At 47.7% G+C, this 72,089-nt stretch overlaps 1 protein-coding gene and 1 non-coding gene across 2 annotated transcripts; one reads left to right on the forward strand and one right to left on the reverse strand.

Moving 5' to 3' along the window:
* Positions 1-8,774: 8,774 nt before the first annotated feature.
* Positions 8,775-14,917, reverse strand: LOC116989900 (serine/arginine repetitive matrix protein 1-like). The gene is made up of 2 exons (XM_033047456.1): positions 14,768-14,917; positions 8,775-10,949 (listed from the first exon to the last, which is right to left on the reverse strand). The coding sequence occupies exons 1-2, from the start codon at positions 14,915-14,917 to the stop codon at positions 8,775-8,777; spliced, it is 2,325 nt and encodes a 774-aa protein (XP_032903347.1).
* An 18,792-nt stretch (positions 14,918-33,709) lies between these two features.
* Positions 33,710-33,901, forward strand: LOC116990254. The gene has a single exon (XR_004416498.1). It is a non-coding gene; the product is annotated as a U2 spliceosomal RNA (small nuclear RNA).
* The last annotated feature ends 38,188 nt before the right edge of the window (positions 33,902-72,089 follow it).

Below are 72,089 nucleotides of genomic sequence, written 5' to 3' on the forward strand. Positions count from 1 at the left end.
TCCATGCTTGTCTGGTATGGTCACACAACCTCGCAGGATAAGATTCGGCTGGAGAGAATAGTGCGCCGAGCTTCTAAGATCATCGGTTGCAGCAGACTTCCCTCAGTGACATCACTTTACTCAACAAGACTCACCAGAAAGGCCAAAAAAATCATAGCAGACCACTTTCACCCGGTACATTACCTCTTTAATCTCCTCCCATCAGGAAGGAGATATAGAAGCATTAAAAGTAAAACATCTCGCTTCAGAGACAGCACCTACCTCCAAGCCATCAGATATTTGAATTTGCACTAATCACTTTGCACTTTCTTTTGCACTTGCACTTACGCTTAACATGACGCTGCTGGGTACTGTCCTTCCTGTATATATTGTCCTTCATACGGTATTGTCTGTATTATTTATTGTGGTGTATGTGGTGGTTGTATTGTACTGTATTGTATCTGTCTGAGAGCGAACCAAGACACATTCCTATCAACTTGTTGACATGGCAATAAACTTTTTGAATTGAATTGAATTGAATTGAATTGAATTGGTCTTGGAGGTGTTTAGTGACAAGTTGTTATGTGCGCACCAGCCCGCCAGGTTCTGCACCTCCGCCCTGTATTTTGTTTCATCACCGTTGGTGATCAGCCCAATCACTGTTGTGTCGTCTGCAAACTTCACGATGGTGTTGGTGTCGAATGCAGGAACACAGTCGTGAGTGAAGAGGGAGTAGAGCATGGGGCTTAGTACACAGCCCTGTGGTGTGCCGGTGCTCAGGGAGATAGTGGAGGACAGGTGCGGGCCCAGTCTCACTACCTGCGGTCGCTCCGTCAGAAAGTTCAGGATCGAATCGCATATCGGCGAGCTGAGGCCTAGCTGGTGGAGTTTGGTGGTGAGCTTGGTGGGGATGACCGTATTGAATGCAGAGTTATAGTCAACGAAGAGCATCCTCACGTACGTGCCCTGTCTGTCCAGGTGAGTCAGGACAGTGTGAAGAGCCAGAGAGATAGCATCCTCTGTTGATCTATTTGCCATGTATGCAAATTGATGAGAGTCCAGTGAGGCAGTGATGCTGTATTTGATATGGGAGAGGACCAGCCTTTCGAAGCACTTCATTGGGATTGGAGTTAGGGCAACCGGGCGGTAGTCGTTCAGGTTGGTGACTTTGGACTTTTTCGGCACCGGCACTATGGTGGCTGTTTTCAGGCACTTGGGGACCGTTGTCAGAGATAGAGACAGATTAAAGATTCTCGTGAATACCTCCGCCAGCTGTACAGCACAGTCCTTTAGTACCCTTCCCTGGACTCCATCCGGGCCTGCAGCCTTGCGTGGATTGATCCTACACAGAGCGCACTGTACCTCCTGAGTGCTCAGTGTTAAGGCCTGTCCCTCCGCCATGGCCGGGGTTATTGCACTCCTGGTGGTGTTGCCAGTTTCGAACCGGGCAAAGAAGGTGTTCAGTTCGTTGGCCGGTGTGATATCACCGTGGGGGCAGGCGGGGCTGCTCTTGTAGTCAGTGATGTCCCTGACACCCTGCCACATGCTTCTGGTGTCCGCGGAATTGAAGTGTTCTTCTACCCTTTGCCTGTGGATGTCTTTGGCCTTTTTTTATGCCTTTGTTCAGGTTCGACCTGGCCGCACTGTAGGCAGAAGTGTCCCTGGATTTAAAGGCATTGTTGCGTGCCCTTAGCAGATCCTGAACCTCCTTCAGTGAAAATGGCGGAACACACAGTTGCAGCAGCTCGATGTCCTCCCGGTCAGTGCTTCGTGTTTTTTGTGTATGTGTGCGTGTTGTTTTGTGCCCCGTGTACTTACTGTCGGGCGAACAATGTCTCCGGCCGGCAGGATCTTCTTAGGAATGGAGCCGGTCGCGAACGGGGGGTTACTGCCGAGTTTGTCCGCTCATACAAGATCCCGGCGGACATAGCGAGGAGCCCCGGCTCTCCGTGGATCACCATCCCCGTGTTAAAATGAGTTCTTTTTGCCAGTCTAATTCAAGAAAACTTGAGTCAAACCATTGCTGCTAAAATCAAATTTTTATTCTGTCAGCGCTGGATAATTCTTTAAACCTTCCAACACAGAGTTAGAAACTCTGGAGCAGGTCGAAAGAATTACTGACTTTGGCATAAATGTAACACATTATATAGGTAAAAGACAAGGATAGTACCAAATAGTACCAATCCGGAGTGGCGGCGCGGCCTTGGCTGCAGCGGCTCATCGGCAGTCCCGTTTGTTTGTGTTTTGTGTGTTGTTTATTTTGTTTTGGTTAGTCTAGTTTTTGGTTTTTAGTTTGTGTTTTGGGGGGGTGGGGGGTTGAAACGGGGTTTGCAGTCTCTCCCTGCGGGGGAATGCGACTTTTTTGTCGTATTCCCCTTCTCTGCCTCCGTCTGCGCTGAGGCCAAATGGCTGCTCGACGCCGCTGCAGCCAATGGGCGTTGTGTGGGCGAGAATTCAAAGGGCGCGGTTTGGCACCAACGACCCTATAAAGATGGCGGGAAGTGTTCCAGAAGGAACTGCAGATGCTGGAAGATCGAAGGTAGATAAAAATGCTGGAAAACTCAGCGGGTGCAGCAGCATCTATGGAGCGAAGGAAATAGGCGACGTTTCAGGCCGAAACCCTTCTTCAAGATGGCGGGCAGATGAAGACAGGAGCAGGAGTTGTGCGGGTCGAGGCTTGAGCTGCTAAAGTACACCGAACTGCAGCAGCTCGCCAAGAAGCACGGCATCATAGCCAACTTAAAGTTGAGCGCCACTAACTTACTGTCGTTGCTTGTACTGGGAAGGAACTGTGCAGATGCTGGTTTACACCGAACGCCGAAAAATCACGCATGTGGGACATAGAAACATAGAAACATAGACATTAGGTGCAGGAGTAGGCCATTCGGCCCTTCGAGCCTGCACCGCCATTCAATATGATCATGGCTGATCATCCAACTCAGTATCCCGTACCTGCCTTCTCTCCATACCCTCTGATCCCCTTAGCCACAAGGGCCACATCTAACTCCCTCTTAAATATAGCCAATGAACTGGCCTCGACTACCCTCTGTGGCAGAGAGTTCCAGAGATTCACCACTCTCTGTGTGAAAAAAGTTCTTCTCATCTCGGTTTTAAAGGATTTCACCCTTATCCTTAAGCTGTGACCCCTTGTCCTGGACTTCCCCAACATCGGGAGCAAACTTCCTGCATCTAGCCTGTCCAACCCCTTAAGAATTTTGTAAGTTTCTATAAGATCCCCTCTCAATCTCCTAAATTCTAGAGAGTATAAACCAAGTCTATCCAGTCTTTCTTCATAAGACAGTCCTGACATCCCAGGAATCAGTCTGGTGAACCTTCTCTGCACTCCCTCTATGGCAATAATGTCCTTCCTCAGATTTGGAGACCAAAACTGTACGCAATACTCCAGGTGTGGTCTCACCAAGACCCTGTACAACTGCAGTAGAACCTCCCTGCTCCTATACTCAAATCCTTTTGCTATGAAAGCTAACATACCATTCGCTTTCTTCACTGCCTGCTGCACCTGCATGCCCACTTTCAATGACTGGTGTACCATGACACCCAGGTCTCGCTGCATCTCCCCTTTTCCTAGTCGGCCACCATTTAGATAATAGTCTGCTTTCCTGTTTTTGCCACCAAAATGGATAACCTCACATTTATCCACATTATACTGCATCTGCCAAACATTTGCCCACTCACCCAGCCTATCCAAGTCACCTTGCAGTCTCCTAGCATCCTCCTCACAGCTAACACTGCCCCCCAGCTTAGTGTCATCCGCAAACTTGGAGATATTGCCTTCAATTCCCTCATCCAGATCATTAATATATATTGTAAATAGCTGGGGTCCCAGCACTGAGCCTTGCGGTACCCCACTAGTCACTGCCTGCCATTGTGAAAAGGACCCGTTTACTCCTACTCTTTGCTTCCTGTTTGCCAGCCAGTTCTCTATCCACATCAATACTGAACCCCCAATGCCGTGTGCTTTAAGTTTGTAAACTAATCTCTTATGTGGGACCTTGTCGAAAGCCTTCTGGAAGTCCAGATACACCACATCCACTGGTTCTCCCCTATCCACGCTACTAGTTACATCCTCGAAGAATTCTATAAGATTCGTCAGACATGATTTACCTTTTGTAAATCCATGCTGACTTTGTCCAATGATTTCACCACTTTCCAAATGTGCTGCTATCCCATCTTTAATAACTGACTCTAGCAGTTTCCCCACTACCGATGTTAGACTAACTGGTCTGTAATTCCCCGTTTTCTCTCTCCCTCCCTTCTTAAAAAGTGGGGTTACGTTTGCTACCCGCCAATCCTCAGGAACTACTCCAGAATCTAAAGAGTTTTGAAAGATTATTACTAATGCATCCACTATTTCTGGAGCTACTTCCTTAAGTACTCTGGGATGCAGCCTATCTGGCCCTGGGGATTTATCGGCCTTTAATCCATTTAATTTACCCAACACCACTTCCCGGCTAACCTGGATTTCACTCAATTCCTCCAACTCCTTTGACCCGCGGTCCCCTGCTATTTCCGGCAGATTATTTATGTCTTCCTTAGTGAAGACGGAACCAAAGTAGTTATTCAATTGGTCTGCCATATCCTTGTTCCCCATGATCAACTCACCTGTTTCTGACTGCAAGGGACCTACATTTGTTTTAACTAATCTCTTTCTTTTCACATATCTATAAAAACTTTTGCAGTCAGTTTTTATGTTCCCTGCCAGTTTTCTTTCATAATCTATTTTTCCTTTCCTAATTAAGCCCTTTGTCCTCCTCTGCTGGTCTCTGAATTTCTCCCAGTCCTCCGGTATGCTGCTTTTTCTGGCTAATTTGTACGCATCATCCTTCGCTTTGATACTATCCCTGATTTCCCTTGTTATCCACGGATGCACTACCTTCCCTGATTTATTCTTTTGCCAAACTGGGATGAACAATTTTTGTAGTTCATCCATGCAGTCTTTAAATGTCTTCCATTGCATATCCACCGTCAACCCTTTTAGAACTAATTGCCAGTCAATCTTGGCCAATTCACGTCTCATACCCTCAAAGTTACCTTTCTTTAAGTTCAGAACCATTGTTTCTGAATTAACAATGTCACTCTCCATCCTAATGAAGAACTCAACCATATTATGGTCACTCTTGCCCAAGGGGGCACGTACAACAAGACTGCTAACTAACCCTTCCTCATTACTCAATACCCAGTCTAAAATAGCCTGCTCTCTCGTTGGTTCCTCTACATGTTGATTTAGATAACTATCCCGCATACATTCCAAAAAATCCTCTTCCTCAGCACCCCTGCCAATTTGATTCACCCAATCTATATGTAGATTGAAGTCACCCATTATAACGGTTTTGCCTTTGTCGCACGCATTTCTAATTTCCTGTTTGATACCATCTCCAACTTCACTACTACTGTTAGGTGGCCTGTACACAACACCCACCAGCGTTTTCTGCCCCTTAGTGTTTCGCAGCTCTACCCATATCGATTCCACATCCTGCAAACTAATGTCCTTCCTTTCCATTGCGTTAATCTCCTCTCTAATCAGCAACGCTACCCCACCTCCTTTTCCTTTCTCTCTATCCCTCCTGAATATTGAATATCCCTGGATGTTCAGCTCCCAGCCTTGGTCACCCTGGAGCCATGTCTCCGTGATCCCAACTATATCATAGTCATTAATAGCTATCTGCACATTCAACTCATCCACCTTATTACGAATGCTCCTTGCATTGAGACACAAAGCCTTCAGGCTTGTTTTTACAACACTCTTACCCCTTATACAATTTTGCTGAAAAGTGGCCCTTTTTGATTTTTGCCCTGGATTTTCCGGCCTGCCACTTTTACTTTTCACCTTGCTACCTATTGCTTCTACCCTCATTTTACACCCCTCTGTCTCTACGCTCACACATTTAAGAAACCCTTTCCCTTTAACTCCATCCTCCACTATCCCATTTGACACCCCACCCCCCTTATTCAGTTTAAAACCACCCGTGTAGCAGTGGCAAACCTGCCTGCCAGAATGCTGGTCCCACACCTGTTAAGATGCAATCCGTCCCTTTTGTACAGTTCCCCCTTACCCCAAAACAGATCCCAGTGATCTAAGAATCTAAATCCCTGCCCCGCGCACCAGTTCCTCAGCCACACGTTGAGGTCCCGTATCTCCCTGTTCCTGCTCTCGCCAGCACGAGGAACTGGAAGCAAACCGGAGATAACAACCCTGGAGGTCCTGCTTTTCAGCATTTTTCCGAGCTCTCTAAAGTCACGCTGCAGAATATTCATCCCCTTCTTTCCGACATCGTTTGTGCCGACATGCACTACCACTTCCGGATGCTCACCTTCGCCCTTGAGGGTTTTCTGCACTCTGTCCGTGACATCCTGGATCCTGGCACCAGGAGGGCAGCACACCATCCTCGCATCCCGTCTGTTGCCGCAGAAACCCCTGTCCGTACCTCTCACAATGGAGTCTCCCACTACAATGGCGTTGCCTGCCTTAGGCCTTTTTGGTTTTGGCTCAACAGCCCTATTTGCATCACAAGCCAGTCCGTCGCCCAGTGTAAACACCTCTTCTGTCCCGACAGCTTCTAAGTGGGTGAACCTGTTCACAAGAGGTACAACACCCGGGGAAGTTGGCATTCCATGCTTCCCTCCCGTTCTCACTGTCTCCCACCTTCTCTCTTCCAGTACCTTAGGTGTAACAATCGTACTGTAGGACTTGTCGAGGAACGACTCCGTTTCTCGGACGAACCGGAGGTCATCCACTTGCTTCTCCAGTTCCCCAACACGGCCCTTCAGGAGCTCTACCTGGATGCACTTCTCGCATTTGTAGCAGCCAGAGGCACCGGCGTCCTTGACCTCCCACATACTGCAAGGCAGCATCTCTCTGGAGAGCAGCAGCAATGGTGGGGCGACGTTTGACACCCTTCTTCTGTAGAAGTCTGAAGAAGGGTCTCGGCGCGAAGCGACGTCTATTTCCTTCGCTGCTGCCTCACCCGCTGAGTTTCTGCAGCATTTTTGTCTACCCTTCTTCATGCTTCGGCCCCAGAAGGCGGACAACAAAATGCTGGTGTAACCAGGGCTGGAAATTGGCGGCTGCCTGCCTGGGTGTGAATGGCAAGCTACGGTCCCGCCGGGGCAACCTAAAAGCCATGTCATTTTGCCCGGCTTGGCAAGCACCAGGGACACCTACCTAGCGTTTAATTCTGAGCCGGGCCCCTCTCTATCTTTCTTTCTCTCAATCTCGGTCTCCATCTGTGTCCGGCTGTACACAAAAAAGCTGGAGAAACTCAGCGGGTGCAGCAGCATCTATGTGGAGCGAAGGAAATGGGTTCATTCTTGATACCTTCGATTTTCCAGCATCTGCAGTTCCTTCTTGACCTATTTCCTTCGCTCCATAGATGCTGCTGCTGCACCCGCTGAGTTTCTACAGCATTTTTGTCTACCTTCCTTCTTAAACACTCCGGGTCCGGGGCGCGGCTCGTGTCTCGTGTCTGCACTCGGGGCTCGGGGCTCGGGTCTCGGGGCTCGGGTCTCGGCGTCTGCGCTCGGGTCTCGGGTCTGCGCTTGGCGCTCGTGTCTCCGCTCAGCGCTCGGGTCTCGTGTCTCGGCTCATGTCTTGGCGCTCGGGTCTCGGGTCTGCGCTCGGGTCTCGTGTCTCGGGTCTGCGCTCGGGTCTCGTGTCTCCGCTCGGGTCTCGGGTCTGCGCTCGGGTCTCGTGTCTCGGGTCTGCGCTCGGGTCTCGTGTCTCCGCTCGGGTCTCGGGTCTGCGCTCGGGTCTCGTGTCTCCGCTCGGGTCTCGGGTCTGCGCTCGGGTCTCGGGTCTGCGCTCGGGTCTCGGGTCTGCGCTCGGGTCTCGTGTCTCCGCTCGGGTCTCGTGTCTCCGCTCGGGTCTCGGGTCTGCGCTCGGGTCTCGTGTCTCGGGTCTGCGCTCGGGTCTCGTGTCTCCGCTCGGGTCTCGGGTCTGCGCTCGGGTCTCGTGTCTCGGGTCTGCGCTCGGGTCTCGTGTCTCCGCTCGGGTCTCGGGTCTGCGCTCGGGTCTCGTGTCTCGGGTCTGCGCTCGGGTCTCGGGTCTGCGCTCGGGTCTCGTGTCTCGGGTCTGCGCTCGGGTCTCGTGTCTCCGCTCGGGTCTCGTGTCTCGGGTCTCGTGTCTCGTGTCTCCGCTCGGGTCTCGGGTCTGCGCTCGGGTCTCGTGTCTCGGGTCTGCGCTCGGGTCTCGTGTCTCCGCTCGGGTCTCGGGTCTGCGCTCGGGTCTCGTGTCTCGGGTCTGCGCTCGGGTCTCGTGTCTCGGGTCTGCGCTCGGGTCTCGTGTCTCCGCTCGGGTCTCGTGTCTCCGCTCGGGTCTCGTGTCTCGGGTCTCGTGTCTCGTGTCTCCGCTCGGGTCTCGTGTCTCCGCTCGGGTCTCGGGTCTCGGGTCTGCGCTCGGGTCTCGTGTCTCGGGTCTCGTGTCTCGGGTCTGCGCTCGTGTCTCGGGTCTGCGCTCGGGTCTCGTGTCTCGGGTCTGCGCTCGGGTCTCGTGTCTCGGCGCTCGTGTCTCCGCTCGGGTCTCGGGTCTGCGCTCGTGTCTCGGGTCTCCGCTCGGGTCTCGGGTCTCGGGTCTTGGGTCTTGGGTCTGCGCTCGGGTCTCGTGTCTCCGCTCGTGTCTCCGCTCGGGTCTTGGGTCTCGTGTCTCGGCTCGTGGCTCGGGTCTTGGGTCTGCGCTCGGGTCTCGGGTCTCGGCGCTCGTGTCTCCGCTCGGGTCTCGTGTCTCCGCTCGGGTCTCGGGTCTCGTGTCTCCGCTCAGCGCTCGGGTCTCGTGTCTCGGCTCATGTCTTGGCGCTCGGGTCTTGGGTCTTGGGTCTGCGCTCGGGTCTCGGGTCTTGGGTCTGCGCTCGGGTCTCGTGTCTCCGCTCGGGTCTCGGGTCTGCGCTCGGGTCTCGTGTCTCGGGTCTGCGCTCGGGTCTCGGGTCTCGTGTCTCCGCTCGGGTCTCGGGTCTGCGCTCGGGTCTCGTGTCTCGGGTCTGCGCTCGGGTCTCGTGTCTCGGGTCTGCGCTCGGGTCTCGGGTCTGCGCTCGGGTCTCGTGTCTCGGGTCTGCGCTCGGGTCTCGTGTCTTGGGTCTGCGCTCGGGTCTCGGGTCTCGGCGCTCGTGTCTCCGCTCGGGTCTCGGGTCTGCGCTCGGGTCTTGGGTCTTGGGTCTGCGCTCGGGTCTCGGGTCTTGGGTCTTGGGTCTGCGCTCGGGTCTCGTGTCTCCGCTCGTGTCTCCGCTCGGGTCTTGGGTCTCGTGTCTCGGCTCGTGGCTCGGGTCTTGGGTCTGCGCTCGGGTCTCGGGTCTCGGCGCTCGTGTCTCCGCTCGGGTCTCGGGTCTGCGCTCGGGTCTTGGGTCTTGGGTCTGCGCTCGGGTCTCGGGTCTTGGGTCTGCGCTCGGGTCTCGTGTCTCCGCTCGGGTCTCGGGTCTCGTGTCTCCGCTCAGCGCTCGGGTCTCGTGTCTCGGCTCATGTCTTGGCGCTCGGGTCTTGGGTCTTGGGTCTGCGCTCGGGTCTCGGGTCTTGGGTCTGCGCTCGGGTCTCGTGTCTCCGCTCGGGTCTCGGGTCTCGGGTCTGCGCTCGAGTCTCGTGTCTCCGCTCGGGTCTCGTGTCTCCGCTCGGGTCTCGTGTCTCCGCTCGGGTCTCGGGTCTGCGCTCGGGTCTCGGGTCTGCGCTCGAGTCTCGTGTCTCAGCTCGGGTCTCGTGTCTCCGCTCGGGTCTCGTGTCTCCGCTCGGGTCTCGTGTCTCCGCTCGGGTCTCGGGTCTGCGCTCGAGTCTCGTGTCTCAGCTCGGGTCTCGTGTCTCCGCTCGGGTCTCGTGTCTCCGCTCGGGTCTCGGGTCTGCGCTCGAGTCTCGTGTCTCCGCTCGGGTCTCGTGTCTCCGCTCGGGTCTCGTGTCTCCGCTCGGGTCTCGGGTCTGCGCTCGAGTCTCGTGTCTCCGCTCGGGTCTCGTGTCTCCGCTCGGGTCTCGTGTCTCCGCTCGGGTCTCGTGTCTCCGCTCGGGTCTCGTGTCTCCGCTCGTGTCTCGTGTCTCCGCTCGGGTCTCCGCTCGGGTCTCGTGTCTCCGCTCGGGTCTCGTGTCTCCGCTCGGGTCTCGGGTCTCGTGTCTCCGCTCAGCGCTCGGGTCTCGTGTCTCGGCTCATGTCTTGGCGCTCGGGTCTTGGGTCTTGGGTCTGCGCTCGGGTCTCGGGTCTTGGGTCTGCGCTCGGGTCTCGTGTCTCCGCTCGGGTCTCGGGTCTCGTGTCTCCGCTCGGGTCTCGTGTCTCCGCTCGGGTCTCGGGTCTCGGGTCTGCGCTCGAGTCTCGTGTCTCCGCTCGGGTCTCGTGTCTCCGCTCGGGTCTCGTGTCTCGGCTCGGGTCTCGGGTCTGCGCTCGAGTCTCGTGTCTCCGCTCGGGTCTCGTGTCTCCGCTCGGGTCTCGTGTCTCCGCTCGGGTCTCGGGTCTGCGCTCGAGTCTCGTGTCTCCGCTCGGGTCTCGTGTCTCCGCTCGGGTCTCGTGTCTCCGCTCGGGTCTCGGGTCTCCGCTCGGGTCTCGTGTCTCCGCTCGGGTCTCGTGTCTCCGCTCGGGTCTCGTGTCTCCGCTCGGGTCTCGGGTCTGCGCTCGAGTCTCGTGTCTCCGCTCGGGTCTCGTGTCTCCGCTCGTGTCTCGTGTCTCCGCTCGGGTCTCCGCTCGGGTCTCGTGTCTCCGCTCGGGTCTCGTGTCTCCGCTCGGGTCTTGGGTCTGCGCTCGGATCTCGTGTCTCGGCTCGGGTCTGCGCTCGGGTCTCGTGTCTCCGCTCATGTCTCGTGTCTGCACTCGGGTCTCGTGTCTGCACTCGTGTCTCCGCTCGTGTCTCCGCTCGTGTCTCGGGTCTGCACTCGGGTCTCGTGTCGGCACTCGTGTCTTGGCGCTCGGGTCTCGGCGCTCGTGTCTCCGCTCGTGTCTCCGCTCGGGTCTCGTGTCTCCGCTCGTGTCTCGTGTCTGCACTCGTGTCTCGGGTCTGCACTCGGCGCTCGTGTCTCCGCTCAGCGCTCGTGTCTCCGCAGCGCGCGGGTCTCCGCTCAGCGCTCGTGTCTCCGCTCGTGTCTCCGCTCAGCGCTCGTGTCTCCGCTCAGCGCTCGTGTCTCCGCAGCGCTCGGGTCTCCGCTCAGCGCTCGTGTCTCCGCTCGTGTCTCCGCTCAGCGCTCGTGTCTCCGCTCGTGTCTCGTGTCTGCACTCGTGTCTCTGGTCTGCACTCGGCGCTCGTGTCTCCGCTCAGCGCTCGTGTCTCCGCTCAGCGCTCGTGTCTCGTCTCGGCGCTCGGGTCTCGTCTCGTGTCTCGGGTCTCCGCTTGGGTCTCGGCTATAGGATCTTTGGTGTAATTCTGTCAGTTCATACTTCTGTTAATTCTTGTTCAAGAATAAAATGTTTATAAATTTTGCCTCTGGTAATTTTCTTTAATGTTTTTAAAATCATTTATTTTTAAATGGCTCATATGCTGTGTTTGATGTGTGTGTTTATGATTGTGTTTATTGTTTGGTAGTTTGTTTGTTTGTTTTTTTCAACAAAGTCCGCGAGCATTTGCCACTTGCATTCCACTGCACATTTCGTATGTGTATGTGACGAATAAACTTGACTTGAGTTGATTTTGTATTACACTTGCACTCTGTAATTCATTCATCTAATCACACTAATGTAATCACACTAATGTAAAATTTAACGGGAAGGGTGTTGGAATAAGTTGTGGTTTTGTGGATGCACAAGCATAACAATCCGTCCTGTCTAAGGATTTAGCTGTGTAAAGCATCCATTCCAGCCATGCATTATCATCTGTATATCCAGTCTCAATTTCCAGACTCTTCCGGAGGTCTGCTACTGGGATGACCTTAATTACTTGTTCTCCTGTCTTTGGTGGTGGCCGCGTTTCCTTATCTACCTGGGGCCTTCCTGTAACTTCAGTGTCTGCTGGTTCGACTACTCTCACTTCCAACTGGCTACAGGGATCCTTCCAACTAACTTCGACACACACGTAATACCACCCTTCAACTTTCTTCTGGATGTTTCTCACGGTTATATATGTTTTCCAAGTAGGCTGTGTATTTCCCCATCTTCCCCGGTTACTCCAGCCAGGGTTCGTATGGGTGTAGGATTTTCTTTTTAACGACCATCGCTGGTATTGCTCCATTCCGGTCTCTTTCTAGCCTGAGGCCTCATAGTGTTGGAAAACATAATGCCATTTCGAACAGGGTGCTAGACAGACATACACCACATCTGTTACGTATGCTTTGTCCTCGCAACTGTCAGTTTTATACTGACATGGGTCGATTTCTAAAGTGCTAGTACTTCCTCGGGTCAGGTATATTGTATACTTCGCATATGCTGTGGTGATTAATGCAATTCCACTCAGAATAATCAGCCCCCACTTCATGGTTTCGGAGGTGTAGGTTTCCGATCGTTACTGGACCTATACAGGCCGTCAGCCATCGTCGGGCCCCCTTTCTCCTACTCTGAAGTTGGGATTTTTACTCTTTTGCAGTGTGTGATATGTACCCACGTTGGCCTTTCGGCAATTCTTACCGCAGTGGGAGTAGTAAGTAGTACTTGATACGGACCTTCCCACCGAGGGCTTGACCACCTTTTTCTTTTGATAATTTTTACGAACACCCAGTCTCCTGGTTTTAATTCCTCCACGAGATCCCTTTCCGCTTGGTCAAGACCTGTTAAACCTTTCAACACACGAGATTAGTTTATTAGCATTTTCTTCATGTACTGTGCTAGGGTACTATCTTCACTTACTGTCTCAGAAAGCTTTTGTAGAACAAGGTATTGGAATGGTTTACCATACAATATTTCGTACGGGGACATTCCCCTCGTACTTGGCAGCATTCTCATATTTAATAAGACTAATGGGAGACAATCTATCCAGGAAAATCCCGTTTCCGCCATTGCCTGCCTTAATTTGCTTTTAATAGTTCCATTAGTCCTTTCTACTAACCCTGCAGACTGTGGGTTGTAAGAGCAGTGATGTTTTAATTGTATCTTTAGGGTCACTGTGAGCTTCTCTATTACCTCATTGACAAAATGGCTCCCATTATCACTATATATTTTCTCTGGTATCCCGAACCTTGGTATGATGTCCCTGAGGAGAGCTTTTGCCACTGTCAATGCATCCGCATTGGCAGAGGGAAAAACTTCAACCCATCGGGAAAATACATCAATAATCACTAAACAATATTTCTTCCCTTGCGAGGGGGTTAATTCAATAAAGTCCATATTTAAATTTTGAAATGTGTACCTTGGTTGTGGGTACTTCCCTTGTTGTTTCTTCATGTTTCCTTGTGGATTGTACCTGGCACATATCTCGCACGTTTCGCGGTACTTCTTTGCATAACTCGTGAACCCATAGGTTTTGAACACCTTCTCGACTAGTTGCACCATTCCTCCTGTTGAGACATGGGTTACCCCATGGCTCATAACACAGGCAATCCTCCACAGTCCATCCTCCTGTTTTTCCACTTCATCCATTTTCCATTAGGGTTTGCCTCAAAGTTCTTGCTAACAGTACTCTGAGTTTGGCACAGGATCAGATGCTAGCTGTAGCAAATGTGGCATCAAATGCTCAGAAAATTGTTCTATTGGGATATAATCATCTTCTATCACTGCCTGGCAGACAAAGACAAAGGCTTGACGACCTGATCACTTCACACTGTGGCAAAACCTATCAACAAGTTCACTGATCAAGTCCACCGCTAAAGCATGAGTTGAAGCTGCATAACATTTTCTGATCATCTCACTCACCAGTCTGTAGGCAATCCATCGGACTGAAGATGCCTTATCCGCACAGAAGCTGAGAGATAAGGGGCGCAGATAGTTATACATATCTTTGGGGTTGTACAGTTCCAGCAGCAAAATAAGTTGTTCGGAAAGATCAGCTCTGAAGCACCAGTTCCTGCTGTTATGTTACCATTGTAGAAAAGGGTGGTGCAATGTGTGATTGGTCGATATGCACTGTATCATTAACACAGTCTTCCTCAACGATGGCTGAAATGTCAGCAGTTAAAGACACATTGCCTTGCTCAACCCTTCTTGGATCAACTGCAGCAGATTCCGTTTGCAACTGTGTTTGATTAAACAGTGACTACGGATATTTTCTTCCTCAAAGTCAAGATCCAAAGCTTGCAGTGCAGCAGTTAAAATATCCACTTGTGCTTTGACATCTGGGTCATCTATGTGTGGTGGGTATTATACCAATCCACAATCCCATCATAATATCTCGGCCTAGCAAATTTACTGGACAAGTCGCTGAGACCAGTACCTGTTCCTCGCAACACACATTAGATATTTGTCTTGGAACTTAAGTGGTTTAGTCAAGAACTCCACGTTAGTATGCCCGGTGGCAGACTTTACAGTTATTGAATTTTTGGAGTATAGTGTTCCTGGGGGCTCTTCGTCTTTTATTAGACGCTATCGCATAAGAATGTCATCCTTTCCCCATTCACTATTAAACTTATCGTAGGCTTTAGGTAAGGCGTAGAAGATTTCTTCTAGATCCAATATTTGCAGAGGCCCTTTGTCGGCTGGGGGAGTGGGAGTATCTCTGGTTGATTTGTCCCTCCCTTCAGCCTCGGTCAGTCAGGATCGGTCATAGCTTCGGGACCTTGAACCCTCCTCGCCTTCTCTTAGTGTAATATGCTTAGCCTGGGGACAATCTCGAACCCAATGGTCGAGTTTTCCGCAGACAAAACATCCCTCGCCCCTTGGGGACCTACTCCCTCTACCTCTGCCTCTACCTCTTCCTCTGCCTCTCTGGCCTCCCCGCCCCTGATCTCCTTGTTTTACCCGGTAGAATACAAGGACGGTATTTTCGCTTATTTCCTCAACATCGGCCAGATAAGCGTTCTTTACAATCTTTTTCTGTTTGGTGTTTTCCACCGCATGTACTGCCCAATCTTTTACATCATTGAGTGCCTTTGTTTTCCATCCCACCATGTGCTTTTTTTATATATAAACTAATCTCGGGTGTTAACAGTTTAGGATGGCGGCGCCCTGTACGGCAGCGGCTACTCCAGCTCCCGATAGCGATGTGCGTTTTATGTTTAATATGTTGTCTGTGTAAGTTATTTGGGCAAATCCTCCAAAATTATGGAAGAAATTGAATAAGCACATGGATATCTTAAAAGACAAATTGCTGGCTGCAACGGAAAAAAACCCCCTCCAATACACATCAAGAATCAAACCCGTCTGGCCTGTGGACTTGGACATCACACAACGGTGTGAACAGGAAAGGCTGAGACGGAGATAACGAGATTCTCTTGGATACGCAAAGGGAGGAACCAAGCTTCAGCAGACGGTGGTAAACAGGCCAGCACAAGCACAATCACCATCGGGGATGATAACGATCAGGCTGAGGGATCATGACATCAGCAAACCCCTTATCATCGGAAGCCTATTGTTCATGCCAGATCGAAACTGGGAAACATCAAAAGAACCCCTTTATTCAGAGGACCACCTGGGGGTTTCAAAGGAAGCTCAGGTATAAAAGCCGAAGTCAAGCCAGAACTCTCTCTCTCTTCCTGCTCTTCCTGCTCTGCTGGACAGCTCGTGGGCCTGCATCGACTTCGCTGTGAGTATCCTGGTGACCTGGTGAATTTCCCGAAATAGGAGGTTGAGGGGAGAAAGGTCAAGGGGGAGTATGCTTGCAAGTAACTTGTGTTAAAGTAAGTTTTACGACGTGCCCGATAGTTTTCGTCCATAGTTTTAGTTTAAAGCATAAGTTTAGCCACGCATTGTGTAGTGTTGGTGAGATTCGATTTCTCATTGTTTAATAAAGCCTGTAAATTTTAGACTTGCTTTGAGTCCATCTTGGTTTCTGTTTTCTCTCATCGGCACACTCTGGTCAATTCAACCTTTTATCATATCCCACCATAATTCCGAGGTCTAGAACCTAGGGGAATCCTTTTGTGGAGTAAAGGGAAAAACAAAACCCCTACAGAATGGCGACCATGGCAGGACCTCGGTGGTTTGGGATATGTGATTTGTCAGAGGGGGTGAGAGAACGTAGCAAGATGGAGGAGAGAATCTCCTCTTATCTGTTTAAAAAGATCAATCTCACCAAACAATGGGTGATAGCACTGTTGAGAGCTGAGCAGCCCGCAGAAGCTGCAGCTCAATGGACGGAAAGCAAACTGTATAATAAAGGGCAGGAAAAGGCAGTTTGGCTAGCGTGCCTATCACAGCAGGTAGCCAATATGCAGAGACAGGTAGATAGACTGGAAGAGCAACTGAGAGAAGCTAGGGCCAGCGCTGAAGAAAGCGCTAGAGAAGGGGAAGGGCTATCTGAGGAATGCAGTAAAGCCAGGCAGTGTATCTTGCAGGCGAGGGAGTCCCACAGAAATGCCCAGGAATTCCTCCAATGCCAGGTGGTAGAGGCAAAGGAGAGGGAAAGGAACGCCCAGGAACTCCTGGCTCAGAGTACACAGAAGTGCAGGGAGCTGGAGGGAAAGTTCCAGGATATACAAGCAGCATACAGGGTGGCCCGTAGCGAGCTAGGCAATAGTGATCACGGGCCTTGCCAGGCGAGGATAGCGCAGCTGGAGGAGACTCTGTCCAAGACTAGGGGACGGGTTCACCTGGTAGGACCAGGGGGGTCCCCCGGGGGCAGAGGGCTTCCCTCAGCAGATGATTCCCCAGTGGCAAAGGGGAATAGACCGCCTCCTGAGGCGCCGGGGATAGGTCCGGGTCGGCAGGTGGGGTTCGGGTTGTCCGGGGAGGGACAGGCCCAAGGAGGGGCGGGAGAGCACCCTCAGTTAGCGGCTTCCGCGCCATGTGTAGCACACCACGAGGTGGTGGGGTTACCGATCATGGTGGGAGAGCTGGGGGTAAAGGGGCAACAGCCCAGAGTAGGGCAGATGTGCCCGGCACGGCAAAGGAAATATGGTTCCCCGGTAGGGCAGGCAGATAGGGGGCCCATAGAGAGTGATATCATCATTCCCCATGGGGCACATGTGCTGAGGGGGATGGTGGCTCAGGTTCCCAAGTTAACCAGGGCAGGAGACCCGTCATTGCATTTTATGGAGGTGCAGCAGGCAGCCGACATAAACGATTGCGATGAGGTAGAACGGGTAAAGCTGCTACTGATGACCCTAGATTCATACCTATGCAAGGCAGTGACCTCCAGGGAAGGGGGAAGACCTGAAACATGGGTAGCGGCACAGACAGCGGTTCTGGAGGCCATGGGGTTGAATCAGGGTAGTCCTTTCACCAGGGTGGGGGAGACGAAGCAGCAGGTAGCTGAGTCCCCGGACATGTTCGCAGACAGGCTGTGGGCAGTGTATGAGGGAGCGTGTGGGATGCCTTTAGATAGGCAGAATTTAGATGGGAGAACAGCTCACTGGCTGAAGACTCTGGTGGCGAATTGCCTCCCGCGAGTTAGGGCAAGGGCCGAGCACTGGTTCGACCCAGCTGACCCAAACCTTAACGAGGCGGAGGTGATCAGGAAGCTCACCCTTGCATACCGCAATGGAGAGAGAAGTGAGGAGAAGCCCTTTAAGGGCAAGGTGCACGAAATAGTACCGGCACCCCCCAAAAGGAGGCAGTGGAAACAGGAAGGCAGCCAGACCTCTTCCGAGATGAGGCCGGTGTGCTACGGGTGTGGGAAGCCCGGGCACTACAAGAGGGAGTGCAGAAACCCAAGTAGAGCAGTGGGGGACAGGACCCCGGTAACGGCCAACCCAGCCCCGGAGGTAACAATAGATGTAAGAGATCTAATTACCTATTTGCAGTCAAAGGCGGGAGGGTCCGGACAGGTAGCCATGGCAACAGGCCAGGGCGCGCCCGTATCCGCACCCCCGGCACCTTTATGACTGCCAGTGAAACAGCCCACATTCCTATGCCCGTTAGAGTGTGGCCCATGTGGGAGACCCTGGGTCAAGATGGAGGTCCAGGATGTGGTCGGGAGTTGTCTGCTGGACATTGGTGCTTCCAGTAGCATTGTCCACATGAACAACCCCCGTACATCCCCTCCATCTAGTAGGGCACCCTATAGTCCACGATGCGAGGGAAATCAGAGGGCGGATTGCTTGGCCAGGGAAGGAGCCAGGAGTGGGAAAGCATTAGATCCCCATGAGGAAGGACAGGTAGCTGCAGCCAGGGAGCAGCCTCGAGAAAAGGAGAGTGCGGGAGTGGTTTTGGCTCCGGACCTGACCATGGTCCAGGCACAAAACCCCATTTTAAAGGCTGCCTCAGCAGCCATTTGCAGGCAGGAGATGATAGAGGGACCGTATGGGGGTAAAGATCAAGAACAGACCCGGGTTGATGTGGAAACCGTAGGGGAGCCAGGTGAGTCCACAGGTAGTCAGCCTGAAGTAGCCGGCTGTGTTCCAGGGCGAGGACTGGAAGCAGCGGAGAAGGAGGCTGACTCCAGCCCTCCGCAGGCAGGTACCGTAGACTGCCTAAGAGAGGCAGAACTAGCAGAAGCAGAGGAGATGGAGGTATCACCTCTGGTGTGGGAACCCCCGGTCAGACGTAGGCGTGACAGGGTCACTAAACCCCCAGTAAGGTGGACCCCATCCCTAATTAAACCTAGGGGTAGGGCCGGCCACAGGAGGGCCGGGAAGGAGAGTGGTCGAAACAGGGCACTACGGAGTGCGGCTGGAGGGAGCCCAGTCTCCACAGGGAACGTAGGGGTAACTCAAAACCCCGTAGTGCAAAGGGAGGTGAGGGGCAGTCAGGCCCCTCAACAGGAGGAGTTCTGGCCTGCACGGGTGGGCCCACCAGAGGGGTGGCCCCAGCATGACGGGGACCAGTTATGAGTTGGCCACCCGGAGACGGGTGGCGTTGTATATAGCATTGGTTTGTGTGTAAGTAGATGTAGTGTTTGGTAATTAGATATAAGGTTTTGTATAGCTACAGGGGAGTACAGGGACAGACAGTACGGGATCGAAGGGATGTGCTGTGGAAAAGTGGACCATAACAGACAAAACAAAACCCCAAATGCCATTTTAGGCAGATAGCTTTGTGGAGGCAAGGAGGTGTTTTGCTTTGTTTTCCAGATGGATAACCCCGCCGTATGGATGATGGCAACGATGTGCCTCCGGATGTGCGTGGCGCGTCGCGGGGACACGGACGAGTACCCGCATGGTGCCCCCGCGAGACGGAAATTATTATATCAGGCCCTGCTAAAAGACATGTTCCAGAAATTCCACAACCTGGATTTTGGGGACATAGACATAGAAGAGATGTACCGCGGGGGAGGGGATTTCACTTTGGGGTCCGGTAGGCAAAGACGAGGGGTGGTTAACGACGGGTTTACATCATTTAACACGGGGACATCTATTATTAATAGCATGGACAACGTAGAACTGGCCTTGCAGATCAATCAGTTGAAGGGCCAGTTAAGAAAGGTTCTGGGGGAGGAAAATGCGGTGGTAGGATCGGGACTGCACGAAGAGGTGGCAATGACTCTACATCTAAAAGAAATCATAGCACAATTGGAGACACATGCAAAAACGATAAACGCTTTGATTAAAGAGGACCGGAATGCGTCCGATCAGGCTGCACAGAATGAGGTGTGTGGGCTGTATGGTGCGTGGTTGTTGGGGGAGGGGAGGAGCAACCTGGAAGACCTGAGGCAAGGTCGGGTCCCCTCCTGGATAAGCAACCAGCACCTAGCAGCGCTACACCCTTATAACAGCACTTTGAGTCCTTGTCAGCTTCGTGTGGCCTCCGAGGCCTACCCGGTACCGGTGGATTGCGGAAAATCCAATCACACCATAATGGGAGTGGTCGTACGAATCCCGGTAATGGGAACCTCGGCACGACCAGCTCCTCTGTACCGAGTGGAGAACGTGGGAGTTGTTCGTGGGGGGGTGCATATTCGCTACGGGAAGGTCCCGCCCTATGTCATAGTGAGGGAGCAAGCTGTGACAGGCATTGACCTTTTGGGTTGTCGGAGCCGGGGAGCACAGGTAATCCTGTGTCCCCAGCACATGGGCGCTGAGGCTAGGCCTCAGTGTGGGTTCAGGACTGTTGGGGCACAGCCTATAAACTGCACCATGGAGGCGATGGCGGCAGACCATGTCCCTCCACAGGTGGCGTATATAGGCAGTGGGACGTACTGTGTCACCACAAGTGCCCAGCGGTATCAGCACGGATCACAGCTGTGGTGCCCGATACCGCACAGCAGCTTCTGCTTTAAACCCAGGGCAGAAGTCCATGTGGCACAGCAGCGAATATTACCCATCCCGGAACCTTCTTCGGTTCACCTCTCGGTACGAGAAAATGTAACTGACTTATTTAATTATGTTGCCCATTTTGGGTATGATATTCCCCCAGTGAACGAAAAATTAAAAGAGTTGCTGGTGGCGGTCGAGTTGTCGCACAAACACTTCTTCTCCCTGGAACAAAAGACTCTGGATATCGCCAGGGAGATCGAAGAGATCAAGTCTCCAAGTTGGTGGGACCTGGAGTCCTGGATCATAGTACCAGCATGGGTCCGCATCGTGTCCCATGTTCTGATCATCTGCCAGATGATAATTGTGGTGTATTTGCTATGCATTAATTGCAAATTTAAAAGGCGGAGGAGGATGGCCAAATTACAACGGCTGGTAAATCGAGCCGCCCGACGTCACCATAACGACACCCCATCACTGTAAAATGTCTGTACTCTAGTGCAATAGTTTTTGTACATAAGTTGTAATCCCTGCATTTTCAGGGAATGGTCGTGAGGGTACTGTATGGTTTGTGGGATTGATGTAAAGTAAAATGTGTATAGTGTAAGTTAATGTGCTTCGAGGGCCTAGTTTAGCGATTAAGGGGGCTTTCGGGGTACATAATTTCACCTTCTCACCAGGAGTGTTTACAGCTCTTGAGGCTGGAGGATTGCCCACTAACTTTGTCAATCGACACGGTCCGTGCGAGCCTGGACGTGTCGTAGGGGCATGTAAGTTATTTGGGCAAATCCTCCAAAATTATGGAAGAAATTGAATAAGCACATGGATATCTTAAAAGACAAATTGCTGGCTGCAACGGAAAAAAACCCCCTCCAATACACATCAAGAATCAAACCCGTCTGGCCTGTGGACTTGGACATCACACAACGGTGTGAACAGGAAAGGCTGAGACGGAGATAACGAGATTCTCTTGGATACGCAAAGGGAGGAACCAAGCTTCAGCAGACGGTGGTAAACAGGCCAGCACAAGCACAATCACCATCGGGGATGATAACGATCAGGCTGAGGGATCATGACATCAGCAAACCCCTTATCATCGGAAGCCTATTGTTCATGCCAGATCGAAACTGGGAAACATCAAAAGAACCCCTTTATTCAGAGGACCACCTGGGGGTTTCAAAGGAAGCTCAGGTATAAAAGCCGAAGTCAAGCCAGAACTCTCTCTCTCTTCCTGCTCTTCCTGCTCTGCTGGACAGCTCGTGGGCCTGCATCGACTTCGCTGTGAGTATCCTGGTGACCTGGTGAATTTCCCGAAATAGGAGGTTGAGGGGAGAAAGGTCAAGGGGGAGTATGCTTGCAAGTAACTTGTGTTAAAGTAAGTTTTACGACGTGCCCGATAGTTTTCGTCCATAGTTTTAGTTTAAAGCATAAGTTTAGCCACGCATTGTGTAGTGTTGGTGAGATTCGATTTCTCATTGTTTAATAAAGCCTGTAAATTTTAGACTTGCTTTGAGTCCATCTTGGTTTCTGTTTTCTCTCATCGGCACACTCTGGTCAATTCAACCTTTTATCATATCCCACCATAATTCCGAGGTCTAGAACCTAGGGGAATCCTTTTGTGGAGTAAAGGGAAAAACAAAACCCCTACAGAACTGTACCGTCACAGTCTTGTGCGAGAGTAGTCTATAACAGAACTACACTACCTGGACTAAGAAACTTCGACTTTTCCGAAAACCTTTCTGGAGTTACACTGGCTTTAGAACCCGAGACACTCTGCGAGCTAGGCATCCTACACCGGCAAGACCCAGGGGCCTGCAAGGCAGCGGACTCTCCTCCCATCACAGGTCGACACTGGAGGCGACACTGGAGGCGGTGCACGCGGCGTGTGAGACCTAGCTTGCAGCGCAAGCGGTGTGCTAGACCTATCAAGCGGGGCAGCCGAGCGGGTATCAGCGCCAGGCTAAAAGCTAACCCCTACAGACCTGCACTTCCTTCTATTCTGCTATCCAACGTTCATTCGCTGGAAAACAAAATGGACTACCTTAGACTGGATTGAACTACACAAAGAAAGGCCAGAGACTGCAACGCCATCATCCTCACAGAGACGTGGCTCAACAACTCCGTTTCGGACAACGCCATTCAGCTGGACGGACTAACAACATTCCGAGCGGACAGGAGTCATGATCTCAGCGGTAAATCTCGGGGGGGGTGGTATATGTATTTTCATCAATAACAACTGGTGTACAAACGCCGAAACTGTGTCAAGCCACTGTTCTGAGGATATAGAATTTCTGACAATTAAATGCCGACCATTCTACATGCCAAGGGAATTCACAGCCATCAACATCACATCACATCACATCGAAATATACATTCCACCCAGTGCGAACACAAAGGACGCACTGTCTACATTGTATCAGTCTATCAGCTCAATGCAGAACTCTAACCCGGACTCTGTCTACATAATCGCTGGCGATTTCAATCAGGCCAAACTGAAGACAGTACTACCACATTATTACAAACATGTGAACTTTGCAACCAGGGGAAATAACATACTCGACCAAGTCTACACCAACATCAGACAGGCATTCAGAGCTGCTCCCCATCCCCACCTGGGGAACTCAGACCACCTCTCTGTTATGCTAATTCCAGCTTACAGACCTCTATTGACCAGGAACAAGCCGTCTGTGAAGCAGATCAGAGCATGGCCAGAGGGAGCCACCTCAGCTCTCAAAGACTGTTTCAACTGCACAGATTGGACCGTTTTTAGGGAGGCTGCCACTACCAACCATCATGTCAACTTGACGGAATAGACTGAATCTGTGACTGGATATATATTCAAATGCATGGAAGATGTGACCGTCATCAAAAACTTCACCACGAGGGCCAACAACAAACCCTGGTTCACCAGGGCGGTACATGAGCTCCTGAGAGCACGGAATGCTGCTTTCAAGTCTGGGGACAAAGACGCCCTTAGTACTGCTAGGGCCAACTTGAACCGGGGCGTGAGAACAGCCAAGCGTGTCTATGGACAGAAAATTCAAGCACACTTCACAGACACTAAGGACCCCAAGCGCCTGTGGCAAGGCATCCAGTCTGTCACCGGCTACAGGCCAACACCCGCACCGTGCGAGGACAACACAGACTTCCTCAACACACTTAACACCTTCTTCAACCGGTTTGAGGAGGACAACACCACCACACCAACAAAAGCCCCTCCCTGCCCAGACCATGAAACACTTCACCTGGACCCAGCTGATGTGCGGAGGACCCTACTCAAGGTGAACCCCAGAAAAGCTGCAGGTCCTGACAACATACCGGGGCGTGTGCTCAGAGACTGTGCTGACCAACTCACAGATGTTCTCACTGACATCTACAACACCTCTCTGAGCCAAGCCATCATACCAGCATGCTTCAAAGCCACCACCATCATACCGCTACCCAAGAAATCCCCAGCCTCAACACTGAACAACTACCGGCCCATAGCACTCACGTCCATCATGATGAGGTGCTTTGAAAGGTTGGTCAAGGCCCACATAACATCCAGTCTCCCCTCTACACTTGACCCATTCCAGTTTGCATACCGTCCCAACCGTTCCACTGATGATGCCATAGCAACAGCACTCCACCTAAGCCTGGCTCATCTGGAAAACAATAACAGTTACGTGCGGATGCTGTTCATCGACTTCAGCTGGTGAATAAACTCGGCGAAATAGGCATCAGCACCCCACTATGCAACTGGTTACTGGACTTCCTCACCAACAGACCACAGACAGTAAGAGTTGGCAAAAACTCATCATGAACACCGGGGTCCCACAGGGATGTGCGCTGAGCCCTCTGTTGTTCACGCTGATGACACATGACTGTTGTGCCAAACATAATTCGAACCACATCATCAAGTTCACAACAGTGGTGGGTCTCATCAGCCACGATGACGACTCAGCCTACAGAGAGGAGGTACAACAACTCATCAACTGGTGTGACATCAATAACCTTCAACTCAATGTCAATAAAACAAAAGAAATAACTGTGGACTTCAGGAAGAAACAGACAGCACACACCCCACTCACCATCAATGGCAGTGCAGTGGAGTCTGTGAAAAGCACCAAGTTCCTGGGAGTGCACATCACAGATGATCAGACATGGTCCACCAACACCATCTCCCTAGTCAAGAAAGCACAGCAATGCCTCCACTTCCTTCGACGGATGAGGAGAGCCGACCTCCCCCCTTCTGCCCTCACCACTTTTTACAGGGGTGCCATTGAGAGCATTCTTACCAGCAGTCTCTCAGTCTGGTATGGCAGTTGCTCTGCTGCTGACCAGAAGGCCCTACAGAGAGTGGTGAGGACAGCGGAGAAGATCACCAGATCACCCCAACCAGCAATCCAGGACTTATACCCATCTCGCTGTCGCAAGAGAGCAACCAATATCATCAAAGACACCACCCACCCAGCACACAAACTGTTCACCCTCCTACCATCCGGCAAGCGTTACCGCAGCATGCGGAGCAAAACCACCAGATTCAAAAACAGCTTTTTCCCTCAGGCCATCAGACTACTCAACACACTCAAGAAAATTCCATGAACATTACACAAACAAAGACCAACTGACTGTCAAATTAACTTTAACTCAATGTCTGCAGTATGCTATTTGCACTTTTCTATATTGCACCTTTTATTATTGCACCTTAATAACATAACTCAAAATTTTACTACACTCTGGCACACTGTGAATAATTTATAGAATGTATATGTCCATTGTCTATCTTTATTGGTATATAGTCTGTCTGTGTTATAAATATTACTTGCACATTTGGAGTATGGGGAAACGCAATTTCAATCCTCTGTGTAACTACTTGTTGCATTATTTGAATTGACAATAAAGTTTACTTTGAACTTTGAACTTTAATCCGTTTAACAGTTCGATTTTAAACTGTTGGCAAACGGTCCATCATCCGCTCACGGGATCGGTACTTCTTGTCCACTATTTGCCTCAAACACAACCCTAAGTCTGGAGAAATAGTGTAGCACAGGCTCGTCTTTATTTTGTGTACATTCCCTAATTTTATTGTAATCGACTCCTCTCTGGAAGTGTGCTCTTATTCGATTTTCAATAGCTATTCGTCTGTTATGATAATCATTTTGACCTGGTGCCCACTGAAGGGGTGCTCCATTTACAATAGCATTCCAGTCACCTTCAATTAAACACCAATCACACCCGATAAGACTTTGCAACGCTTGTTCATATTCTACCGTATTTAAACGATAACTTACAACCAGGTTTCCAAAGTCCCTCTGCCACTTTGCGAAATTATCTCTAGGATGTGGAATGCCCTCCAGTGCCTTTTTAATATCCTCCATATTCCATGGCCTGTACACGTACATTGGCCCCACTGTGCCGGCAACTGGATTAGGCATTGCAATCATAGGATACATTTCAGCCCTGCTTGGTCTTATTGACCATGGAGATTTAGGCTCAAATATAGGACCTGCATGAAGATTATAAACGGTACCTGAGCGAGTGGTTTTCGGGCTTTGCTTTTTTTTAAATTTTTTTTTTTTAATTTTATTTATTAGAAGTAGACATATTATAAAATGTAGTTACATATTATAGTAAAAAAAAACTTTTCATATACATCAGTCATACATTATTAAAATTTTCCATTATCAATTACTTCTGCTTCTAGTGTTTTTATTTTTTATAGAAAGAGGGAGAAAAAGAGGGTAGAAAGTTACAAATAAAAAAAATAAAAAAAACACAACAGAAAAACAGAGGAGGTGGAATGGGTTACCTGTAATACGTCAATGGAGATAGGTTCGTAGGTTATAAAGTATAGCTTTTCATCTAGTCCTGAGTTCAAGTTTCAGTTGGATCCTCGTGCTGTGCCAATCTATCCCTTCAGATAATTAATGAATGGAGCCCAAATTTTATGGAAAAGATCTTGTTTGTCCATTAAGACAAGTCTAATTCTTTCTAAGTATAGGGTCTCCGACATTTCCGCAATCCACATTTTAATTGTGGGGGTTGTGGGGCCTTTCCAAAATTTTAATATTAATTTTTTCCCGGTTATTATACTGTAGTTGAGGAAATTTCTTTGGTTTGTTGTGAGTGTTAAGCTTTGTTCTGATATTCCAAGTATTATTAATTTTGTGTCTGGGTCCAGTTTTGTATTAATAACTTCTGAAGTTATTTCAAAAATATCAGTCCAGAAATGTTTAAGTTTTATACAGTTTGCAAACGTATGTGTTAAGTTAGCCTCTAGATGTAGACATTTATCACAAATAGGAGAGATTTGTGGGAAGATTCTATTTAATTTTATTTTAGAGTAGTGTAATCTATGTAAGACCTTGAATTGTATTAAAGCATGTCTGGCATTTAATGAACATTGATGTATTTGTTGTAAACTTTCGTCCCACATATCTTTCGTGATAGGGTGACCTATTTCATTTTCCCATTTGTATCTATATGGTTCGGTCGGTGGTACCTCGTTGTTTAGTAGGGTGTTACAAATATAAGCTATTAGTTTTTCAGTATTAGGATGCTTGTTCAAACATTCATCAAGAATTTCTGATTCCCTACTCCTGTAGACTTGTGTATTAGATTTAACATAATCTCTAATTTGTAGATATCTGAAGAAATTATTTGAGTGCAGTCCATAATTCTGTTGTAACTCTTGAAATGAAAGAAAAGTACCTTTCCCATAAAGATGTCCTATATTTTTGATTCCATAATTTTTCCATTGTATGAAACCTTTGTCCATAAAGGATGATTTGAATAAAGGATTATTTACAATGGGAAGGCAGAGTGGTATATTATTCAGTTTTAAATCTTTTTTTATTTGTTTCCAAATTCGTATTCCACTATGTATTATGGGATTTTCTTTATAGGTTTTTTTGTGCAGTTTTGTGGGGGCAAATATGATCGGTCCAATTTCAAAAGGTAGACAGTCTTCCTTTTCCATCATTAACCAATCTGGTTGTTGATCCATTTCTTCCAGCCAAAAATTCATGTTTTTAATATGGACTGCCCAAAAATAAAATAAGAAATTTGGCAAAGCCAAACCTCCATTTATCTTTGACTTACATAAATGTTTTTTACTTATTCTATGATTCTTAAAATCCCAGACAAAACTTGTAACAATGGAGTCGACTTTTTTGAAAAACGTTTTTGGGATATATATCGGGATTAATTGAAGTAGGTACAGCAGTTGCGGTAAAAAAATCATTTTTATAGCATTAATTCTCCCAAGCATAGAAATGAGGAGTGTTTTCCAGTATTGAATATTCTTATGTAGTTTATTCAGTAAGGGTGGGAAATTTAGTTTAAATAAAGAGGTATATGTCTTAGTTACATAGATTCCTAAGTATTTAAATTTACCTTTAACTATTTTAAAAGGGGATTGTTGTATTGTATGTAAATTGAATTTTGTTATTGGCATGATTTCGCTTTTATTCCAATTAATTCTATATCCTGAAAACTGACCAAATTGAGTTATTAGATTTAGTAGGTTTGGAATACTAGTTTCTAATTTTGTAATATATATTAGTACATCATCTGCATATAAGGAGATTTTATTCCTTGTGTCTCTAGTATTGTATCCAAATATTCCTGGATGGTTTCTAACGCTTTCTGCTAGGGGTTCGATTGCAAGAGCAAATAATAATGGGGATAGTGAGCATCCTTGTCTACAGCCTCTAGAGAGATTAAATTTAGTTGATAACATTTTGTTTGTTAATATTCTAGCTGTTGGATTAGAATATAATAATTTAACCCATGTACAGTACTTCTCTCCTAGTTGAAATTTTTCCATCACCGAAAATAAATATGGCCATTCTACCTGGTCAAATGCTTTTTCAGCATCTAACGAGATAATTGCTAGCTCTGCGTTAGGGATTCTATTGGAATATATAATATTAAATAATCTTTTCAGATTATAAAATGAATACCGTTTGGGGATAAACCCTGTTTGGTCGGGATGTATTAATTTACTGATCACTAAGCTCAATCTATTTGATAGAATTTTAGTTAATATTTTCTGATCAGTATTTAAGAGGGCTATAGCTCTGTATGAACCTGGGTCTTCAAGATCCTTGTCCGTTTTTGGTATGAGTATGTTTGTAGATTCATTTAGAGTATCTGGGAGTTTCTGTTGAGTATATGCGTATTTGTATATTGTCTGTAGGCGTGGGGAAAGCAAATCATAATTTTTTTTATAAAATTCAGAATTTAGACCATCGGGTCCTGCAGCCTTTCCGTTTTTTAAAGATTTGATTGACTCTTCGATGTCTTTTATCGTAATTTCAGCCCCTAGCAGTTCTCTCTCTTTCTGATCTAGACCCGCAAACTTACAATTCTGTAAAAAAATTTCCATTCCCGTTGATTGTTCTGTTATTTTAGATGAATACAATTTTTGGTAGTATTGTAGAAATCTATCATTAATATCTTTAGGCAGTGTTAATGTTTCTCCCTTATCTGTTCTAATTTTGTATATTGTTTTTTCCCCGTCCAATTTGCGAAGTTGACGCGCTAATAGTTTTTGTGGTTTGTCACCAAATTCAAAATTTAATTGTTTTGTATGTTGATAAAGTTTTATAACTTGGTCTGAATATATCTGGTTTAATTTATATTTCAATACTGCAATTTTATTGTGTTTTATCGTGGATGGTGCTGCTGCATTTTCTGTGTCTAATTGCTTTATTTCCATTTCCAGTTTCTGTTGTTTGGCCCTATTCTCTCTATTAAAAAATGATTGGGAAGAAATTAATGCTCCTCGTACAAATGCTTTAAATGTTTCCCAAAGAAGGGAAGCAGAGATTTCAGGGCTATCGTTAGCCTCAAAAAACATTTAAATCTGTTTTACTAGGTATTCATTACATGACTTATCTTTTAAGATTTGGGGATTAAATCTCCATTGTGACTGTGTCTCTGCCATTCCATTTACTTTGATCATAAATGTTAATGGGCGTGGTCTGAGATTATGATGTTATAATATTGTGAGTTATAGGTAAATGGGATAAGTTTTGAATCTACTAAAAAATAGTCTATCCTTGAGTAAGTTTTATGTACTGGTGAGTAAAATGAATATTCTCGGCCCGATGGATTTTCAATTCTCCAAACGTCCTTAATATTAGTAGTATTAATGTATGAATTTAAAAATTCACTTGATCGAGATTTTAGTTTTCTTTGAGTTGATGATCTATCCAAACAAGCATCCAATGTACAATTTAAATCTCCACCGATTATTAAGTTTTGTTGTGTACATTCTGGTATATTGTTAAGAATTCTCTTAAAAAACAGAGGGCTATCAAAATTTGGTCCATACACATTGAGGAGAGTCACCTTTTTTAAGTATAACTCCCCTATTATTACAATATATCTGCCTTCAATGTCTTCTATCGTTGATATATGTTTAAAGGGTATACCTTTACGAATTAATATAGCAACACCTCTAGATTTATGTGAGAATGAAGAGTGGTACGCTTTAGCAATCCATTTTGCTTTCAATCTGTATTGTGCTTCCTTTTTAAGATGTGTCTCCTGGAGAAATATTATATCTGTTTTCAATGATTTTAAATGAGCTAACACTTTGCCTCTCTTGATAGGTTCATTAATTCCCTTAACATTCCAACTGCAGAATTTAATTCCCTCACCCCCAATTTTTATATTCATGTCTTGCATCTTGTGATTAAGTGGTAGAGCAGATGATTCAGCACACTCAACCCTACCTTATACTTGAACATCAGGTAGATGAATTTTAGGTCACGTTTGTTTTCCATCCGAACATATCTCCTTAAATAAAATATGCAATTCCATTCCAAATACAAAATATAATATGATATAAGATAAAAAAAGTGATAGCAAATTGGGTTAGTAAAGTGTAGAAAGTAAAAGAGAGAAGCAACTACAACTACAATTAGTGCAGTTAGTGATAGCCACCCTAATGTGGCTAGGCATCTATGGACTTCCATAGCTTTTGGTTAATAAAAATACTAGCTCCGTACTTTCCTTGAAAGGAAAGTTTCCAATTCGATGCAAACAATTTGTGGGGGGGGAAAGAAATAATGATTTTACTTCGGAGTCACGTGAGTGACTACGTGAAGAACCCGCTCAGTGCGCAGGCGCGGCATTACGCCAGCAGTGCAACAGCGGCAGCGGGAGTTATGCGCTCCCGCAACAGAGAAACGGACCGTCAGGTGAGTATCCTGAGGTCGGGTTTCTTTTACAGGGGAGCCCCTTTTTCTGCTTGTGTTTTACAGGCAGAGAAAAAGGCTCTGGAACAAAACTGTCCCCCGTTCGAGGAGGAACGTTTCCTGTCGGGGGGAAGGGGGGCAGCAACAGGCGGTAGGAGCGTTTACCCGGTGTTCCGCAATTCCCCGACACCGTGCCGAGGCCAGCCCGATAGCGGGCTGGATGTATAGCCACCCGAAGAGGCATCCGGCAGGTGTTCCCGATTTGGGACGGGACGTCTCTCCACCCGCACGGGGGGAGAGAGAGCCGCCTGAGCCGCTGGAGCGGCTCTCGGAGCAGGTGCCTGCGAGACGCGCTGCTTGAAATCCTGGGGGGGGTCAGAAGGAACACGCTCCCCCTCCCCCTGCTTTGAGAGGTGGGGGATGATCCCGCCCCACCCTCCTCCATGTTTTGTAATCCGGACTTTATCAGCCACTTTCTAAGGGCTGAATCGCCCCGTTTGCGGGTCCTTTCAGCACCCGGCGCGGCTTAAAATCAAACTGCTGCATCGAGGCGATCGCGCCTCCTGATGTTGAAGCTCCCGCCGGGCGATGAAAGGCCCCGCGAACGGGCCGATTCAAGCCCCACGATTCGGGGCGGACGAAGCTGCTGTTGCTGGAGTTCGGAGTCGGTCACCAACCAGGTCAGCTCCCGATGTTACTGTCCACAGGGCCCACGGCTGAAGCCTCGCGTGTGTGCGCACGTGCGCGCCCGGCTGTCCAGAAATTGTGTCCCCCACATGTTTTGATAGCGATTTCCGTGCTGAGTTTCACCAGCATTTTTGTCAAACGTGTCTTCCATGTTCTTCACTAATAGGTCATGGTCTGAAGTGCTACACCAAAAGCCTCAGTCCCACCGTTGACACTGAGGGAAAGATAGAATGTGTTCACAACGCCGAATGCTTCAAAGGAATTGCTTACATCAGTAAGTACAAATAATCCAGCTGTGTAGAGGGGAAAATAATCAATTGCCTAAAACTTTAGATTTTGAGATACAGCATGGAAACAGGCCCTTCAGCCCACCGAGTAGGTTCACCAGGTTAATTCCCGGGATGGCGGGACTGTCATATGCTGAGAGAATGGAGCGGCTGGGCTTGTATACTCTGGAGTTTAGAAGGATGAGAGGTTATCTTATTGAAACATATAAGATTATTAAGGGTTTGGACACGCTAGAGGCAGGAAACATGTTCCCGATGTTGGGGGAGTCCAGAACCAGGGGCCACACAGTTTAAGAATAAGGGGTAACCCATTAAGAACGGAGACGAGGAAACACTTTTTTTCACAGAGAGTTGTGAGTCTGTGGAATTCTCTGCCTCAGAGGGCGGTGGAAGCCGGTTCTCTGGAGGCTTTCAAGAGAGAGCTTGATAGGGCTCTTAAAGATAGTGGAGTCAGGGGATATGGGGAGAAGGCAGGAATGGGGTACTGATTGTGGATGATCAGCCGTGATCACATTGAATGGTGGTACAAAACTGTCCCCCGTTCGAGGAGGAACGTTTCCTGTCGGGGGGAAGGGGGGCAGCAACAGGCGGTAGGAGCGTTTACCCGGTGTTCCGCAATTCCCCGACACCGTGCCGAGGCCAGCCCGATAGCGGGCTGGATGTATAGCCACCCGAAGAGGCATCCGGCAGGTGTTCCCGATTTGGGACGGGACGTCTCTCCACACGCACGGGGGGAGAGAGAGCCGCCTGAGCCGCTGGAGCGGCTCTCGGAGCAGGTGCCTGCGAGACGCGCTGCTTGAAGGGGCGCTCTCGCTACTACAAGGCACAAAATCTCCAGAAGAAGGCGGTAGGAACATTTACCGGGCGTTCCGCTATCCCCACACCGCGGCCAGTCCCGCTAGTGCCTGAGCTGCGGGCTGGCTGTTCAGCCATTCGAAGAGGCATCCGGCCGGTGGCTTCCGACTTGTCGGAGGGGACGTCTCTCCACCCGCAGGGAGAGAGACAGCCGCCTGAGCCGCTGGAGCGGCTCCTGGAGCAGGAGCTCCTGCGAGACACGCTACGTGAGGGGCAGTCTCGCTGGAGGGTTCAGGCATACCCTCCACAGTGCCTAGGCACTGCCCATCGCTTCCTCCTTAGTGTGGTTAGCTTTGGGGTGACCAGTGGCTGGGCTGGTCATGAAGAGGGGTCATTGGCTGAACAATATCGGGAGTATGCTTGAGGTACAGGATCAGGAAGAGCTGCTGGGTGTGGCCGCTATGTGGCTCCACCACTAGCGAGATGGCTTTTCAGTCTCAACTGATGGCCAGCTTACTACCTGTCTTTTCCAAAAAACCTCTCCAAGACAGGTAGCCATGAGGCGTTGGTTTTATCACGCCTCCCCTAAATTGCATTTACTCAAAGTGCCCGCCATTATTGGGGGATACATTGAGCAGCGCATTTAACCTAAATATTTTAAAAATGCATTTGGTACCCTGACGTCGGCTATCATGTCCACCTGCTCATTCCAGAAGGGCAGGGTAGTATGGCAAAACACCTGACCCTACTGTTCAACGGTATACCTCATAACTTCTGAAATGAACTCACAAACCTGCCCTCAATCTATGAAATTAACAGGACCATGAGAACGCCGACCTCACAAGCACAGATCCTGCTACCTGGCACTTACCAAACCAGTCCTAAAAAACTGGACGAAGTGTTCAAACTATTCGGCACAAGAGGGCAGAGTCTGGAATGAGCACCACACTAAACCAGACAGCAGTACCTCTACGTGTCCACCAGGGGGCGTCTACCTCATGGTACTGGTGAAAGCTCGGGGCCTGCATGCCAAACCCGTAGCATTTTAGGCCACGGCCCAGAGCAGGCCCCAGGGGAAAATGCGCCACCCCCCAACAAACATCGTCCCTACAAGAACAAGGAACCAGAAACCGAAGAAAACAACAATGAAGACAGATAAGTATGGTTCCTACCATCACATAAAGGTTAAGGGTTGTACTAACAAGGGGTGGATGAATCACGCCTGGTTAGGAAGCTATCACTCTTGGTAGTTATATACCAAAAAATAAATACAAGGGGAATAGAATTAATATCTTGCCACCAATTCAGCAAGCACCCCAAGTGGTCTACCCTCCCACGATGGTGAATGTCGCACCATCGTTGATAAACCACTTGAGTATTTCACCAGGTATACCCATTCATGGAATTTGTAACAACTACCATGGATCCAAGGATACTTTATGGTAGACATCGACCTTGAAGATGCACACTATCAGTACCTTCTCATATAAGTTTCGGATATAGCGCAATTATCTGGATGGAGTAACCATGATGAGCGTTGCGGCATTTAAGTCAAAGTTATCCAGAATCAACTAGCCCTGACACTTAGAAACATTCCGTCATGGCATGTCTATATATTAACGACAAACTATCCTTGGATACAGCTTTAGCTGCATCGCTTCTCGGCCTTTTGGCTAAGATCAAGTGTAGTATCTGTTCTTATCAGTTTAATAATCTGATACGTCCCTTATCTAGGGACCATATATTAAATTGAATTTTGGAACAGGGAGATGGAATAGGGGCTTGCTCCGTCCACTCCACGCATCGACCCAGTATTGCAGTGCCTCTGGGAACGGTGCACAAAATATATATCCAGATATTTACGTTGACCATCCACAACGTTGTTATCTGGTATTCATTAAGACTATCAGTCATGGTGCATTAACCACCAATCAACTACGTGGCAAAGTAATTGGGATATAGCAGCATTACCAGCTACTGAACTTTGTACCTTTCCTATGAGCTGAGATACTAGTGTTCAAAACTATCTCCATACCTGTAATATGGGGGCAAATGGATTAATCTGTAGTGTTATCATGGGATTTATCGGCAGGAAGGATTATGGTTGTACACTTCCACCTGTTTTGAGTAACATCTTATGTGTCCTGATGTGTTACTGAGCTTGTAATACTTAATGCCAACATGAATTGACTTAAACATATTATATATTAACTTACTTAATTCTAGTGAAGCATTTGCTCAGTAATCCACCAAATTTGCATGTTCGTTTATAAGATAACAACATCAGTGGTGGCATATACCAAACCACTTGGGCGGAGAACATCGATATTAGGTGACAATTTATTAACAATTGCAAACCGTATGTCGTCAAACATGTTTGACCATCAGTAACTCACCTATCAGGTGAGCTAAATACTGTAAACATACATTTAAACCAAAAATATTTGCTGAAATCACTAAGCAATATGGACACCAGATATCGATTCCTTATATCCAATTAAATCACCACGTACTAACTTACGTCACATGAAACCAATCTCAAGGCAGCGGCAATGGAGATATTCCCGCGTATTGAGGGGTGGGGGGAACCTAATCTCTATGTTTTCCTTTCCTTCTACCTCTTCAATAGGTACTACGGCTTCATCAGTCGGGTACTACGCAAATTACAGTGGACCAAGTCCACGAGCATGGTTCCCAGTGATCCTCGACATGGTCATTAAAAGAATTGCAGAATTGGGAAGACCATTGCTGTGCTTGGATCAGCAGCACTATCAACCTGATGACAGTATTCCGTCACATATCCTAGGGAACATACCTGAGGAGCATCAAGAAATGGTACACTGTTTTCCAAAACAGGAATTACACATTCAACTATAACAAAAAACTGTACTGGAGCTCCTGGCAGGTCTTCACCACAATGAAGGACATGTTCTGTTAGCCTACTCAACTTGGGTACCGCTCACTGGTGATCAGATACAGGAGAGGTATATCAATCCATTCCCCAGAAATAGGTACACCCAAATTGGGATGTCAGTGAAATCCTGACATACCTTAGGGGATGATCACCAGCCAGGTCACTCACCCTGGAACAGCCTACCCTGAAGATGGACATGCTTGTGGCCTTACATCAACACAAAGAGCCAGCTCTCCCATCTACTGCGATGGGACAACATGGTTATAACACCAGATAGTGTCACATGCCCATTCAAGGGTTGGCCAAACAGAACAGACCAGGAACATCAGGTCCAGTCATGAAATTCCGGGCATACCCACCTGAACCACGTTTTATGTGTCATGACCCACTTAGAGATCGACACAATAAGGAATACCGAGGGAGAGGAAAAAGCCTTATGGGTCAGCCACAGGAAACCTCATGGTCGGGTGACGAGCTAAACTATCTCTAGTGGCTCAAGCAGGTACTGGGAGTTTCTGGAGTAAATACTAACGTGTATAAAATCTTATTCCACCAGGACAGCTTCCACGTCAGTAACTAAGAGGATGGATGAGCCTATGGACCACATCCTGGCTACTGCAGGGTGGTCTAGGGAGTATACGTTCCAAACTTTTATAACAAACCACTGACAGAACCTGTATCGTTTGCAGAAAAAGAATCTGCAAAAAATATATAATTTAAGCCCGGGGGAGCAATTGGTCTTGTTGTTGTTAATAACACCATTGTTGTTTTTACAAACAGATTCATGGTTGATTACGATAACATACTTCCTCCCTCGAATGACTTCGGCAGCGAGTGAAGTATGAACTGTTACACGGTTTGAAATCACAGAGCTTTGAAGTCTTCACGTAGTCACTCACGTGACTCCGAAGTAAAATAGTAAGATTAAACGAGAACATACCAGTTTGAAGTTTGATCTGTATTTTATGAGGAGTTACGATGAGGGATTACGTGCCCTCCGCTCCCACCCTCATTATATGGATCAAACTAATAAATTGATGTCTCCTTATCTTTACTATGTTTACTTCAAATAACTGTGTCTATCTGTGATTCCACACCGCTGCTTGGAAGTATGCCGCGCCTGCGCACTGAGCGGGTTCTTCACGTAATCCCTCATCGTAACTCCTCATAAAATACAGATCAAACTTCAAACTGGTAAGTTCTCGTTTAATCTTACTATTATATTCCATTAATGGTATAATTAGTAGTCTCAAATTGAAATGTTAGTTTTGTATAATATAAACATTTATCAAAGAATAATCAAAAACAAAAACATCAGAGAGAGAGCCACCATACATTTCTCATTATAAAATACCTGAATCGCACTTTACTTATATTTCATACTTTTGGTTAATTCTTAAATAATCTAAATAATCTTATTATCAATAGTTAGTGTTAGTTAGTATTCTTGATTATTAATAGTTGTTAGAGGTTAGTACTAGAATGTAAGTATTATATATCCGTTGCAGGATATTTACCCAATTCTTATTGCGAATTTTAGGCAACTCTTAAATATAATAGTTTAAAGTTTAGAGTTCCATATCTTCTCTGCGAGATAGCAGTATCCAGGCAGGTGTTAAGTGTTGAATATTTTTCAATCTTCGATCTTGTCCTCGATGTTCTTGGCAAATTCAAATGCTTCCGTGTGCTTGATGAACACCTGCAAACCTGAGTGCAGCTGGCCGCTTTCCTTAATGGTTGTTTTTTGTTCCAGTACGGGGGTTGGAGCCCTTGTTGAGTCCGATCCGACGGTTTCTTCCACCGGTGGCAAGGCCACCCCCTTTTTCTCCGGTGTGTACGGAGGGAGGGGGGGGGGACACTCGCCATACCCGGTGATCGGTGGGAGACCTCGTTGTCCCCCTTCTGGAGGAAAGCGTTTGTCGTTCTGCAAGTTCTGTGATAGACTATTAATCTCCGAGACCTGTCAATTACTTGTGCCATAGGCAGTTTCGGGAAACAATCTTGTGCTGACACAGATAGAATAGACAAGGAAATAGTTACATACATTTTTCCATCAGACCCCTCGGGTGCTCCGGTTTCCTCCCACACTTCAAACACGTACAGGCTTGAAGGTTAATTGCCTTTGATATAATTGCAAATTGGCCCTTGTGCGTGTAGGGTAATGTTAGTGCACGGGGATCACTGGTCGGCACAGACTCGGTGTTTCCGCGCTGTATCTCAAACCAAAAATCAACAACCACAAATGTTTCTTCTGGCAAATTATGGTCAACATCTTTACAATTCTGGTCTCCTTGACAATTTAACATATTTTGCAGGTTTAATTTAGAAGTTGGAGAATAACGTTTTAGCCATCCTTGATCCCCCAAGAATAACATGAAGCCGCTTCTATTATCTACAGCTTTTGCTTCTTATTTCTTGATTGGTAAGAAATACTAATTGATGTAAGATTAGGTATGGTCATAAGTGATAGGAGCAGAATTAGGCCATTCGGCCCATATAGTCTAGGCTGCCATCCAATCATGGCTGATCCAACTCTCCTTCCTAACCCCATTCTCCTGCCTTTTCCCCATAACCCCTGACACCCGCACTTCACAAGTTCTAGGAGTAGATCTAGGCCATTTAAGTGCTGGAGTAGGCCATTCGGCCCTTTGAGCCAGCACCGCCATACAATGTGATCATGACTGATCATCCACAATTCAATACCCCGTTCCTGCCTTCTCCCCATAACCCCTGACTCCACTATCTTTAAGATCCCTATCTAGTTCTCCCTTGAAAGTATCCAGAAAACAGGCCTCCGCAGATTCACAACTCTCTGTATGAAAAGGTTTTTCCTCATCTCCGTTGTAAATGGCTTACGCCTTATTGTTAAACTGTGGCCCCTTTTTCTGGACTACCCCAACATCGGGAACATGTTTCCTGCTTCTAGTGTGTCCAAACCCTTAATAATCTTATATTACCGCCATCCCGGGAATTAACCTGGTGAACCTACGCTACACTCCCTCAATAGCAAGAATGTCATTCCTCAAATTTGGAGACCAAAACTGCACACAATACTCCAGGTGTGGTCTAACTAGGGCTCTGTACAACTGCAGAGGGACCTCTTTGCTCCTATACTCAACTCCTCTTGTTATGAAGGCCAACATGCCATTCGCTTTCTTCACTGCCTGCTGTATCTGCATGCTTACTTTCATAGACTGATGTACAAGGACCCCCAGATTCCGTTGTACTTTCCGTTTTCCCAACTTGTCACCATTCAGATATTAACCTGCCTTCATGTTTTTGCCACCGAAGTGGATAACCTCACATTTATCCACATTAAACTGCATCTGCCATGCATCTGCCCACTCCCCCAACCTGTCCAAGTCACCCTGCATCCTCATAGCATCCTCCTCACAGTTCACGGGTTGGGACCGTGCTTCGAAATTGTTCCTCGTGTGTCTGTATGGAGTTTGCACGTTCTCCCCGTGACCTGCGTGGGTTTTCTCCGAGATCTTCGGTTTCCTCCCACACTCCAAAGGTTTGTCTGTTAATTGGCTTGGTAAAAGTGTAAAAAGAAATTGTCCCTAGTGGGTGTAGGATGGTGTTAGTGTGCGGGGATCGCTGGTCGGCGCGGACTCGGTGGGTCCAGTGTATCTTCAAACTAAAAAATGAGAAAAAACCTGCTTCAACTATCTCCTCGGGCAGCTCGTTCTATATACCCACCGACCTTTGTGTAAAAAAGTCATTCAGTCTGAAGAAGGGTCTCGACCCGAAACGTCACCTATTCCTTCGCTCCATAGATGCTGCCTCACCCAGGGTGCGTAAATCCTGGGGGGGGTCAGAAGGAACACGCTCCCCCTCCCCCTGCTTTGAGAGGTGGGGGATGATCCCGCCCCACCCTCCTCCATGTTTTGTAATCCGGACTTTATCAGCCACTTTCTAAGGGCTGAATCGCCCCGTTTGCGGGTCCTTTCAGCACCCGGCGCGGCTTAAAATCAAACTGCTGCATCGAGGCGATCGCGCCTCCTGATGTTGAAGCTCCCGCCGGGCGATGAAAGGCCCCGCGAACGGGTCGATTCAAGCCCCACGATTCGGGGCGGACGAAGCTGCTGTTGCTGGAGTTCGGAGTCGGTCACCAACCAGGTCAGCTCCCGATGTTACTGTCCACAGGGCCCACGGCTGAAGCCTCGCGTGTGTGTGCACGTGCGCGCCCGGCTGTCGAGAAATTGTGTCCCCCACATGTTTTGATAGCGATTTCCGTGCTGAGTTTCTCCAGCATTTTTGTCAAACGTGTCTTCCATGTTCTTCACTAATAGGTCATGGTCTGAAGTGCTACACCAAAAGCCTCAGTCCCACCGTTGACACTGAGGGAAAGATAGAATGTGTTCACAACGCCGAATGCTTCAAAGGAATTGCTTACATCAGTAAGTACAAATAATCCAGCTGTGTAGAGGGGAAAATAATCAATTGCCTAAAACTTTAGATTTTGAGATACAGCATTGAAACAGGCCCTTCAGCCCACCGAGTAGGTTCACCAGGTTAATTCCCGGGATGGCGGGACTGTCATATGCTGAGAGAATGGAGCGGCTGGGCTTGTATACTCTGGAGTTTAGAAGGATGAGAGGTTATCTTATTGAAACATATAAGATTATTAAGGGTTTGGACACGCTAGAGGCAGGAAACATGTTCCCGATGTTGGGGGAGTCCAGAACCAGGGGCCACACAGTTTAAGAATAAGGGGTAAGCCATTAAGAACGGAGACGAGGAAACACTTTTTTTCACAGAGAGTTGTGAGTCTGTGGAATTCTCTGCCTCAGAGGGCGGTGGAAGCCGGTTCTCTGGAGGCTTTCAAGAGAGAGCTTGATAGGGCTCTTAAAGATAGCGGAGTCAGGGGATATGGGGAGAAGGCAGGAATGGGGTACTGATTGTGGATGATCAGCCGTGAACACATTGAATGGTGGTACTGGCTCGAAGGGCCGAATGGCCTACTCCTGTACCTATTGTCTGTTGTCTATTGTGACAATGAACTAAACTAAACTAAGATGGACTAATTTTCATTTGCCTGTGTTAGCACAGTCAGTCTTATCGGAGTTGTTCTTGTTACTTTTGTCTTCTCAGCCTCCCTCCACCAGTTTCTTTATGTGCGCGGATGCTTGGTACTTTCACTGTGCGACCGACCTTATTCAGATTGGTACGGATTTCAGATGGTGGTCGTCAATCCAATATGTTGTAATACACCATTATGCAATGGGTGGCCCTGACTGAACCCGTCAGCAGCTCCTGCGTGCCTCGTGGCGACAATCGGCTGCTTGCTTTGGACCTTGACAAGGTCGTAAGCGACAGGAGCAGAACGAGGACCGCCACGTCTACTCCGCCTTTCAATCCCGGCTGACCCGGTGAGGTCGCGGTGGCGTGGAGAATGCAGCGCCGGAGACCCGGGTTCCATCCCGACTACTGTACGAACGGAGTTTGCACGCTTGCCCCGTGATCTACGTGGGTTTTCTCCGAGATCTTCAGCTTCCTCCCGCACTCCAAAGACGTGCAGGTTTGTAGGTTAATTGGCTTGGTGTAAATGTAAAAATTGTCCCTAGTGGGTGTAGGATAATAATAATAATAAATTTTATATTTAATGGGCGCCTTTCATACAAAATCTCAAGGACACCTTACATAGTATATCGGAATAAAAACATATAATCGGAGTAAAACAAGTAATTAAAGACATCACAATGACACAAATTAAAAACAGAATTCAATCCAAAAACAGAAATTCAAAAACACAGTGTGAAGAGAGAGCAGCGGCAACCAATTCGTGCCAGCGTCCACTCTCCCTTCACGGCAGCCATCTTGGACACAGACCTACAGGACTACAGTTAGACAAAAAAAAATCATCCCCCCACAGTGGATAGCACTGTGGAGGAAGGCACAATGTCCAGTCCCCACCCCATGTTCACCCCAAAGTCAGGCCTATTGGGGCCACCGCAATTGCCTCTACGGAGGCCCGATGTCTATGGCCGTTCTCACCGGGTGGTCTTGCCCCGGCGTCGGGAGAGTCCTTTTGGCGGCTGGGCCACTTGGAACGGCCGCTTCCTGGTTGGAGCCCGCGGCTGCCGAAGCCGACAAGGCCGCGCCGGTTTGGAGCGCCCAGGCTCCCGTTGGTAAAGTTGGCGCCGCCTCTACGCTCCGCAGACCCGCAGCCCGGAGTTGTTGCTCTCGGCGGTCCAGCTCGCCAGAGCTCCAGCGCGTCGCTCCAGCGCGGCGACCCAGGCAAGGGATCGCCCGCTCCGCTCCAGCGCTCCAATGCTGTGCCGAGGCCGAGGTGCTGGGCGGTTCCCGCCAGGAAACGGCGCTCCAAGCCCGCAGGTAGGCCACGAGGACGGGTCAGCGGGCAGCCCGGAGAAAAGGCTGCCACACCGACCAGGTAGGGACCTAGAAATTAAGTTAATACCTACCCCCCACATTATAAAGACCATATCCCCTACAAACAAAAAACAGGACTCACTAAAAACTATAAAAAAAACGGATTTAAAACGGACGGCTGCTGGCTAGCAGCCGTTCACCAAGATGGCTCCTCCTCCTCGTGGATAGTGTTAATGTCTGGGGATCGCTGGTCGGCATATAGCCGGTGGGCTGAAGGGCCTTTTTTCTCCGCTGTATCTCCAAACTAAACTAAATCTTCCCCCCCCCCACCAACCCCATTCGCCTGCCTTCTCCCCATAAGCCCTGACACCCGCACTAATCAAGAATCTGTCAATCACCGACCTAAAAGTGTGTTCGTGTGCGGGGGAAATACATCTATTGACTGGGCCTCCACACCCTCCAGTGGCAAAGAATTCCACAGATTCGCCACCCTCTGAAGAAAGACATTTCTCCTCATCTCCTTCCTAAAAGAACTTCCTTTAATTCTGAGGCTGTGTCCTCTAGTCCTGGTCTCTCCCACTGATGGAAACATCCTCTCCACATTCACTCGATCCAAGCCTTTCACTATTCTGCACGTTTCAATGAGGACCCCCCCCCCCCCCAGATCCCTTCCCCCAGCCTGTCTAATATAATAGTGTCTAAGCGTCACGACCCACGTGTGTTATTCAAAACCATTGATTCTGTTTTAAATGCCCCACAGCCTGTCTGCTTGGAAGCATCGTCTGAATTGTGCAATGACTTCCTGCACTTCTTTATCAATAAGGTTGTTTCTATAAGGGCTCTCATCTCAGCTCCTGCCTCTGACCCCTCTGTTCCGGCCCCATGCCTGGTGGCATTCGATAAGTTTGTGCCTCTGACATTGTCGGGTCTAGAGGATGTGGTTAGCCATATTAAGCCGTCGGGATCCCCTTGTGATGCTGTCCCTCCTCTTCTTTTTAAAGAGGTTTTCCCGAGTATAGGGCAGTCGGTTCTCGCCATCATAAACAGTAGCTTGTGTTCTGGGGTTGTCCCCATAAATTTTAAACATGCTGTAGTGCAACCACTACTTAAAAAACCAGGCCTGGATCAAACTGTTCTGGCCAATTTTAGGCCGATCTCCAAGTTGCCTTTTATCTCTAAGATCATGGAGAAGGTAGTTTATGCTCAGCTGAAACTCTTTCTGGATGAGCACAATATTCGGGAGGTTTTCCAGTCTGGATTCAAGGCTATGCATAGCACAGAGTCGGCTCTGCTAAGGGTCTTCAACGACATCCTCCTGGCAAACGACTCTGGTAATTATGTGGTTCTTGTCTTGCTGGACCTATCTGCCGCCTTCGATACAGTGGACCATGGAATTTTAATTTCCCGATTACAGCACCAAGTGGGCATTTGTGGCAGTGCCCTGGGATGGTTCAGGTCCTATCTGGCTGACAGAACCATGCGTGTAAGCCTTGCTGGCTTTGAATCCTCCTCCACTCCCTTGGTATATGGGGTTCCACAGGGCTCAATTTTAGGGCCCCTGCTCTTCTCTCTATACCTACTTCCTCTGGGCTCAATTTTAAGAAGGCATGGCATCTCCTTTCACTTTTACGCAGATGATAGCCAGTTATATATGCCACTCAGGAAAGAAGACGACTATTCTCTAAAATCACTTCTGTCTTGTCTTGAGGACATTAAGTCCTGGATGGCCTTAAACTTTCTGGGACTTAATGAAGAGAAGACAGAGGTGATTTTGTTTGGCCCCAATGGCTGCCGTGAACCTCCCTTTGTTGACTTGGGTCCACTGGCATTGTCCGTAAAGCCAACAGTTTTAAACCTGGGTTTTAGGATGGACGGTGATTTTAAACTAGATAAACAAATAGGCGCGGTGGTTAAGTCCAGCTTCTTTCACCTAAGGAAGCTGGCAAAGGTGAAGCCCATTCTCGAGCGGCAGCATTTTTAAACAGTAATCCATGCCTTTATTACATCTAGGCTGGATTACTGTAACGCACTCTACTCTGGAGTCGCACGAGTTTCATTGGCTCGTCTCCAGCTTGTTCAAAATGCTGCCGCTCGCCTTTTGACCGGAACTCGAAAGAGGGAGCACATTACGCCAATTTTGGCCTCCCTTCACTGGCTCCCAGTGCACTTTCGAGTTCATTTCAAAATTCTTTTATTTGTTTTTAAATCGTTGAATGGGCTCGCCCCGCCATACCTCTCTGAACTGCTCCACCTATATGCTCCTGCCTGGTGCCTCAGGTCAGCTGATCAGCTGCTCCTTGAGGTACCAAGGTCTAAGCGGAAGCTCAGAGGGGATAGAGCCTTTTCTGTTGCTGCTCCGGCACTCTGGAACACCTTGCCGCTGCACATCAGACAGGCCCCCTCACTGTCCATCTTCAAACCCTCCCTAAAAACTCATTTTTATTCTTTGGCTTTCGACACTGGCTGAGGCATTGCTCCTGTTCTTAGTGCTTTTAATGTCTTTTAATTTTTAGTGTGTTTTTTATAGTCCTTCGTTTTACGGTTTTTAATGGTTTGTAATAGCTTTTTGTCCATGAGTTCTCATGTACAGCACTTTGTGGCAACTGCAGTTGTTTAAAGTGCTTTATAAATAAAGTTATTATTATTCTTCTAAACGCCAATGTGTTACAAGCCCAGGGCCAGAAAACGCTCATCGTAGATTAACCCACTCATTCCTGGGATTCCTGTGAATATTGAAGAGTTTTCTGAAGTGCCCAAGCTAAATGAGCGCATTTTAGAGCCAACATAATCCTGCAGGTCATGCAGCGTCTATGGAGGGCAGATGGCATTTCGTTGGCGGCACGGTGGTGCAACTGATGAGTTGCTGCCTTTTACAGCATCAGAGACCCGGGTTTGATCCTGACGACGGGCTCCGACTGTTTGTTCCCTCTGTGAGCGCGTGGGTTTTCTCCGGGTGCTCCAGTTTCTTCCAACACCTAGGTTTGAAGGTTAACTGGCTCACGTCAAGCGTAAGTTGTCTCTCGTGTGTAGGATAGGGCTAACGATCGCTGGTCAGTGTGGACTCGCTGGGCCGAGGGGCCCGTTTCTACGCTGTGTCTCTAATGTCTAAAATTTTAGACTGAAGAATGGCACCGCCCCCCCAAAATGTTATCTATCTGTTCCATCCTCAGATGCTGCCTGACCTGCTGAGTTCCTCCAGCACTTTGCGTTTAGCTCAGAATTCCAGCATCTGCAATTCCTTGTGTTTCGTTTAGTTTAGAGATACAGCGCAGGTACAGGCCCTTCGGCCAACTGCGTCTACCCCGCCCAGCGATCACCCCCTCCCCCCCCCATACACTAGCAATACCCTACATGCACTAGGTACAATCTCCAATTTTTATTGAAGCCAATGAACCTACAAACCTGCACGTCTTTGGAATGTGGGAGGAAACCGGAGCACCCGGAGAAAAACCCACGCAGGTCACGGGGAGAGAACGTGCAAACTCTGTACAGACAGCACCGGTAGTCAGGATCGAACCTGGCTCTCTGGCGCAGGAAGGCAGGAACTCTACTGCTGCTCCACCGTGCCACCCGAGCATACCTTCGGCCTACCGAGTCCGCGCCGACCAACGACCACCTCGTGTCTGCAAGGGTAAAATTCTTCCTTCATCAAGTGCAAGGCCTACCTGTAGTCGAGGAACAAGATCGCTTGTGGTTTGACTTTGCAAAAGAAAATATTCCAAACGTTTTAAAAGAAAAGAGATACCATTGTTATTAAAAAGGTCACAGATGCTTCAAACCGAGCCTAAAACACAGGAAGGGTTTGTCAAATACAACATTTTTGACAGTGCTATGACATCCTTTCAAAGTAGGGTCGCCAACATGCCCGCTCCCAAATAAGGGACAAAAGGTCAAAATACGGGACAAATTCCCCACGGCAATCCGTTGACCGACTGGGCCGTGTCTGGGTGAATGATGAGTTGGCCTCGGGTGCTGGACTGCACGCAAAGCCCAGTCGGCGGGCCAGCTGAGGAGTTTTGGCCCGGGGGCCGCGTGCACAGTCCGGCGCCCCGTCCAACTCATGGACCGATGATCGGCCGTGAGAAGGAGGGGTGGTGGTGGTGTCGGCGGTCAGCGAAGGTCTGAAGGTCGGACAGCTGGCCGGGCTGATGACTGACCGACGGGGCCACGGGCGAGGTGCTGCTGCTGCTGCTGCTGCTGCTGCTGCTGCACTCCATGGGCTGCACTACGTCGGGACGGGTGAGGCGGGGGCTGACCCAACAGTCCCCTTGACCCGAGTAGTAGCGGTCAAATACGGGACAAGGGCAAAACCAATTTCGCCCCAATATACGGGATGTCCCGGCTAATACGGGACAGTTGGCAACACTATTTCAAAGTGAGATATCATCATCAGGCAGAATAAGTTGTCATCTCTGTGCTATTTACAATAATACAGTGTGGAAACAGGGCATTGCCCATGCCGAACAGCATGCCCCATCTACAATACCCACCTGCCTGCATTTGGCCCCCATTCTTCCAAACCTGTCCGAACCATGTACCTGTTCAAATGGCTTTTAAACGTTGTGACATTAAGTGCCTCAACTACCTCCTCTGGCAACTCGTTCCACATCCCCACCACCATTTGGGTAAAAAAGGTTCCTATTAAATCTTCCTTCACCCCCCCCCCCCCCCCCCCACTCACCTTAAACCTATCTCCTCTGGTTCTTGATTCTATCTAGTAAAGTAAATTATTTTTATTACAAATCATTTCTGTGCTATTTACGATAAACTTCATGATCAGCATAAAATGCATCAGATGTCGTTCTTGTGTTTGGGTTTATTGTTGAAAGGAAAGTTCTTAACTTCACAAAGTTGTAAGAGTAGAATTAGGCCATTCGGCCCATCAAGTCTACTCTGCCGTTCAATCGTGACCGATCTATCTCTCCCTCCCAACCCCATTCTCCTGCCTTCTCCCCATAACCCCTGGAACCCGTTCTAATCAGGAATCTATCTATATCTCCCGCTTGAAAACTTCCACTAATATCCTCCACTGCCTTCTGCGACAAAGAATTAGCAATTGTCTTGTTTTTAAATTCGATCTCACGCATTTTTAAAGATCTGTGCAAAAATCTGCTGTGCTTCTAACTTTTCTTCCAATAAGTCGTCAAGTTTATTTGTCACATACACATACAAGATGTACAGTGAAATGAAAGTGGCAATGCCTGCGGATTGTGCAAAACTACAGAACAGAACCAGTATTTTTTTTTAAAGACACAACAGTAAATGAGTCCCTGGTGAGATCAGAGTTTACAGTCCTGATGTCCTGTGGGAAGAAACTCCGTCTCATCTTCTCTGTTTTCACAGCATGACAGCAGAGGCGTTTGCCTGACCGCAGCAGCTGGAACAGTCCGTTGCTGGGGGGGTAGGGGTCCCCCATAATGTTACTGGCTCTGGATCTGCACCTCCTGGTGTACAGGTCCTGCAGGGGGGTGAGTGTAGTTCCCATAGTGTGTTCGGCTGAATGCACTACTCTCTGCAGAGCCTTCCTGTCCTGGGCAAAGCTGTTTGTGATATTTGCGGACAAGATGCTTTCTGCAGCCTCAGAGTTGAAGCACTGAAGGATCCTCAGAGAGACTGTGAATTCCCTCAGCTGCCTGAGGTGGTAGAGGCGCTGCCTTGCCTTACTCACCAGTGCGGAAGTGTGTGTTGTCCATGTCAGATCCTCTGTGATGTGGACTCCCAGGTATTTAAAGCTGCTCATCCTATCCACAGTAGAAGATTTTGCCGGATTCAGGAGACTGTGAGATGAATGTGTTCTGGACAACCGCATCATATTTTTCAAAATTGTTGTACCACCATAATATTGTGCTGAATGGAACACAAAGGAACCTTCAGGTAGGCCGCTGTTGCTATCGTTATCTCATAACTACCACAAGATATTCTTACGACACGATACAATTTTATTTATCCCAGGAGGGAAATTGATCTGCCAACAGTCATAACAAAATGCAAAATACATGAAACATGAAATTAAAGTGACGAGTGGAAAGGATTGGGGATGTGCAAAGATTGTGGGGAGGGGAGTTAGTCTCAGTCTACCCCACGACAGAAGGGGGAGGAGTTGTACAGTTTGATAGCCACAGGGAAGAAGGATCTCCTGTGGCGTTCTGTGCTGCATCTTGGTGGAACCAGTCTGTTGCTGAAGGTGCTCCTCAGGTTGACCAGTGTGTGAGCTGTATTGTCCAGGATGCTCTGCAGTTTGAGGAGCATCCTCCCCTCCAAGACCAACCTCCTGTGTATCCAACTCCAACTCCGCCCCCAGGACGGAGCCAGCTTTCCCCACGAGTTTGTTGATCATGTTGGCGTCTGCGGTCTTCGCCCTGCAGGCCCGAAGAAGATGGCACTGGTCACCACCGATTGGTAGAACATCTGTAGCATCTCCTGTCCCTTCTTGTACACGCCCTCAGCGTTTCTGGACCAGTCCGGTTTACTGTCCAGGTACAAGTCATAAATCTATTGTCCAAGCCATGAAACATTAATTCCTGGAAGCTGTCAGCATTTCCTGCTCTGAGTTTAGTTTAGTTTAGAGATACAGCGTGGAAACAGGCCCTTCAGCCCACCGAGTCCATGCCGACCAGCGATCCCCGCACACTAACACTATCCTACACACACCAGGGACAATTTAGAATTACACCAAGCCAATCAACCTACAAACCTGTACGTCTTTGGAGTGTGGGAGGAAACAATACAATACGATACGATAATACTTTATTGTCAGAACGATTCTGAAATTTTTTTTAGCATCACAGAAGCTCCATTTACAGCATCACGAAAAAAGACAAGAAGGGCGAGAGAAGACACCCATCAAGATATCAAGACAGGATCCCAAAACACCTACATTCGACAAGACATTACAATAACAGACCACATTTATGGCCGTCAGCGTACGTTTGATCTGGGATTAAGCGCCGTGTTTAGTTCAAGGAATGACTGGTGCGCAAAAGAGTCCCTCATTCTAACCTTATTAAATTTTGGAACCCAATATCTCCGGTTTGATGGTAACAAATTGTACTCACTATTCAGAACGTGGTTGGTGTCAGAGGTAATGTTAATGGCCATCCTTAGTATGTTTTTAAGGTAGGATGATAGATACAAAGCGAAGATCTTGGAGCAAACCCACGTAGGTCATGGGGAGAAGGTACAAACTGCGTATAGACAAGCACCCGTAGTCGGGGTCAAACCTGCGTCTACGGCGCTGTAAGGCAGCAACTCTACCGCTGGGCTCCGTGGAGACAGGCTGGATGTTTACGCTCAACTGCCCCCAACAGAGAAGTTCAAAGTAACAACAAGAACGATAGTTCAACTGTGAACTGGCATAACAGTACGTTCTGTAATGATATTGAAACTGTAATGCCATATACTTGGCATGGGTAATATGCCCTGCACGCTGATAAAATTAAATATCAAAATTGTATCAATCGGGATGATGCCTTAAACTCACACCAGGCACAATAAACAACAGACAATTGGTGCAGGAGTAGGCCATTCGGCCCTTCGAACCAGCACCGCCATTCAATGTGATCATGGCTGATCATCCCCAATCAGTACCCCATTCCTGCCTTCTCCCCATACACCCTGACTCCGCTATCTTTAAGAGCCCTATCTAACTCTCTCTTGAAAGTATCCAGAGAACCGGCCTCCACCGCCCTCTGAGGCAGAGAATTCCACAGACTCACAACTCTCTGTGAGGAAAAGTGTTTCCTCATCTCCGTTCTAAATGGCTTACCCCTTATTCTTAAACAGTGTGGCCCCTGGTTCTGGACTCCCCCAACATCGGGAACATGTTTCCTGCCTCTGGTGTGTCCAAGCCTTTAACAATCTTATATGTTTCAATAAGATATCCTCTCATCCTTCCAAATTCCAGAGTATACAAGCCCAGCCGCTCCATTTTATCAACATATGACAGTCCCGCCATCCCGGGAATTAACCTGGTGAACCTACGCTGCACTCCCTCAATAGCAAGAATGTCCTTCCTCAAATTAGGCGACCAAAACTGTACACAATACTCCAGGTGTGGTCTCACTAGGGCCCTGTACAACTGCAGAAGGAACTCTTTGCTCCTATATTCAACTCCTCTTGTTATAAAGGCCAACATGCCATTCGCTTTCTTCACTGCCTGCTGTACCTGCATGCTTACTTTCATAGACTGATGAACAAGGACCCCCCAGATCCCGTTGTACTTCCCCTTTTCCCAACTTGACATCATTTTAGATAATAATCTACACATGATTCCAACACATAATAAGAGGCAAGCCTTGAATGAAAGAAATGCACGCCCAGGAACCGCAGAAACTAGTTCGCACTTGTCAAAATAGTTTGTCTTTGAAAAGTAGTCAGTGTTTTTGCAACAGAGCAATCTAAGGCTGAAAATTAGATTTGAGACTCCAGAGATACAGCTCGGAAACAAGCCCCTTCGGCCCACTGCAATCACCCCGTATACTAGCACTATCCTCCACACTGGGGTCAATTTACAATAAGTAAGTTCGGTATTCCGAAAAACGCAAGGGATCATGGGATTTGTCAAAGGTCACAAGGGATAAACACTCTCGGCACCTCATATTTCGCTTGGGCAGCTTATACCCCAGCGGTATGAACATTGACGTCTCTAACTTCAAGTAGCCTTTGCCTTCCCTCTCCCCTCCACCTCCCCCCCCCCCTTCCCAGTTGTCCGACTAGTCTTCCTGTCTGAATATCTGTCTGAAGAAGGGTCTCGACCCGAAATGTCACCCATTCCTTCTCTCCAGAGATGCTGCCTGTCCCGCGGAGCTACCCCAGCATTTTGTGTCTATCTTCGATTTAAACCAGCACCTGCAGTTCCTCCCCGCACAGTCAGTTCCTTGGTTTTACTGATGCTGAGAGCAAGCTTGTTGTTCTTGCACCATTTGGTCAGTCGATCGATCTCCCTCTGTTAGAAATTTTCCAACCAAGACTATTACTAAAACGGAGGTAGAAACTGAACGAACATTATTGTGAGAGAGAGAGAGAGTCACACAGAGCCCAAGTGTCTGTGGGAGTCCTCTCTGAGCTAAGGCCACTTTGTAAAATTTGCTGATGACACAGTCCTCCTGTCTCTGCTTCCCAGCCATACACAACATCACAGCTCAGCCCTGCAGGACTTTATAGTATGGTGTGAAAAGTCTTGTCTTGAGCTAAATATAAGCAAAACCAAGGACATGATTGTGACCTATTCCCCCCAACAGAGACAGATGGCTGAGGCAGCCACCACTATCATCCAGCAGGAGCCAGTGGAGATAGTGGAGGTATACAAATACCTGGGAACATCCTTCGACAACCTGCTAAGGTTTTCCTCTAACACAGAGGAAATCCTTAAAAAGTGCCATCAGAGACAGTACCTACTCAGGAAGCTGAAGTCATTTGGGATTAACAAAGACATTCTCACCACATTCTACTACGCATTCATTGAAAATGTAATAACCTTCTCTTTCACTAGCTGGTTCCACTCCATCACCCTGCAAAACAGAAACCGCCTGTTGAATGTGGTCAAGGTAAGTTAGGTCTTTATTCTCTGGAGCGCAGAAGGTTAAGGGGGGGACTTGATAGAGGTCTTTAAAATGATGAGAGGGATAGACAGAGTTGATGTGATCAAGCTTTTCCCTTTGAGAATAGGGAAGATTCAAACAAGAGGACATGACTTCAGAATTAAGGGACAGAAGTTTAGGGGTAACATGAGGGGGAACTTCTTTACTCAGAGAGTGGTAGCGGTGTGGAATGAGCTTCCAGTGGAAGTGGTGGCGGCAGGTTCGTTGGTATCATTAAAAATAAATTGGATAGGCATATGGATGAGAAGGGAATGGAGGGTTATGGTGTGAGTGCAGGCAGGTGGGACTAAGGGAAAAAAGTTGTTGGGCACGGACTTGTAGGGCCGAGATGGCCTGTTTCCGTGCTGTAATTGTTATATGGTTATATGGTTATAAGGTCTGCTCAAAAATCATTGAGCAGCCTGTCCGAACTCTCACTGCCCTATGCGACCAACAGTCTGTAAAGTTAACACGCAGGATTCTTCACGACCCCTCTCACATCCTGTTTCCTGAGTTTGAGTGGCTCCCCTCAGGACACAGACTCCGCTGTCCGGGTTGCCGGACACAGAGGAGGAAGGCAACCTTCATCCCCAGGGCTGTCCAGCTTCTTAATGCTGATCACTGACTCATGAACATATGAAATGAAATAACCTTCTATATGCACTTTTTAATTGAAGCACTAAGGAAGCACTTTAAAAACTATTACTATGTGTTGAATGTTGATGTGCGGTGTGTGTTGTGTGATTGTGCAGTGTGTCTGTGAAATGCGTGTGTTGGTTGATTGTGCAGTATGCGTGCTGCTTATGTTTGTTGATTGTGTTGTGTCCCTTTTTAAAAAGCTACTGCAATGCGCCCTTTTAAATTGCCCCTCGGGGACGAATAAAGTGATTTGAACTTGAACTTGAACTTGAATGCTGAAAACCATCTCTTTTATACATTGATTTAGACAAAAAGCATCCTGACAAATGGTAATGAACAAGGACACTCAGAATTCAAAGGAAATAACATTTAGCTGTGGAAAGTTACACCAGAGCAAGATTAGCCGTTCTGCAAGTTCTGTGATAGACTCTTATCTCCGATACCTGTCAATTACTTGTGCCCTAGGCAGTTTCGGTAAACAATCTTGTGCTGACACAGATAGAATACACAAGGAAATAGTTACATAAATTTTTCCATCACCCTCCTACACAAATCTCATCATCATTTGAATCCTCCATGATCAGATACGTTCTCCAGACACCAAGAGCGTCAAGAAAAACCTGCAGAACAAGCAGCAATTAAGTAATTATGGTAATGAGCAGCCGACAGTGTTCAGCTGAGGTAAATATTGCTGAGGATTTAGCTGAGACAACACTCGCAGATGGGATTGGACCCAGGTCTCTGGCGCTGTAAGGCAGCAACTCTACCACTGTACCACAGCGCCACTCTTATTCTGGCACAATAGGAAGCCATATAGAGCCATACAGTGTGGAATCAGGCCCTTCGGCCCAACTTGCTCACACGGACCAACACGTCCCAGCTACATTAGTCCCACCTGCCCGCATTTGGTCCATATCCCTCCAAACCTGTCCTACCCATGTACCCGTCCAACTGTTTCTTAAATGTTGGGATAGTCAATAGACAATAGGTGCAGGAGTAGGCCATTCGGCCCTTCAAGCCAACACCACCATTCAATGTGATCATGGCTGATCATCCCCAATCAGTACCCCGTTCCTGCCTTTTCCCCATATCCCCTGACTCCGCTATCTTTAAGAGCCCTATCTAGCTCTCTCTTGAAAGTATCCGGAGAACCGGCCTCCACCCCACTCTGAGGCAGAGAATTCCACAGACTCACAACTCTCTGTGAGAAAAAGTGTTTCCTCATCTCCGTTCTAAAAGGCCGACCCCTTATTCTTAAAATGTAGCCCCTGGTTCTGGACTCCCCCAACGTCGGGAACATGTTTCCTGCCTCTAGCGTGTCCAAACCTTTAACAATCTTATATGTTTCAATAAGATATCCTCTCATCCTTCTAAACTCCAGAGTGTACAAGCCCAGCCGCTCCATTCTCTCAGCATATGACAGTCCCGCCATCCCGGGAATAACCTGGTGAACCTACGCTGGGCTCCCTCAATAGCAAGAATCTCCTTCCTCAAATATGGAGACCAAAACTGCACACAATACTCCAGGTGTGGTCTCACTAGGGCTCTGTACAACCACAGAAGGACCTCTTTGCTCCTATAGTCAACTCCTCTTCTTATAAAGGCCAACATCACCTATTTCCTTCGTTCCATAGGCGACGTTTCGGGGCGAGACCCTTCTTCAGACTTCTTCAGATTCATTCTTCAGACGAACCCTTCTCATCAGTCTGAAGAAGGGTTTCGGTCCGAAACGTTGCCTATTTCCTTCTCTCCATAGATGCTGCCTCACCCGCTGAGTTTCTCCAGCATTTTTGTCTACCATCGATCTTCCAGCATCTGCAGTTCCTTCTTAAACAAGTGGATAGGGTAGGGTAGTGACTAATCTGAAGAAGTGTCTCGGATCCGAAACGTCACCTATTCCTCCATCTCCCATCTTAAAGATAGCGGAGTCAGGGGATATGGGGAGAAGGCAGGAACGGGGTACTGATTGGGGATGAACAGCCATGATCACATTGAATGGCGGTGCTGGCTCGAAGGGCCGAATGGCCTACTCCTGCACCTATTGTCTATTGTCTATTGAAGGGCCGAATGGCCTCCTCCTGCACCTATTGTCTGTTTTTATGCAGAGGGTGGTGAGTGCCTGGAACATGGAGGTGGAGACAGTACCACAGTGTTATTACCTGGGCGTACATACTGCATATGCAAGGAATGGAGGCGTTTGGCTCAGGACAACTGATCTGACACACAAACGCCCAGGAATTTGATGATCTCTCTTTTGAATATGATTCAATAATCTGATCTTGTTTTGCTGCTCAATGGATTCTGTTGTCAGGGTAATCAAACCACGAGTCCCATCCCCCCATTGCTTTGTTGATTCAGTGGCGTCAATGATTATTCAATCAACGTCAACAGATAATCCTCCGGCATTTTCGCCACCTCTGACGGGATCCCACCACTGGCCACATCTTCCCATTCCCCCCCTGTTGGCTTTCAGCAGAGACCGCTCCCTCCATAACTCCCTGGTTAATTCCCTTGCAACCACAAGAGATGCTACACTTGTCGCTTTACCTTCCCCCTTGACTCCATCCAAGGACCCAAGCAGTCTTTCCAGGTGCGGCAGAGGTTCACCTGCACCTCCTCCAACCTCATCCGCTGCTCTAGGTGTCAGCTGCTCTACATCAGTGAGACCAAGCGTAGGCTTGGCGATCGCTTCGCCCAACACCTCCGCTCAGTTCGCAATAATGTGGCTCAGCACTTCAACTCCCCCTCCCATTGCGAATCCGACCTTTCTGTCCTGGGCCTCCTCCATGGCCAGAGTGAGGCCCACCATAAATTGGAGAAGCAGCACCTCATATTTCGCTTGGGTAGTTTACACCCCAGCGGTATGAACATTGACTTTGTACGCCGAATGGCCTATTCCTGCACCTATTGTCTATTGTCTCTTGTCAATGCCCCCTGGAACCTTTTCACTGCCCAAGTAGAACTTAATTCATCGCTCAGACTGGGCTTTTATAACCAAAACATACACAAAGAACATCCCCAACCAACACCATCCAACCTCCCTTCCATCGACTCCATCTCCACCTCACTCTGCCTCGGCAAGGCCAGCAGTGTGAGGTCCTCGTTCATCAGTCTATGAAAGTAAGCATGCAGGTACAGCAGGCAGAGAAGAAAGCGCATGGCATTATGTTAGCCTTCATAACAAGAGGAGTCGAGTGTAGGAGCAAACAGGTCCTTTTGCAGTTGTACAGAGCCCTAATGAGACCACACCTGGAATATTGTGTGCAGTTTTGGTCCCCTAATTTGAGGAAGGACATTCTTGCTATTGAGGGAGTGCAGCGTAGGTTTACCATACCCCCTGATCCCTTTAGCCACAAGGGCCATATCTAACTCCCTCTTAAATATAGCCAATGAACTGTGGCCTCAACTACCTTCTGTGGCAGAGAATTCCACAGATTCACCACTCTCTGTGTGAAAAATATTTTTCTCATCTCGGTCCTAAAAGATTTCCCCCTTATCCTTAAACTGTGACCCCTTGTCCTGGACTTCCCCAACATCAGGAACAATCTTCCTGCATCTAGCCTGTCCAACCCCTTAAGAATTTTGTAAGTTTCTATAAGATCCCCCCTCAATCTTCTAAATTCTAGCGAGTACAAGCCGAGTCTATCCAGTCTTTCTTCATATGAAAGTCCTGACATCCCAGGAATCAGTCCAAGGATGAAGCTGCTGTTGCTGGTGTTCAGAGTCGGTCACCAACCAGGTCAGTTCCCGACGTTACCGTCCACAGGGCCTACGGCCGAAGCCTCGCGTGCGTGTGCATGTGCGTGTGTGTGTGCGAATGCGCGCGCGGCTGCCAAGATATTGTGTGACCCCCCACGTTTTGATAGCGATTTCCGTGCCTGCAGAGCTGTAATCCACAGATATGTAATCCACAGATAGACTCCGTGACAGCAGAAAATCCGCCCGACATCAATCTGTGACATTCCACTGTGCTGAGTTAATTGAATGATATCAAAATAATCCACCCAGTAATGTTATTTAAAACATGCAGTGCTTGCATGATGTCGTGTCTTGCAATAAGGTTGAATCTTATGTCCTAACCTTTCTGTCCAGGGCCTCCTCCATTGTCAGGGTGAATTGGAACAAGGCAAATTGGCGGAACAGCACCTCATATTTTGTTTGGGCTGCTTACACCCCAGCGGCATCAATATTGATTTATCTAACTTCAAATAATAGACAATAGGTGCAGGAGTAGAGGCCATTCAGCCCTTCGAGCCAGCACCGCCATTCAATGTGATCATGGCTGATCATCCCCAATCAGTACCCCGTTCCTGCCTTCTCCCCCATATCCCCTGACTCCGCTATCTTTAAGAGCCCTATCTAACTCTCTCTTGAAAGCATCCAGAGAACCGGCCTCCACCGCCCTCTGAGGCAGAGAATTCCACAGACTCACAACTCTCTGTGAGAAAAAGTGTTTCCTCGTCTCCGTTCTAAATGGCTTACCCCATATTCTTAAACTGTGGCTCCTGGTTTTGGACTCCCCCAACATCGGGAACATGTTTCCTGCCTCTAGCGTGTCCAAACCCTTAATAATCTTATATGTTTCAATAAGATACCCTCTCATCCTTCTAAACTCCAGAGTGTACAAGCCCAGCCGTTCCATTCTCTCAGCATATGACAGTCCCGCCATCCCGGGAATTAACCTGGTAAACCTACGCTGGGCTCCCTCAATAGCAAGAATGTCCTTCCTCAAATTGGGAGACCAAAACTGCACACAATACTCCAGGTGTGGTCTCACTAGGGCTCTGTACAACTGCAGAAGGACCTCTTTGCTTCTATACTCAACTCCTCTTGTTATCCTGGCCACACACTCATCTCCCCGCTACCTACAGGTAGAAGGTACAGGAGCCTGAAATCTGCAACATCCAGGTTCAGGAATAGCTGCTTCCCCACAGCCATCAGGCTATTAAACCTGGCTCGGACAAAAATCTGAACATTAATAACCCATTATCTGTTATTTGCACTTTATCAGTTTGTTTATTCATGTGTGTATATATTTATATAATGGTATATGGACACACTGATCTGTTCTGTATTCATGCCTATTATGTTATGCCTACTCTTAAGGGGTTGGACAGGCTAGATACAGGAAGATTGTTCCCGATGTTGGGGAACTCCAGGACAAGGGGTCACAGCTTAAGGATAAGGGGGAAATCCTTTAAAACCGAGATGAGAAAAACTTTTTTCACACAGAGAGTGGTGAACCTCTGGAACTCTCTGCCACAGAAGGTAGTTGAGGCCAGTTCATTGGCTATATTTAAGAGGGAGTTAGATGTGGCCCTTGTGGCAAAGGGGATCAGGGGGTATGGAGAGAAGGCAGGTACAGGATACTGAGTTGGATGATCAGCCATGATCATATTGAATGGCGGTGCAGGCTCGAAGGGCCGAATGGCCTACTCCTGCACCTAATTTCTATGTTTCTATATTCTGTTGTGTTGAAGCAACGCAAGAATTTCATTGTCCTATCAGGGGACACATGACAATAAACTCTCTTGAATCTTCAATCTAATGGGGAAGAATTGGGAGTGGGACCATCACAGGACGTGTGAGTGGGTATCGCTTTTTCCCCACAAACAGGGCGAATGCACAGAGTCTATTTTCCTCCACCCATCTATTCCACCTGTTGATGAGTAATGTTTTTTTTAGCCAGATGTCGGTATAGCTCTCGGTTTTGTTGTGGCATCCCGTGCCAAGATATCACCAAGCGTTGTGTTGTGTACAAATACCATCCAGGTGAGTCAATCAATCAGCGTAGAATGTGTAAGAAGGAACTGCAGACAGACACAAAATAGAAAACAGTGACAATAGGTGCAGGAGTAGAGGCCATTCGGCCCTTCGAGCCTGCACCATTCGCCATTCAATATGATCATGGCTGATCATCCAACTCAGTATCCTGTACCTGCCTTCTCTCCATACCCCCTGATCCCTTTAGCCACAAGGGCCACATCTAACTCCCTCTTAAATATAGCCAATGAACTGGCCTCAACTACCTTCTGTGGCAGAGAATTCCACAGATTCACCATTCTGTGTGTGAAAAATGTTTTTCTCATCTCGGTCCTAAAAGATTTCCCCCTTATCCTTAAACTGTGACCCCTTGTCCTGGACTTCCCCAACATAGGGAACAATCTTCCTGCATCTAGCTTGTCCAACCCCTTAAGAAATTTGTAAGTTTCTATAAGATCCCCCCTCAATCTTCTAAATTCTAGCGGGTACAAGCCGAGTCTATCCAGTCTTTCTTCATATGAAAGTCCTGACATCCCAGGAATCAGTCTGGTGAACCTTCTCTGTACTCCCTCTATGGCAAGAATGTCTTTCCTCAGATTAGGAGACCAAAACTGTACGCAATACTCCAGGTGTGGTCTCACCAAGACCCTGTACAACTGCAGTAGAACCTCCCTGCTCCTATACTCAAATCCTTTTGTTATGAATGCTAACATACCATTGGCTTTCTTCACTGGAGTAACTCAGCGGGACAGGGCAGCATCTCCAGAGAGGAGGAATGGGTGACGTTTCGGGTCGAGACCCTTCTTCAGACTGGTTCGGGATAAGGAAAATAAGAGACCTGCGTAGGTTTTCTCCGAGATCTTCCATTTTCCTCCCAAGATTGTTAAGGGCTTGGACACGCTAGAGGCAGGAAACATGTTCCCGATGTTGCGGGAGTCCAGAACCAGGGGCCACACAGTTTAAGAATAAGGAGTAAGCCATTTAGAACGGAGACGAGGAATCACTTTTTCTCGCAGCGAGTGCTGAGTCTGTGGAATTCTCTACCTCAGAGGGCGGTGGAGGCCGATTCTCTGGATGCTTTCAAGCGAGAGCTAGATAGGGCTCTTAAAGATAGCGGAGTCAGGGGATATGGGGAGAAGGCAGGAACGGGGTACTGATTGGGGATGATCAGCCATGATCACATTGAATGGCAGTGCTGGCTCGAAGGGTCGAATGGCCTACTCCTGCACCTATTGTCTATTTTCTATTGTCAATTGTCACTCCTAAAGGGCCTGTCCCACTTTCACGACTTAATCCAAAACCTCTGCCTAGTTTAAAGGACCTAAAAAAAGATTTTGGTCATCTACGAACCCCCACGACCTTTCCGTGAATATGCTCAAGAACTGGAGTGAAAGAGGTCACATGCTGGTGTTGACTGAAGCTTTTTATTGTCACTCACCTTTTTGTCTCTATCCGGCTGCCGAGCCACGAGTACCCGCGCATATCTACGAGTACCCACGGCTACCCTGACAGCCTACTATGGTCTGCCCACGAAATGACTACGAGTAAAATGTTGCAATCTCTTTCATCCCGACTATTTTTGTTTACTCGTGGACATTTTACATCGGGCTGGAAAAAATTGTCCCGACTTCCCTGATGCCCCGAGTACCTACGGCTGGCATAACGAGCCGCTACGATCTATCCACGGACTCCCACGGACATTCTGCGAGCTTGAACCAAGGGGAAAACTTGGGAGAATTTGTGAATTACCTCGTTAAAGTGGAACAGGCCCTTAAGATATATGTGTTTGTAGGCTAATTGGCTTGGTAAATGTAAAAATTGTCCCTAGTGTGTGTAGGATAGTGTTAGTGTACGGGGATTGCTGGCCCAGCACGGACTCGGTGGGCCGAAGGGCCTGTTTCCGCGCTGTATCTCTAATACTATAATCCCGGTGTTTACTCTGACAGCCTGCATCACTATGCGTGACTCCAGCAGTCTTGGCATGGCCTGCACACACATAGTCACCAACCCATCGACATTTACATCCAAGCCTTCTATATATATACCACATATAAATAAACAGGTTTTAATTTGGATGTCACGCTAACATGGAAATAGCTTGTGCCTGAGCCAAGTGATTGACAGGCAGCTGTAGCAGCTGCAACATCTCCTGAATCACGGGGGTTTGAAGGACACACGCTCGGGCTCTCGAAGGCTCTGGTCAGGCCGCATTACGGAGCATCGCGAGCAATTCCGGGCCCCGTACCTGAGGAAGGACACGCTGGCGCTGGGGAGGTTTACGAGAACGGTCCCAGCAACGAGCGGGCCAACATACGATCAGCGTTTTTTTAATAGTTTTTCAGTTTTTAGAGATAGATGATAGACAATAGGTGCAGGAGTAGGCCATTCGGCCCTTCGAGCCTGCACCACCATTCGATATGATCATGGTTGATCATCCAACTCAGTATCCTGTACCTGCCTTCTCTCCATACCCCCTGATCCCTTTAGCCACAAGGGCCACATCTAACTCCCTCTTAAATATAGCCAATGAACTGTGTGGCCTCAACTACCTTCTGTGGCAGAGAATTGTAAAAAATGTTTTCCTCATCTCAGTCCTAAAAGATTTCCCCCTTATCCTTAAACTGTGACCCCTTGTTCTGGACTTCCCCAACATCGGGAACAATCTTCCTGCATCTAGCCTGTCCAACCCCTTAAGAATTTTGTAAGTTTCTATAAGATCCCCCCTCAATCTTCTAAATTCTAGTGAGTACAAGCCGAGTCTATCCAGTCTTTCTTCATATGAAAGTCCTGACATCCCAGGAATCAGTCTGGTGAACCTTCTCGGGCGGGGAGATACTGTAGCACTTTGTGTCCGGGAGTTTCCCCCCTGCATGTGATCCTGCCCCGCCCCGCTGTTACTTTGTGTCCTGGAGTTTCCCCCCTGCACGTGATCCCGCCCCGCCCCGCTGGCGATCGGCCGTCGCGTGACGGGGGCTGCTCGATGCCGCTGCAGCCAATGGGCGTCGTGCCGGAGAGAATTCAAATGGGCGCGGTTTGGCGCCAACGACCCTATAAAGATGGCGGGTTGGCGGGAAGGTGAAGAGGAGATAATGGAATTGTGCGGATCGATGCTTGAGCTGCTAAAGTACACCGAACTACAGCAGCTCGCCAAGAAGTACGGCATCAGAGCCAACTTAAAGGTGAGCGCCACTTACTTACTGTCGTTGCTTGTACTGGGAAGGAACTGTGCAGATGCTGGTTTAGTGTAGAAGTAGTGTAGTGTCTTGCAGTGCTTTTAGAATTTATTTTGACCCAGAGTTAATAAATATATTTCCACGACAGACCAATGTGAGAACCGTGCAAAACGGGAAGCCGGGAATCATCAAAACTCCGGAACGTGCTGGTAACAAGGGTAATGTGTTTTTTTTAATTGCATGTAACATCTCAGCAGTGTTAAATATCTCAGCACTTGCTATTTAAGACTTATTAACGACAAGTTGGGTTCCCATATCACTCCCTTTTGGGCATCTTGAAAAGGGAAATGAGCTGTTGGACCTGCCTTTACTTGCGACAGTAATTTCAGCGGAGAGGGTAGACTGGAGGGGGAGGATATTCAGCTGCAGCAGATAGTGGAATAAACTATTATAGATACTAGGGCTCTTAAGTGATTTCTGTCTGCAGAATTTATCCATAAAACACTTCTGTTAAAAGAGTAAAAACTTGAAAGATTATGTTGCACAAGAATACCTGCTCAGGTCACCTTTGAGGCGGAGACTTTAAATCTGCGGCCTACAACAACTTAAAGCCGCGGTCTCCGGTGAGGATGAGCCGATCCTGGACTGACTCTGGACTCTGGTCCTGACCACGGGGGGGAAATGGAGGAGGACTGGCCAAATTTTTGTGCCTTCCACCACAGTGATGAATGCTGTGGTGGATGTTTGTGTTGTGTGTTCTTTATTATTGTATTGCTGCAGACAACCCAAATTTCCACCAGCCTGGCTGTGTGGCAATAAATTATATCTTATCTTATATCTTATCTTATCTTATCTTATCAAAGATGGAAAATTAAAGGTATGCTTCAGTGGTGTAGTCTAGTTTTTGTAGTGGGTATACTGTGATGATTCCCTCCTAGCCTCTTCCACACCCGTCCTATAAACACCGCCACACTCACTGTCGCATACAGTAGCCTACAACCACCATAAGTAATTGAGATTATTCAACACTCGATATTGTCATCAGTTTCTAGGACAATAAACAGTCAAATTAAAATCACCATTAGGCACTAGCATCAAATAAACTATAAAGCATCAATAAATAAATAACTGTTGGCTATATAAACACTGTACTACTGTATATGTAACCGGCCTGGCCTCAGTACTAATGTGCTAAGGAGACGACGGGATACTTGAGTCTTTTGCACAGGACATTTATTGCTGCTGCTGCTGCATGCTCTGTTTAGAGTTTTGAGACAAGAAAAAACAGAGTTAGTCATTTGTCAGAAACAATTACAACTCAATAAAATAAAATACCCTATATAAGAAACAATAAATGCAAAAATACAAAATCAAAACATGTTCTTTAGAATTATGTTTCCCATACAAAAATACTTAAATAATAAATTAAAATAAATAAAACATATCAGCAACTGTTCTAAGACGTCTCACACTCATACAGCAATCACACAGCATCACAAAATACACGTTTTCAATCACAGTAAGTCCTATGCAAATAACATCTGTTCAGTGTTTAACAGAGAAGAAAAACAGTACATCCGCAAAAACGACCAGCGGAGGGCGCATGACAATACAATACAATACAATTTATTTGTCATTTGGACCCCGTTGAGGTCCAAACGAAATGTCGTTTCTGCAGCCATACATTACAAAACGAAAAAGACCCGAGACACAACACAATTTACACATACATCCATCACAGCGCTGTGATGGAAGGCAAAAAAAAACATGACCCATGCAAAATAAAACAAACACCACAATCCCTTCATTGTAAAAAAGTAACAAACGAAGGTGAATACACAGTTACATGAGGGATATTTAGTGGAATACAAACACTTTTCCATACTTGCTACTGTAGCAGGTATGGAAAAGTGTTTGTATTCCACTAAAAGGGATTTTGTCAACAATTGTTTTTCACTTTAAATGTAGTAGCCTGCTAGTTTACAAAACTTTCCAAATTTGCTTGTACTCAGGCATCTGAGGTGTGCTCTGCCTTCTTGCTTGCGTGGCAGAGCGATGGCTTCGTAACCATGTTGATACATATTTGCTTGGCTCAAAAAGGCTTACAGGGGGCCCATTGATGCTGATCATCATCAAATTGCTGACACTAGACAACAACATTCTAGATCTTTGGTCTGTGTACACAATATTCATCAGACTGAAGCCCCTTTCACACTCTGCAGTGCTGCAAGGGATGGTCTGCATGCAGTGGATGAGTGGTTTGAGGCATTCAGGTTCACTCTCTGGGTGCTCGATGAAATCTCTCATTCCATTGACAGCTTGTTCTTGACAAAGATTGAATCGCCTGCACAGTCGTTTTACCTGTGACTCACCGTGGACGTATGCCAGGTGTTGATGGCCAGGTGCTTGAATCCAGAATGCTGAGATCATGAAGAATTTCATCCTTAAATGAGAGCCGCTTCTCCATGTTGTTGATCAGACTTTGTAAGAACTGCTTTGTATTGATCGGCATGAGCTTAGCATTTGACTCCAGGGACACTGATCCAAACTGTCCCAAAGCCTGTGCTTTCAATGCTTCCTCCAATTTCTCTCCTGGAGAATCTTTAAATGATGCCAGCACTCGGATGGTGCGCTTCAGCAGCTGTTCTGCTCTTAAAAGTGTGATTGAATGGGCCTGTAATTGCTGGGACAGGTTTGAAAGTTCAGATAGTGCATCATACATGAGTCCAAGGTCACAAAGAAATTCCTTGCTTTGCATACGACGTGCCAGGCCTCTGTAGGTTTGCCTCTCTTTGCCGTTTCTTGTTTGGTCTCCTGCAGCATTCTCAAAGTGTCTGTTAAGTGCTTCGTATGACCTCCACACAGCCTTTACAGAACGGAAACTGCTGGCAACCCATCGGGTGTTTAAAACTCTGCCAATCTTCAGGACTTGTGAGCCCACTTCTTGTGCTGCTTCCATAAGTTCCCGTGTATTTTTATTGGACTGACAAACTTTGAAGTGGTTGACTGCCTGAACCTCATCCACAGCATCATTTACAGCCAGTTCTAGACGGTGGTTCATACAGTGCCATGTGAAGAGGTTAGGGTACCTTGCAGTCAGCCTGGTTGCCACACCAGAGTTTTTGCCTAACATAACACTGGCTCCATCAGAAACAAATGAGATCCAGTTGTTTTGAAGCCACTCTTCACTAAAGCCTGCAGTGTCCAAACAGTTTAATAGAGCTTCCTCTATAGACTCTGCCCTCTGGCTTTCCAGCTCCACCAGGTCCAAAAAAACAAATTCAGGAGTAGCTCCATCTAAAGAGGCCTTCACATTGGCAATCATGGCTGATTTATGGCTGAGAGAAGTTGCCTCATCAATGAGAACAGACAGCTTGCTTGAAGATGACACAATGCTGTCAACTATTTTTGTCTGCATCTTTTTTGCTATGTGTTCCACAATTTTTGTTGAACTGAACCTTGAGTGCAGACTTCTGCCCATGTTGACACCGTTTTTTTTCCTGAAGCTCAATGAGATCGTCATGGTCAGAGAAAGGTCGGTTCATCTTGGCAAGATAATATGATGTTCTGAATACAGCATTTGTCTCAGCTAACACAGTGTCTGACACAGCTCTCACAAGATTCCCAAGTAAATCCTGTCCACCCTTTTCAGTGAGCTGCTGAGCTATTTCGTGTGCCCTGGACATCTCATGCCGTCTGATCTTGTTTCTCAAGGAGGCCAGGGCTGTTGGTCTGCTTGAGCCTGATGACTGGATCTTAAACATCGGCCACTCCTCAGATATGGAAATTCTTTTCTCTGTTAAGACGCCAGTAGATTTTGTTGAGCTGCAAATAGCACAACCTGGAAGTAAACAAAAACATGACTAATTAACATCATACAAGTAGTCTTTTTTGAATCTATATTAGCAATAACACCTTCTGAACTGGATAAGAATCGATTCAAAATAATTGAATGAACTGTAAATAAGCTTCACTGTGACAATATCATTATAATTTAATTGTACAAAAGTGAAATTAATGTATCTTTAAGATGAAAATAAACCAGCTATACTCTCATTTGCATAAAGTTGACTTCATGTGTTTATACCAGCTTTACAAGTTGGCTGATATTTACCTAACTTTCTGTCCTTCCATTCTAACCAAGAATGCCTGCTTTTAAACTCCCTAGTCTGACTCTCAGTCCATAGGGCTGGCCAGGAGTTATCATCTAGAAGGAACAAGGAGATATTCAGCACACACACACTCACAGTCTCACAGTAAAATGTGTAATAACTACGTTATTTACTACTTTACTACAACAAGATTGAGCAGGCAAGGCCGTTTAGTGAATATATGTGTGGTATTCATTCAGTTTGGGAAATCTCTTATAAGCTAGTAGCTAGTAGTCTAATATCTGCTAAAGTTCACTTGTATACGACTTTCACTTACCCGATACACTGCTGGCATCAGGCTCCGCTGTAGTTCCCACTTCTTCATCTAACGTCCTAGTGACTGCTGGAGTGTCGTCCGAGGCAGCAGCAGGCTTGTTTTTTTTTTTAAATGGCTAAGGGTAGTTTGTTGCTTCCGCTTCATATTTACTGTTGAGCCACTGGACATCACCTCGGCACCGACTGAGTTGATATCGCTGTCGTCTAGGTGACGTGACGTCAGGTCTAGGTCACGGGCGGTCACCACGGTCACGGGCACGGGCCATGGACGGAAGCCTCTGTATGGCTATTATAATGCTGCGTTCCATTGTACTCGGAACTCGGGACTTTCCGACTTCCGACAAGGAAAAGTGCGACTCTGGCAGAGACACAGCGCATAAAATAAACAGAACTTCTGTCACTATCGAAGTTGATACGTGTCATTGCGCATTTCTAAGTGGGCATACGGAAATGCTGGAGCTATCTTAGTGGGTATACGGCGTATACCTGCGTATCATGTAGACTACACCTCTGGTATGCTTGCCAAGGATACACACATACTAGAAATCTGTATTTATCTAAGGTAGACAAAAATGCTGGAGAAACTCAGCGGGTGAGGCAGCAGCGAAGGAAATAGGCGTCGCTTCGCGCCGAGACCCTTCTTCAGACTTCTACAGAAGAAGGGTCTCGACCCGAAACGTCGCCCCGCCATTGCTGCTGCTCTCCAGAGAGATGCTGCCTGTCCCACATGCGTGATTTTTCGGTGTTTGGTGTAAACCAGCATCTGCACAGTTCCTTCCCAGTACAAGCAACAACAGTAAGTAAGTGGCGCTCACCTTGGCTCTGATGCCGTACTTCTTGGCGAGCTGCTGTAGTTCGGTATACTTCAGCAGCTCAAGCCTCGACCCACACAACTCCATCTCCTGCTCCTGTCTTCGCCTGCCTGCCTTCCCGCCAACCCGTCATCTTTATAGGGTCGCTGGCGCCAAACCGCGCCCGTTTGAATTCTCGCCGGCACGACGCCCATTGGCTGCAACGGCGTCGAGCAGCCCCCATCACGTGACTGCCGATCGCCAGCGGGGTGGGTAGGGATCACGTGCAGGGGGGGAACTCCGGGACACAAAGTGCTACAGTATCTCCCCGCCCGGGCCCGCGGCCGCCATGACTCAACTATCCCCGCCCCCGCCCGTATGTCCCGCCCCATTACTGCCGCCCATTGGCCGCGCCTCTCGTCCGTCATCCCGCCCCCTCATCCCATTGGTCGCAGCGCTGTCACTCACGGCGGTCATTGGTCGTCGCCGCTGTCAGTCACCGCTACAGTAAGTAAGTGGTGCTCACCTTTAAGTTGGCTTTTATGCCACACCTCTATAGGTGTAGCCGCTGTAGGTCACTGTATCTATCTCAGCCGCTGTAGGTCACTGTATCTATCTCAGCCGCTGTAGGTCACTGTATCTCAGCCACTGTAGGTCACTGTATCTATCTCGGCCGCTGTAGGTCACTGTATCTATCTCAGCCGCTGTAGGTCACTGTATCTATCTCAGCCACTGTAGGTCACTGTATCTATCTCAGCCGCTGTAGGTCACTGTATCTATCTCAGCCGCTGTAGGTCACTGTATCTATCTCAGCCAATGTAGGTCACTGTATCTATCTCAGCCAATGTAGGTCACTGTATCTATCTCAGCCGCTGTAGGTCACTATCTATCTCAGCCGCTGTAGGTCACTATCTATCTCAGCCGCTGTAGGTCACTATCTATCTCAGCCGCTGTAGGTCACTGTATCTATCTCAGCCAATGTAGGTCACTATCTCAGCCGCTGTAGGTCACTGCATCTCAGCCACTGTAGGTCACTGTATCTATCTCAGCCGCTGTAGGTCACTGTATCTATCTCAGCCGCTATAGGTCACTGTATCTATCTCAGCCGCTGTAGGTCACTGTATCTATCTCAGCCGCTGTAGGTCACGGTATCTAGAACCAGGGTGTCCTGTTGATTGGTTGTCATGTCAACCCCGTCCACGGAACGAGCATATGATGTTATAGCCGACGTCAGGAGCTTCAGTATTTTTCGCAATTTGAGTTCTTGGGTTCGGATACCCTGCCCAATGTACCCCCAGATTTGACTGTTGACGGCTGGTACATTGAGCGAAATGTAATTTTCGGGAGGCGTGTAAAGTTCCAACGCCTCACTGACTACCTGTTCTTGGAGTGGTTTAAAGGACAGGTAGTCAATACTGGCCGCCAGTTCCAACGCCTCACTGACTACCTGTTCTTCAGCCAGTGACCCCTGTTCTTCACCAGCCCAGTCCTGGTCGCCAACGCTCCCCTCTGCTGAGGGTGATGCGATGGCCAGCAATAAAGATGTCTGAATACATCAGCCAGGCTTTTCCACATCAGCTGACACTAATGCAAGAATAAGCACAATTCACAGCATATCTATACTCTAGCAAAAGTAATCATTCAGTTCAGCCATAAAACAGAAAAGATTTGTTTCAGAACCTCTGGGTTAGAAGAAAGTGAACAAGGAAGTGTCATTAAACCATGTTTTTGTATTCTAGCCCTCATGAAATAAATGCTAGCAATGCATTCGCCTTCATTTCTACTGATTCAACTTGCAAGTTAACTCTCTGGGAATCCTGCACCAGCATTCCAGAGTTCCTTTGCACCTCCGATTTCTGGATTCTCTCCCCATTATGAAAATAGTCTACGCCTTTATTCTGCCTACCAAAATGCATGACTCCACACTTTGCTACACTATAATCCATCTGCCACTTCTCTGCCAACTCTCCCACCTGTCCAAGTCCCTTTGTAGAGTCCCTGCACTCCACTGTTCAGTGCTCCAGCACCACCCAGATTTTTGATTCCTACTGAAATTGTTGTTTTAAACTTTGTGAATTTGAGAGACCAGTGACATTTCGTAGTTGGGATGGTATGAAGCCAGAAGAAACATCAAAGGCTTTTGACGATCACCTGTGATACTATGTGGCCTTGGTGGTATGTGTGTGTTGGTCTTGTGACGACCTGCACAGGCTGACAAACGTCAAGTGGAACAGGGCTCAGCCACAAAGTATCAGAGTCACAGCCAGACGTCCGTCCATCCCAAGATTGACAACAGCAACTCACTGAAGCTTCAATAGCATCACCGTAAAGTACAAGGGCAGAAGGTTCATTCATGCCCTCAAGTCAAATGCTACTGATTTGGAAATCTTACCTGGTTTGGATTTTCGGCAGCTTAAAGCCCTGTACGGGGAGCCTCCCATTGGCCAGCTTGCGAGCCACCACTACCTCCTTTACCTCTCCCCAAGGTTTTAACTTTCCTATAAAACAAAATGAGTACTTTAATAAGGAGGCATAATTAGTCAATGTGAAGGTTTTCAAATGCAGCTATAGTCAAAATTAAACACATTAATTATGAATACCAGGTACTAACAGATTACTGTCATATGATTTTTAATACGTCCTTAACAGAAACAAAAAGGTTTTAAGGAGACTTGATGCTCATAATTATAAGTGTTCAGATCAAGATAAACGTATCATTGGTAAATGTGTCAACACGAGCCTATAAATTTAAATGAATCTACTAACAAGTGGAATTCAGGAACGTTGCCAAACAATTTGAGGCAACCTCAATTTGAGGCCAACCTGCCCAAATAACCATGGTAAAGCAATACCCAACATGTTTCCAAATCATTTGCAGATACTATCGCGACGTTCAAGAAACATTTAGACAGGCACATGGCATACGCAGGCAGGTAGCACATTTTATTTAGTGCGGGCATGTTGGGCCAAAGGGAGTTTCCATACTGTACGACCATGACCACATTGACCTCAGTGATCAGTGCTATTCAATCCTTTCCAAATACCAAAGGTTCCAATTGAACATTAACGGTCAGATGCACTTTTCCTGCAAGTTGTAAGCAGAACTATACAACCTCCCATAAAATAAATTTCATGTAAACCGACCTAGATGGGGTCCCATTCATAACCCTGATGGTTTAAACAGGTTCTCTCTCAAATTTCAAAAGTGCCAAATCCCACAAAAAGTGGTTCTACATTCATTAGACGAGAAATGAATCAAATTAAGAACAGGGAGGAGATGTCTGGAGAGAGGTGGCACCAAATTCCTTCTCCATTTAAGGAATCACAAGAAGGAACTCCCATTACTACAGGAAGTCTGCAGATGACCCTTACCAAGGCAACCGTCACTGCTCTTCAAAACGCTCTGCTGGACCTCGGTCCCCTCCGGGATGATGCCAACCCACAAAATCAAACCCACCCACCCCCCCACCAAAAGTAACAATGATTACTTCTTCTTCTTATCGAGTCCACACACAAGATTAGAAGTTTTCAAAAGGGAACTGCAGATGCTGGAATATCGAAGGTACACAAAATTGCTGGGGAAACTCAGCGGGTGCAGCAGCATCTATGGAGCGAAGGAAATAGGCGACGTTTCGGGCCGAAACCCTTCTTCGAATGGTGAATTTTTAAAAAACATTAATTTCTCTCAGATTTTTCATCGATGGGAAAAATACTCTGGTCCAGTAAGGCAGACGTGGGTTCTGATCGAGGTGGCCAAAAATGACGGCCCTAGGTGGCGGCGTTCTCTCGGAAATAGCAAAACAGTGGGCCAAAAGCGGTCACGATATACACACACGCGCACACACACACACACACAATAAATAATGCTGCGTTGGTTTTCAGCGGTCATGGTGAGGCAGCGACCGGACATATTACTCAACAATGTACCTCGGTGACTGCCACTCACCCCCCCCCCCCCGCCCGGACACTCCTCCCACAGGAAAAACACTATCACTATATGCATGTAAATAGATGTATTTATTGAAATCATATTCTCTGTAGTCTCTGTATTGTACACTGACACAATGACAATTAAAGTTGAATCTGAATCGGACAGCAATGGCGGCCAGATCTCCCACAATGCAAAGGGAGGGAGAAAGTGGCCCGCGCCGACCAGTTGCCGTGGAGACCATGTCATTCTCATGAGCATGTTCCTTGTCCTCCTTGGTGGCAGAGGTGTGAATTTGGGGAGCTTTGAAGCAGCCTTGACAAGTAACTGAATTGTATTATTGGTCGTTAACTCTGCATGGTAGAGGGAGTATTGTGTGTCAGTCACATTGCTTAGTCGTGATGTGGAGAGTTGTAGGAATCTCACTTATCCATGCAAGCCCCACTCCTGACTTCATCGAGCGAAACACCTGTTGCAGAATAGCCAGCCTCCAGCCAACTATTGCAGGCAAGGTTCTTGTCTAGTCCATCCATGTCTCTGGAAGTTTTCTGGACAACCCTTAACGTTGCGGTGCGTAACTTGACAATGATGATTTTTGATAGGTGGTTAGACTCTGGAGATGGTTATTGCATGGCTATATTGTGGCACTTACCAACTTATGTTTATATGTTCTCTTGCATAAAAGTTTGGATTGTCTTCGCTAATCAACAATTCCGAACAGCACGACGAAACTCCGGAACGTGCTGGTAACAAGGGTAATGTGTTTTTTTTTATTGCATGTAACATCTCAGCAGTGTTAAATATCTCAGCACTTGCTATTTAAGACTTATTAATGACAAGTTGGGTTCCCATATCGCGGGAAATGAGCTGTTGGACCTGCCTTTACTTGCGACAGTAATTTCAGCGGAGAGGGTAGACTGGAGGGGGAGGATATTCAGCTGCAGCAGATTGTGGAATAACCTATTATAGATACTAGGGCTCTTAAGTGATTTCTGTCGGCAGAATTTATCCATAAAACACTTCTGTTAAAAGAGTAAAAACTTGAAAGATTATGTTGCACTGTGCCATTTAACATTTTTTGTTGCTTCAAGGCTTGCCTTCAACCGTTCCATTCAAGTTCTGCGCGAGTGTTACACGGGGAGCCATTAAAGGTTTTGATCTGCAAGCCAGCTTGCGTCGACCTCTCCCTTATAAGCCACATACAGGTTGGTATGCATTGCTTCAGGTGACCCTTTGGATAGATTATCTTGAGGTCAGAGAGTATGCGTATTGCTAAAGTGGGTCTTTATTTAGGATTCTAGAATCCCACATAGGGCACCACATACTCAAAATCAATTCAATGTCATTACCATTTTCTAAATTATTCACTTAATTTAGGTAAAGCTATAATGGAATCTGCATTGAACCAACATTTCTACGGTATTTGAACCTATTTACCTTTTTCCAGTAATCATTGTGGGGTCAAGGAAAGAGCGTTCACGTCGCGGCCCTGTTTCATCCAATCTTTCCACCACCACGCACAAGAAGCACAAGAAGCGCAAGACAGACACCATTGTGCAGATGCCGAGAAGTGTGTTCAGATCTGGCTGAACAACTTCTAATCTTGGAATCTCACTTATCCATGCAAGCCCCACTCCTGACTTCATCGAGCGAAACACCTGTTGCAGAATAGCCACGTCTGCCTTACTGGACCAGAGTATTTTTCCCATCGATGAAAAATCTGAGAGAAATTAATGTTTTTTAAAAATTCACCATTCTCTCTGCTGCCCCTGCTTGAGGGAGGGGGAGGGACTATAAAACCAGGAAGTGGTGTGCCTCAATCAGTCTCTGCAAAATGGAGGGCACTCTGAGCTCTGAATGACACTGAACAAATGCATACACAACTGTGAGTAAGTACCCTGAATGTGGTTTGAAAATGAAAATATGGTTAGTTTGAAGTAAAAAAGCACTCCCTTTCCCTCTCTCCCCATCCCTCCGCCTCTCCTCTCCCCCCCTCCTCTCACCCCCCTCTCCTCTCCCCCCACTCCTGCCTCTCCTCTCCCCTCCCCTCCACCCTTCCTCCCCCTGCTCCCCCTCCCCTCACCCCCCTTCCCCTCCACACCCCCTACCCTCCTCCCCACCTCACCCCCTCTCAGCACCCACTCTCTCTCCCCCTCACTCTCACCCTCTCTCTCTCCTCCCCTCCTCCCCCGCCTTTCCCCGCCTCACCCACCCTCCCTCTTCCTCTCCACTCACTCTTGCCCCTCTCCCCTATATATATGTGTGTGTATATATATATAGTCTATAGTATATAAACACACTGAACTTTTAAGTCCTGGTCTGTATAACTCAGCGGGACAGGCAGCATCCCTAGAGAGAAGTAAATTGAGCACCTTTCAGTCGAGATCTTAATCAGTCTGAAATGTAACCTGTAATGTCACCCATTCATTCTCACCAGAGATGCTGTCTGTCCCGCTGAGTTACTTCAGCATTTTTGTGTATCTT

The sequence above is a fragment of the Amblyraja radiata genome, chromosome 30, assembly GCF_010909765.2.
Source record: "Amblyraja radiata isolate CabotCenter1 chromosome 30, sAmbRad1.1.pri, whole genome shotgun sequence".
In the NCBI taxonomy this organism is placed as follows: domain Eukaryota; kingdom Metazoa; phylum Chordata; class Chondrichthyes; order Rajiformes; family Rajidae; genus Amblyraja; species Amblyraja radiata.

What these genes read in the sequence shown, in the direction of transcription:
- LOC116989900 (XM_033047456.1), bottom strand. Translation starts at nt 14,917, where the DNA reads ATGGTGGGATGGAAAACAAAGGCACTCAATGATGTAAAAGATTGGGCA. An exon ending in CCGTCCTTGTATTCTACCGG is followed by an intron (nt 10,950 to 14,767) that starts GTAAAACAAGGA and finishes CGCCGAGTGCAG; the next exon opens with ACCCGAGACACGAGTGCAGA.